Raw genomic sequence first — 60,948 nt, 5'->3', positions numbered from 1 at the left:
TAACACTTTTCATATTTTCAAAATATCTTTTCTCTAATCATTTTCATTACAGCATGTCTCGCCCACTTGGTTACATAATAATCAATAACAATTCTGTTCCAATTTGGAGTGGAGAAATTGAAGAAAAGAATTTCTCAACCCAATTTGAATTAGATATACCTCAAAGAACTTTAATCAACTCTGTGTGGAATACTGCACAATTTGAATCCACAGATCAAAAATCAGATTTTATTCATGCCTTAGATAACCTTTGCTTTTATTTACTATCAATTCACCAAAAGCCCGATAGCCAATATTTCTCCCATTATATTCTATTCACTGGCCCAAACCCTGGCCTTTACAAAATCTAGTCCCAAATAGCCCATGAAATTGCTGGTCAAATCAATCCCCAATATAAAGGTTATTATAGCCTTAGAGAAGCCCTTAAAATCACATTTAGAGAATTAGGTTCCCAAGCCTTTATTCATCCATGGGTTAGAATGGACCCAGAGTTCTCCAAAACACTCCACCTTGTCTAAAAAATCACCTCTAATCAAGCCTCTGGTTCACACTCTACCCATAGGATGCAACAATCCCATTCTCCTCCAAATACTATTCTTGTTGATCCACATAATCAATATGCTCATGTTACCCCACACCAGAGCCCATTTGACCTTCCTCACAATCCATATTTAGACCACCCTTTGGATGCCCAAGTCAATCAACTCCAACATAAAAAAAAGATGTCTAGAACACCAAATTCAATCCCTACTTCATAACAATGCCATTCACCAAATCCACATCAATCACCTCCAAAAAGATTTAGATTATTGGACCAAAAAACAAAAACAACCTTCAAATCAAACCCAAGGATCCACCAGTCATACCCCTTATTCTTCCATACTCCCAATTAAATCTCACACCTTACCATGGAATCCTACCCGTATCTTTTTCTATCCAAATCAATGGTTACAACAAGCTAGTTTACCTAGTGAAATCATTTCCCACATCTGGAAAATCAAAAAGAAACAGTTCTATGAAGAGTTTAGCTTTTCCAAAGAATGCTCTTCTCCTTTGTAGAATTCCCCCATACTTGTCCTCACGGGATGTATGTATACACTGAAGCTGCCTTACACCCCTCTAATAAAAAATGTACTATATGTGATCCTGCTACAATCGCATTTAATCGCGTCGGATGCAAACATGAAATTAGTTATGCCATCCACCGAGTTGGACTGTATGCCCTAACCTTTCATAATTTCATATTTCAAGGTAAAACAATCACATGGGCCAAATTATTCGATCGGGGATTAATTGGCACCATCATATTCACCCACACAAATCAAGCCCAAAACTGTACTGAATTATTAAAAATGGCCATCACCTGTCTCTTCCTACCTCACCATTACAGTCCCCTTAAACAAGGGTATATTGCTGTTCACATCACATCCACACCTCCAGAATAGATCCACAGATGGGAGCCAGCAAGACACCTAATCACTTTTGAAAAATCAAAATTTGCTACTAATCACCTCAGATAAGATCAAGAAGTCCGCAGATGCTCTAATCCTATTGCAAAACAGTTACTCCATTGGAGAGCTGCTGTCTTTGGTGACAATTTTAATCAATTCAGTTTACTTATACTTTGCTAGAAAAATTACCGTAGGTTTCATCGGTAATTACCGAAACCTCTATGGTTATCACATTTTACCACTTTTTTGGCCCCCACAAGTCCCCTAATGTGTGTTAAATGCAACAACATGTAAAATATACATTCTTTAATGATACTAAGGAGAAAAAACCCAAAAAGTTCTAAAAAAGATCTCAAATTGGCACAAAAATTTGATTACCATAGGGCCTTCGGTAATTACCGATGAAACCAACGGTAATCAATTTGTCCTTACTTAAAAAATTACAGTAGGTTTCATCGGTAATTATCAAAACTCCTATGATAATCACATTTTACCAATTTTTTAGCCCTCACAAGTCCCCTAAATACAAAAACATGCAAAATATACATTCTTCAATGATCCTAAAGAGAAAAAACTCCAAAAGTTCTGAAAAAGTTCTCAAATTGGCACAAAAATTTGATTACCATAGGATCTTCAGTAATTACCGATGAAACCAACGGTAATCAATTTGTCCTTACTTAAAAAATTACCGTAGGTTTCATCGGTAATTATCAAAACTCCTATGATAATCACATTTTACCAATTTTTTAGCCCTCACAAGTCCCCTAAATGCAAAAACATGTAAAATATACATTTTTCAATGATCCTAAGGAGAAAAAACCCCAAAAGTTCTAAAAAGTTCTCAAATTGGCACAAAAATTTGATTACCGTAGGGCCTTCGATAATTACCAATGAAATCTACGATAATCAATTTGTCTTTACTTGAAAAATTACTGTAGGTTTCATCAGTAATTATCGAAAGTCCTATGGTAATCACATTTTACCAATTTTTTGACCCCCACAAGTCCCCTAATGTGTGTTAAATGCAAAAACATGCAAAATATACATTCTTCAATGATCCTAAAGAGAAAAAACCCCAAAAGTTCTGCAAAAGTTCTTAAATTGGCACAAAAATTTGATTCCCATAAGTTCTTCGGTAATTACCGATGAAACCTACGGTAATCGATTTGTAGTTGCAGAAAAAATCACCGTAGGTTTCATCGGTAATTACCGAAACCCCTATGGTAATCACAGCTTACCATTTCTTTAGCCCCCACAAGTCTCCTAATCTGTGTTAAATGCAAACACATGCAAAATATACATTTTTCAATGATCCTAAGGAGAAAAAACCCCAAAAGTTCTAAAAAAGTTCTCATATTGGCACAAAAATTTGATTACCATAGGGCCTTCGATAATTACCGATGAAATCTACGGTAATCAATTTGTAGTTGCTAAAAAAATTACCGTAGGTTTCATCGGTAATTACCGAAACCCCTATGGTTATCACATTTTACCAATTTTTTGGCCCCCACAAGTCCCCTAATATGTGTTAAATGCAACAACATGCAAAATATACATTCTTCAATGATCCTAAGAGAAAAAACCCTAAAAGTTCTAAAAAAGTTCTCAAATTGCACAAAAATTTGATTACTTTAGCGCCTTTGGTAATTACCGATGAAACCTATGGTAATCAATTTGTAGTTGCTAGAAAAATTACCGTAGATTTCATCGGTAATTACCGAAACCCCTATGGTTATCACATTTTATCAATTTTTTGGCCCCCACAAGTCTCCTAACGTGTGTTAAATGCAATAATATGCAAAATATACATTCTTCAATGATCCTAAGGAGAAAAATCCCAAAAATTTTGAAAACGTTCTCAAATTGACACAAAAAGTGGCCTAACATTGTTTGATCTAATGAGACACAAAGAGATATATATCTTGTATAGAGTGTTGAGCCTCTGCTCAAGCCCACTTGCCCAAGCTCAATTGAGATTTCAATATAAAATTAATTGGTTCTGGATTGAAACCTTTCTTGGATCAAGATAAGTGTGCTTGGGCAAAGGCAGTAAACTCTCTACAAATGGTATTGTTTGGTGGATGGACTAATGAGTTGAATGGTGGTAGGCTATATGGTGATCCGGATGGAGGAAAATTCTATGATTGACTGTCAAAACTTGATGATAGAAATTTGTGCAAATGTGGAGAGTCCTTAATAAACCATGTAGAACTTCTCTCTCTCTTACCAATGTCCCACCTCCCACACTTCAAATCCAATTTTCCTCTTTCTCTTACCAGTAACCCTTTAGTTTAACAACTTTGTCCCAATTATTTTCAGCTGTCAGCTTTGTAAAAATAGAGGCTCGCATGGTGAAGAACAAGAAGAAGACGGGATATTGGAAGTTTCCAGAACTCCTGGGTTAATATAGGCAAGTGCGGCATTCCTTATCCCACGCGACCCTACTCTATACACACTCTTCTTTTGCTCTTCCTTCATTGCCTTCGAATTTTTGGTTTACTTATCATTTATGTTTGACTGGCTTGTTTGCTGTGGATAGGCTTGAAAAGAAACTCATTAAGAATCTCTGCAATTTCTAAGAAATGGGAACCCACTAAGGTATCTTTCTTTTTTGTTTAGTGAAATACAGGATGCACGGGGAAGTAAAATAAGGATATGGAAGTCATTTATAATTTTTTTAATGTGAGAATGGGTATTAAAGGGTAAAATAAAAAAGATCTAGAAAGTATGGGTAAATATCCTTAACCGTCTTTAAAGAGGGATATTGGGCCAAATTTCCCTTCTATATTTCAACTCATAACCAAAGATATTGTAGCCGGTAGTGGCTGTTAGCCCAACCTTTCGAACGCTTACAAAGCCCGACAAACCATGTTTTGGGTTTCCATGTATTTGAACCCAGTTGCACATTAGTTTAGGATGGGATACTTTAGTCGCTTTAACCAAAAAATGTAATAATGATAATAAATTTCTCATTACATTTTTTTATCTTAATTAATTTTGTTTTCATTTCTGTCCAGATGCAATGATTTTTTTGGCCATATCTCATAAGAATGTAGCTTTTGTTTGTCTAAAGTTGAACCAAATGACTCCTTAATTTCTTTGTAGTGACCAGTTTTTTATTATTATTTGTAGGTTTATGGACCCTTTGGTAAATGGTGAATATCCGCATACCATACCATGCGATGATCGATTGTTGGAGAGCGATTAAAAGTTCACAAAAATTCAATTTAAAGGAAGTGTATTCAATTTAGAATTTGAAGAATTTTAAAAGAGTTCAAACAAATCTAATGATATTCAATTTAGATTTTCATAGATTTTATAAAAATTTATTAAAATCTAAATATATTCAATTAAGACTTTTATTCAAAAAGTCATTGATTTTAATAGATTTGAAAGAATTTTAAAAATAAAATTGTAAAGAAAATTGTCAATATAAAATCCAACCTTTATTTCAAAAATTTCGTTAGATTCTTATAAATTCTTTATAAAATCTATACGATTCAATAACAATTTATCAAATTCTTTAAAATTTATAACTCATTTTCAATCCATCAAATTTTAAATTGAATACACCCCCTCTCTTAAAGGATCATTCAATTTCATAGGCATAAACTACTATACTTCTAACTAGCAGCTTATGGACCAAAAAGTAGTGCTACAAATGCTAGCCTCTTGACAGATTCTCACGCTAATCTTCTATGTGAAAATTCTAAACTCAAATCATATTTTTATTTTTATTATGGCCTAGATTCATATGTAACTCAGTCTGACCTTGCAAAATCTTTATTGTTCATATTAATTTAGCGGAGCATAATGGAATCCCCATTGGTCCAAAGGTGAGCACCAAATTTAGCATATCTTTTCTTCAAAGTATTGCAGCTAAGCTAGGCGTAGTGTGACAATGACATGTAGATGATTTTTCAACCCCCACTATACTAAGTTTCAACTTGCTTTAAACTGTTCATATATGTTGCAGGCTGCTTCAGAGAATTTATCCGGATTTATCCGAGAGGCATTCGAGATCTTCTGCTCTATATAAAAACAAAGTATCATAATCCACTTCTTTACATTACTGAGAATGGTAATTCACTTTTGGCTTCTTAATTAATCATCATTACTTAACCCAATGTATTAAATTTCAATTTGAATCTGAATCTATATGTATATATGTATATAATCCATCACTGTTGGTTTGTAGCAGTTGATGAGTTTGATGATCCCAAGTTACCCCTCAAGAAGGCCCTTATTGACAACCATAGAATTGACTACCACTATCGCCATCTTTATTACCTTCAACGAGCAATCAAGTAATTTCTAATTAGAAGCTCAATTTGTGTTCCAGGGATGAATTGATTTTAAGTATGCTTTTCTAATATTTCTGATTCCAGGGATGGAGTCAATGTGAAGGGGTATTTTGCATGGTCATTGTTAGACAACTTTGAATGGACTTCGGGTTACACTGTTCGGTTCGGCATCAACGTCGTGGATTACAAAAATGGATTAAAGCGATACCCCAAGCTCTCAGCACATTGGTTTAAGAAATTCCTAATCAGAAACTAAAGAAATGATGAGGATGCCAATTAGGAAAATCCTATCCTTATTATTTTCTTAATTTCTATCTATATTTTCTACTTTTCATTGATTAGTTCGAACATTTTGTCCAACTACATTGAAGAGGGGATTGAAAGAGGGTATTTCGATTCAAACCTGGGGAAATTGGTTGCGTATGTTATTAATAATGAAAATTTGTTTCAAACATTTGACATATTTTCAAGGTATTAATTAATTATGCCTACAATATTAATTTCTTCCAGATAATTAGTTTCAACTAATTATCACACAAAAGCATGTGGGAATAATATTATTTCAAATGGAGATGCTATAGGGAACACCCTTTCCAGTGACCCCAGGTGGAGAAAAGGGCTTCAAAAGCTCATAAGGCAAGGTTCCAGCTCCATTTCTGTTCTTGAATTGAGTGTTTTCGTTCCTCTCATCAATGATCCCTTCGATCATCTTCAGCCTTTCATTAAACCTTTCAAACGCTGCCTTTATTATGGGATCATCAGCCCATGACTGCTCCATGGTCTCTCCAAGGTATTCCTCATCCGGAGAATGATTAGACAAAATGTCCAAAACAGCCATCACCCTTATTGCTTGAAGCTTTGAAGGGAAGCACTGCAAAAGTGCTGTTTCTGGTTTCTTCATGAACCTCTTCCAATCTTCTTCAGAAGGGTCTTCGGTTGGCATATTAGTTCTTGCAATTGTAGGTCGGTTAGGGAAATAACCAGCATAAGTATACTGTCCGAAGTTCACAGCTGCATGGTGACCAGATGTTACCCATACAATTGTTGTTATGATTTCTATCAGATCTTTGGAGGTTTTAAGCACAGGCCACCATGGTTCATCCTTCTTGTCTTCATGGCCTTTAGTTCTGATCTCTGTCCACCATGCTTGAAGCTCTTCATCAGATTCTACTTGGCTCGGATCAGGGTAGTAATGGTTCACATAGTTAGAGACCCATTCTTTTATGGCATCCCATAGAAGTAAACCATCATTTGCAAAAGGGTAATCTTCAATTGTGAGCTTCAGGCCATGTGGGGCTTCTGGGTCTTCAACAGCCATTCCTCTACCATTTTAATACCAAAATACAGAATTACACCATTAGTGGAATTTTGCTTCTTATTTTCAACGGTAAAAAGTTAAGGGGGGAAGAGAGAGAAAAAGAAAAAAAAATGGGAATTGGATGTTCCTTACCTGCTAATAAGGTCAGCAGGCAATGCTTGCAAGTCGAAGCGCCATTCAACGTCATAAGCAACAGAGCTAACCTCTCCGGCGTACTTGCCAGGTGCAAAACAAGTCTCAATGGTGCCTTCGGCATTGATAAGCGCTTCTCGTGCAAGAGCATTGATCTCTATCGTGTACCGGAAATGAGGATGCAATAGTCTATAGATTGGATGCATCACACTAAGTTGCCTGTTCGTGGCAATTACATAAGGTTCTGTTACACAATGAGTTCTTAGCCTGCAAAATTTTGGCAAACAAATTAGGAAGTCATAATATTTCTCACAATTGATCCAATATGTATAAATAATATTGACTTAATTGAGCACTGCATATGTATAAATTTACCAGTGACTAACGAGTTGGTGATAACCAGAATCATGGGCGAGAACATGAGTTTTGGCAATCCTCCATAGCCAGACACCAGTAGAATGCCAACTGCAGGGTGTGAAAACTTGCTTCCACTGGGGTTTATCATCCATTGGTGGTCGGGTGAGCTCAATGGCCAATGGTCTCAATGTGCCATCTGGGTTTAGGAAGAATATTGTTCGTGATCCATATAGTGTTGTCCCTTTAATCTGTCTTACTCTTTTAACAAAAGGTAACAAAAGGTCGTGGTAATCTAAGATGAACAACTTCTTTTTCTTCATGGCCTGCATGGCATATATATATATATATATATATATCCAAATTTTATTTCAATTAGTATTACTATAACCCAATTAGTATAACAATTAGTATAAGTTCTAATGAAGTTATAAAACGTTAATGACCTCATCGATGGTCATGATGCCTCCAATCTCTTGATTTATCATTTCTGTAGTGATTCCTGATTCCTGTGGACCGTATATCTCAGGATCAAGTTTACTCTTTAATGGCCATTCCTGCATGATGATTAAGTTTCACCAAACTGCATTAGATTACACATAAGCTCTTCATAAAATTCTAAGGAGCTATCTTTATCTGTTCTTTTCTTTTCCTTGTTAATTTTCTCTATGATTAATACCCTTGCGGTAAAGTACATAAATTAATTAAGCCTGATGGATGAATGGATATAGAGCAGGTTTTGTGATGTATACCGTGATCAACCGTATGCTATAAGGGTTGAGTCCAGCAAGGGTCTGCCTTGCAAATTCCTCGTCCCTAAACCAGAAAAACTTATCCCCTGCATCGATCAAAAACATCACAAGTTGAATTGAATTAGCTAGTCAATAATTAGAAGGAATGAATATTAAGATTACTCATCAAAGTATAAGTCTAAGTCTAACAATAATGGCGATAGATAGACATATGTTTGAGATTTAAAAATAAAAAATATAAAAAAAAAAAGTTGTGACTGACGGTTAAAGGCTTCAGGGGTCTCAAAGCGCAAAACATCTCCTCCGGTATCGGTAATAGCTTTGACGACACGAGGAAGAATTGTTCTGAGAAAGCCTTCGTTTCCAATGGGAGGCAGATCCACCCCTTCGCTGAAAAGGGAATCAATGGCTGTGAAGTAAGGAAATCCCAGGTTTTTATCCACCATTACTGTCCCCAAGGAAGGTGCTAATGTATGCAAAACCGAGCGGAGAGTTTTTGCGGAGAAAGTCAGCTGCTTTATCTCCGAGAAGCATTCGTCTCGTGGAACATAGAAACGCTTACTCCTTTTCTCCGACAATGGATCTGCATTCAATTGCGGCTAATTAATTACCAATCTAAATTTATTTAACATAATTAATTTTTTTTAACACAAGTTTGTTCCATTATAAGTTTCACCTTTTTTTTTTTTTTTGGATCGATGTTTCTTTAAATTCATTTGTTTTAATTTTTAATTTTATGCTATCAACTTCAAGAAACAAAAAATCCTGCTATTCACTGAATCACTGCTTTCAGTCTGCATTGAGTGATGTTATGATGAAAACCAATTCTCTGTAGCAGCTTTTTACTGGACACAGCAATAATAAATTAATTGTACATAATTTTTTTTTTCTTTTTTGATGTGAGAAATAATTGTACTGTGTTCCAAAAAGGTGACGTGAAATGGCATATCGATGATATTTCAGGCAAAGAAAAGCAGAGAAAAATCCTATCCAATCAATTTTTTTTGTGGCTAAGAAAATCGTATCCGATCTAGAATTTATTAAGCTCTACTCAATCTGAAAGGAAACAAATTAAGTCTATGTTACAAGTCAATAAATGATTTATGAAATATCGAAGGGTGGGTCGTTTTCATGTTAAATAAACAAAACAAAACCAGGAGGAGACAAATTAATTATACGGACCCAGTGCCTTTTGGTAAATCATACCGCCCATGCTTTCTTTCTTAAAGCTTTCTTTCGTACATTCACCATCAATATATATATATATATATATATATATATATATATATATATACAATCCGTTTAAGGACGGACGGTTTTCATATGGACTATAGTATTGGTGATAATTTTTTATAGTATTGGTGATAATTTTCTAAAAAATCATCGTTAATACTATAAAAACCATCACTATTACTGGACCGTTTTCATCATATAATTTCCGTATATATATATATATATATATGTATTATTGTATGACCACCTCACCTCCACCTTTTTATTTATTTATTTTATTTGTTACGTTGGGTGCTTTTCAAAACTCGAAGTACCATAAAAACAACACAAAAGTAAAATTTTTCAACCTCAATTATTTCAAAGATTCCGTTATAAAATGGCAGTCTACGTACAAGGATACAAAACAAAACAGACAAGAAGATATCATATTCACGTGAGTAAACCAGTACATTCCTTTCAAAAATAAATATACATATATATTTATATATATATACATATATATATATCACCAAAAATTCTCAAAATTTATAAAAATAAAAAAATAAAAAAGCGAAAAGAAAAACGAAAAATAAATGTAAAGGGTGAATCAATGGATAGTACCTGATTCACAAGGTGGTCGACCGGTCCGGCAACGGCGTGGATAGGGACGGTCTTTGCCGCCGAGGACGGGGCGGCGGAGATCCCAGCTCTTATCGGGATCGCCGACATCGTTGTAGACGTCGTAGTCGTAGATTCTTTCGAAGCTCTTTCGCTCTCCTTCCCCATTCCCTCTGAGAGTCTCAAGCTCTTCTTTTCTCAACCTCCACAACCCACTTGGCGTCTCCCATGGCAAATACGACTGGCCAGTGCATGCCCAATTCATTATCATCATTATCATTAATCACAAGATCATTATCCCATTATTAATTAGTTAATTTTATTAATTTCTTCTTATTATTATCATTGGATAATTAATTTCATTCGTTAAACCAGATTTCAGTCGGTGATCATGATGTTTGTGAATCTTAGTATATCTTACACTTCCAAGTCCAATTCACCATTGGTCGAAAATAAATAAATAAATAAAAGTCAAGCAAGTCACCAGTCACACCGTCCTAATTCGTTTTCAAAAACCTCCACCACATAATAATTAAAATCTTTTTTTTTATATATAATTTTCCAAGTTATTAATCAAACATATATTCGAATCTCTGTATTTACCCAAATATATATATATATATATATATATATATATATATATATATATATATATATATATATATATTCGAATCTCTGTCTGCCTATCTTTATAAAAAGGATAGAAATATCATTTCGTTGTCCCTCTTGGATGGCCCCATCAATGCATTTCTTCGTTAAATTTTAATCTATTTGATTGTTTTTCTTTTGTGTGCACTCAATTTAAGTTGAATAATTTCTATGTCAAAAAGAAACAATTTTAATATTAATTCCATCCCAAAAAAAAAAAAAAAAAGGAATAATAATACTAATATTTAGATAAAAAAAAAGTTATAAAAATAAAAAACCATATAAGCCAATCGTATAATATACAGTTGTACAAACACCACAAGAACTGTGAGCTTTATCTGTTAGAATTGATTGAACTTAAAAAGCAATTTCGATATTCCTTTGTTATTCTTATTCTGTTAATTTGATGTAATATTCATCTTAGTTTCTCTTCTTCTTTTTTTTTTTTTTTTTTCAAGAAAAATATAGAACCTCCCCCTTAATACCTAACAAAATAATAATAATAATAATAGTAGTAGTAGTAGATTACACGCACACACAAAAAAAGAAAAAAAAAAGTTTCTTTTCTTTCTTGAAAGAACCCAAAGCATCCATAGCTTTTTCATAATGAACAACAAGTAAGGGTGGGTGTGAAGTGCATAGAGGACCAGTCATAATATGGAGCTAAGTTAACATATTAATTTAAGAAATAACAATAATAATAGTTATAATGATGACAAATTGGAAAAAAAAAAAAAGGTCAGAAAAAATAAACAAACAAAGTAAAAAGACCAAAAAAAAGAAAAAGAAAAAAGAAGTTAATTTCTACATGAAAAAATACAAAAGATATGCCCTTTCTAGAGAGAGAAATATTCAACTTGGTGAATTCTTTTTAAGTCACTATTATTATTTTGTTTGCAATTATTCAACTTCCTTAAATTAAATACAAGTATCTAGTATTTTAAACCACCGCAACTTAAGGTCAAGATAGATATCTAAATAACGAATATTAATGCTCGCTAGAAAGTTTACAGCATCGTTTTTCATTTTTTTTATTCTCTTTTTTTTTTTTTTTTTTTTTTTTGGGTAAAGTCTACGCACACACACACACACATATATATATATATATTTGTAATTTTATAAACTATAAAATATTTATGGAATTTACTTTCTCTCATTTGACTTAAGTCCTTTTTCATTATATTGTCCTCAAATTCACATATAAATATTTGTGTATTAAAAAATAAATAGATTTAGCTAGCTCGCTAGTTTCAAGTAAAAGAAAGGTTATTAATAAAAACCATATGTTCTGTAAATAAATAAAAGGTAATTAAGCAAGCAGGCATATATGCATGGTGCTAACCTTGGTAGTGAAAAATACTCTCTTTTGAGGATTGTCAAATTTGGAGTGTATCCAGGAATTGCAGACAACGTGTACAGGACCATAAGGGAATCCATCAAGAACAATATCCTCTACGTACATCTCCTTGTGGTGCTCATTCTGTACCAAAATCGCTCCAACCTTACCAAAATCAATTGGAACTTCAAAAGTGGTCTCATACTTTATCCCTCTCTTTTTCCCTTTCTCCTCTTTACCTTTCTTTTGGGCGAACCCTTTTATCGTCTCCTTTTCTTGTCCCGTTCCTATAGATATATCAAAAAACCCTTACTACGTTAATTAATCCCATGAAATTAAATAACTAATCTTGTACCATATATTATATTTCTACGATTCCTTTCCTTAATTACTACCATCTATATATGACTCTCACCTCCCCTGAATTTCAACCCTTCTGAATTCTGATGGGAATAAACTTGAATGATTAAAATGAATTTAAAAGTTCAAAAAATATTATAATATATTATATTATTTCTGTATAAATTAATGGTACTTTATTTCCACTAGTTAATTAATAAAGTATAGCTAGCTAGCAAGTTTTTTTTTTTTTGTTTTTTTTTTTTTTTTTTTTTTTGATGAATGGCTAGCTAGCAAGTTTTGCCTCGTGAAGAGATGGATGTTTTCATACTCATTCTTTGTAAAGCTAGCCTTTTGAGACAGGACAATTGACAAGCAACAAGCTCTTGCACAGAACTAGCTAGTACGTACGACTTCATGATAAAATAAATAAACAATGTAATTACCATAAAATTTAGCAGAGACAAATCCCCAACATAAAACAAGTTTACTAAAATAAATACTAGTAATTAAACGACCAAATGGAATGGAAGGCTTAATTACCAGGATCAAGGTCGGCGCAAACAAGCTCAAGCTGGAGTGTTTTACCGAGCAAATCTTGAATATCATCAAGCCCTCGGTCTATACCAAGGTTTTTGAAAAAGCCACCAACCGTTGGTTGAACGGTTACCACGGCTTTCACTTTAATGGCTTTCTCAGCTTCCTTGGCTTTCTCAGCTTCCTTGGCTTCCTCAGCTTCCTTGGCTTCCTCAGCTTCCTTGGCTTCCTCAGCTTCCTCTTCGGTGGTGGCACTGGCTATAGCTTTTATGTTGGCAGCTGGATTAATGAAGCAAATCTGAAGCTGTTTGTGTTTTCTTTGGAACGAATTATAAGGCCTTGACAGAATGGCTTGCGAAGTAGTAGTATTTTGATGGCCATGGACAAAAGGTCTATTTACCAGAAAGACGATTTGGGCTGAGTTGAGGTTTGTATTTCCAACTAGTTGATGAGGATTCAGCATATTTTTGAATTTTTCTCTTTTTTCTTTTCCCTGTTGGGTGGGGTTAATTTCTATATGACCTACACCAGAGAACCAAGTGGATAGCAGATGGAGTAGGGTTATCTGATAATATTTCCTATAATAGCTTCTGCTTCACTCACTCTCTTGCCTACAAGAAAATTTTGTGATAGAAAAAAATTAAAACGCTTACTCATGAGTCACTCTATTTATAGGAGGCAATAAATAAATTGTAAAACAAGGAGGATTCTAGATTGCTTTCACCAAATATGTCACATCCCATTGCAAATGTGATAATTTCCAAGGAACAAATTATAACAGGATTGCAATTTTTACAAATATATTGTCCCATGTTTGTAAGCAACCACAACTTTCCCTTTTTATGACTACAAGTCAAAATCTAATATAAATTACTATATTTTATAATTCCCTCTTTTCCTCATGTGAAGACGTTTTCAATTAATTAGTTAATTAACACGTGCGTGTGTGTGTATATGTGGGAAAAGAGGCAAGGATCTGAGGGAAGATTATCATCCCATGCATTTGGTATTTTATTTTATGGGAATAGGAGGGGGAAGATTAATACCTGCTTTTTGCACCTTACATGTGGAATTATGTTGGAAGAAAAATTAATCATGCGTTTACAAAATGTGAAAATGTTTTTCCGGTGTGAATACGAGTGAGCAATGTAGAAGCACATGATAAAAACCAACGAATATATATATATATATATATATATATATGTGTGTGTGTGTGGAGAAGAAAATCCAAAAGAGATGACTAACAAAAATCTGTTTCCGCTTGTTCCCACCAAAACTCGGTCACCACCTCAAAACTAATATTAATGAGTTATTTGAGAGAAGTCTGCAATATTACTAACTCTTACTTCAAAATGCCGGGAATTAATTACATTTTGAGTCACTTTTTAAATAAAAAAAAAATGAAAATCACCTTTTAAAAAAGAAAAACAAAAGCCTTAATACCAATATTAGGATCCCGCTAAGAGAGATTACTTCGGAACCACAGGTTGGAGTTGGACAGGGTCAGTCACCTCATCCATCTTGTGAAAGTTGAAAATATTTGTAATTTTGTTTGTCTTTTGCCCCACTGCACCTTAATCACATGGCTCCATGGACCACCTCTGGGATTCATCCAACTATTTTACTCCCTAGCCTAGATCATTTCTGCTTAACAACCCCTAGCCTGGACCATTCTCTACCATCCACGCCACGTTTCTCCCTTCACCTTCATTATTTTTGACAGGACATATGCATATAAGTCATACTTTACGGGGCAACTTCCCATATGACGTGTTTCCTAAGGGGAATTATACAATCATCTTCTCTCCGGTTTGAAAATTTCGACTTTATTCGTACATATACATGCACTAAATTAACTCGGCACGTTTTACTGAATGTGGAATAACATCAGGTCTATTACAGGCAGTTGTTAATTTCTAAATATATCCAAAATGTTTCCAATTATATAGGCTTATAAACACGGCGTAACTGAGTTAGGTTATGGCCTAAGATTTTTCCCAAAATTTTTGAATTTTATTTTATTTTTTATTTAGATATCTTTAAAAACGATATCTGGCTCCGAAAGTAGGATAAGAATATTATCTAATAATTTAATTATTCTTTTGGTTTAGATAATATTATTTTTTTATAAAGATAATATAGTATGATGTTTAAAAATAATAATAATATAGTATGTTGTTAATGCAAATTTTGATACTAATATACCTTTATACGGTTATTTCGTAATTGTATAACTTAATTTTTTGAAGAATACCATAATTATGTACTAAATGGAAAATGTGTATATTAGATTCTTGAGATTATCTAGGAGAATTTATATTATTTAATTTTATCATTTAAAATTCTAAAAATGAATTTTTTTAATAATAACCATTTAAGTTACTGTCTAATATATGTTCACTAGTAATTATTTATTAATGATGACAAAAAGAAATTTTTTAATACCTTTTGACTAAAATTAATATCTGAAAACAAAACCTATTTAAATGTAATTTTTTTAATTAGAAAAGTCGAATTGATAACTCAATTTTTTTTAAAAATTAAATTCAATTAACGTTTTTATGTTTTTTTGTTTTTGGGTGTTTTGGTTAACCTATCACTATTAGACATTAAAATATTTTGTCAAATGAAAACGATTCAGTTAATAAATTACTCACACCTACAATTAAGAGTTTGAATGAAAGAGTTATGAGTTTAAGACAGTATGATAAGGTAAAAAAACTATTGTAAATGATAAAAAAACAAAATCAAAATATATTGTTTAGTCTTCATTTAACATAGAATAAATAATAAATATTTTATATTGGATGTGTATATAAGATTGCATATATTAATTAATATAATTTCATCTAATAAATTTTTATTTACTTTTAAAAAATTATGTCGCATTAGAAATTCGGAATTCAAGGCCTCAGATATGATATTCATTAGGCTGGTCCTACAATGAGAAAAGGTAAAACTTTATTTTTACCCCAAAAACAAAAAGAAGATAATTATCTTTTGCTACTTAAAAGTGTGGTTGCATGTGTTGCAAGGGAACTACGTTAAATAATTAACAGAAAGAAAATAATTGTTCTTTTTTCATTTTTATTTTAAAAAAGTAATTATTCTTAATTAATTAGTCCTGCCACTCTATAGCCAAAAAAAAAAAGAAAAAAAAGAAAAAAATGCAATTTTACATTTATGGCATCTCACTTTCATTAATTTTTCCATTGTACCGATTTAATTTTCCATTTATTTAAACTTTCAGTTGAAACTTAAGAATTAAAGTTATGTCGATAAATTTTAAGTTGAGGGTGTAAGATAAATAAAACTAGATGATCAGATTGTATATATATATATATATATATTTTTTTTGAAAGAATGAAGAAACTTTTAAATGAATATTGCAGGATATTTCAATCATTGTTATATATATATGCAGTATGAATCAAAAATGGGATCAAGCTTTAATTTTATTTGATTATATATAAAACAGAGATATATCCACATTTAGTCTGTTATCCATAAGATTTTGGATGTAGTGGAGATAATTTTGATTATATATTTTAAGACAGCACTAAATAGAAAGAAGGCGTTTTATTATATATAACTTGGAGGTTTTCTTTTTAAAAAAAAATGCTTATGTGTTAAAAGGTTTAAGCATTAAATAAAATGATAATTATTCTTTCTCTTTTCATATATATATATATATATATATATATATATTACAAGAATGAAGCATTAATTAATACTTAACAACAATGTAATTGTAGGCAGAAAATTGAGTATTTTATTCGATGAGAAAATAGTAGGGTGATAGTGAACAAGAGAAATTAAGGGTGCAGAGGCAGAGAACAATATAGAATTTGAAAGAAATTATTTCAAATGGAGATGCTATAGGGAACGCCTTTGCCAGTGACTCCATCCTCAGAAAAGGGCTTCAAAAGTTCATAAGGAACAACACCAGCTCCGGTTCTGTTCTTGAAATGCTTCGCGTCAGCATTCCTACCGTCAATAATCCCTTCTAACAACATCAACCGGCCACTGAAGCGTTCGAAGGCGGCCTTTATGACAGGATCTTCATCCCACGCAGCCTCAGACTTCTTCCCCAGATACTCCTCATCGGGCGAATGATTGGATAATATATCCAAAGTCACCATCACTGTCGTCGCTTGAACCTGCGACGGGAAGCACTTCAGAAGAGCTCCTTCGGGTCTCTTCAAGAACTCGTTCCACGATTCCCTCGTGCAATCCTCTGCTGGCACGTTGGTCCTCGCAATCGTCGGCCTATTTGGGAAATACCCTGCGTATAGGTACTGTCCGAAGTTCACGGCCGCGTGGTGACCCGACGCCACCCAAACGATGATGGTGATGATGTCTATCAGGTCCTGAGGGGTGTTCAGCTCCGGCCACCACGGCTCGTCCTTCTTGTCCGCGTGACCCACCGTTAGGATTTCCGTCCACCATGCTTGAAGCTCTTCGTCAGACTGGATTTGGGCGGCGTCGGAGTAGTAGTGGTTGACGTAGTCGGAGACCCATTTTTTGATGAAATCCCATAGGACCAGACCGTCGTTGGCAAAAGGGTAGTCTTCAATTGTCAGCTTTAGACCGTGTGGGGCAGCTGGGTCTTCCACAGCCATTCCCCTGTTAATTAATATTAATTAAATAATTATTAATATTCTCAAATCAACTTAATTAATAAAATTTATGATTTTCATTTATTATAAAATAATAATAACAATAATTTAATTTACCTGCTAATAAGGTCAGCTGGCAAGGCTTGGAGATCGAACCGCCACTGCTTGTCATAGGCAACAGAGCTGAGCTCCATGGCGTATTTGCCAGGGGAGAATGAGGCTTCGATAACGCCATCGGCGTTGATTAGACTTGAGCGAGCAAGAGCATTAATCTCCATCGTGTATCTGAAATGGGGGTGCAAAAGTCTATAGATTGGGTGTATCACGCTGAGTTGCCGATTGGTGGCAATTATGTAAGGCTCTGTAACGCAATGTGTCCTTAGCCTGCATCCAGGAGCAGGAGGAGATCATCATCATCATGACATTTAATTTTGAAGGATAATTAATTAATTAATTAGGATTAATTTGAAATAGAGGTTAGGGGCAGGTATAGGTACAAACCAGTGACTAACGAGTTGGTGATAACCAGAATCATGGGCGAGGACATGTGCTTTGGCAAGCCTCCACTCCCAGACGTCTGTGGCATGCCAACTGGGTGTGAAAACTTGCCTCCACTGAGGCTTTTCCCCAATTTTAGGGCGAGTGAGCTCGATAGCCAGGGGCCTCAATGTGCCATCTGGGTTTAGGAAAAACAGAGTCCGAGATCCGTACAGTGTTGTGCCTTTGAGCTTTCTTACTTTGCTCACATATGGTAATAGCAGATCATGGTAATCCAATATAAATAGCTTCTTTTGCTTTATTGCCTGCATGATAATTTAATCATGTGTATATATATATATATATTATTAATAAATAAATATATGGTGTTCCAATTACTAGTATTTAACAAATTATGAATTGGGATCAATATTTTTGACATAATTAATTAATTAATTAATTAATTACCTCTTCAACGGTCATAAAACCTCCGATCTCTTTTTCTATCATTTCAGTCGTGATTGCTGATTCAGGAGAGCCGTAGATCTCTGGGTCCAATTCACTCTTCAATGGCCATTTCTGCAATTGATTAATAAGTTTTTGCTGCATGCAATTTATAATAACAACAAATAAAACCGGCCACCACTAAATTAATAAAATTGGATTAAAGAAATATTATACATACGGTGACCAACTGGATGGAGCAAGGATTGAGACCGGCGAGAGTTTGCCTGGCAAATTCGGCATCCCGTAACCAAAAGAACTTGTCCCTGTCCATAGTCTCAGGGGTTTCGAATTGTAAAATGTCATCGCTGTCTTCTATAGCCTTGATTAGCCGAGGGAGGATATTCTTGAGAAAGCTATCTCCCTTAACGGGAGGCAGATTAATGCCTTCGTCAAACAGGGAATCAATGGCTGTGAAGTACGGGAATTCAAGGTCCTTGTCATTTAAGGCCTTCAATCTCGGAACCAATGAATGCAGTCCTGAATACAACGCCTTTGCAGAAAATGTTATCTGCTTTACCTCCGAGAATGCTTCATCCCGTGGCACATAATAAAAATCATTACTCTTCGACTCCGAAAATCGATCTGCAAGTAGTTGCTAACATAATCTTCTCAATTTATAAAAGAATCCACATATATAAATGTGTGTATATATATATATATATATATCAGCGCTATTAAAAATAATTATAGCAATCAACGAGCAGTACTAGTAGGTAGTACCAGTTGCGCACTGTGGTCGGCCAGTCCTACAGCGTCTTGGGTAGGGATGGTATTTGCCACCAAGGACAGGCCTTTTGAGATCGGCATCGCTATCAGGATCACCAAGATCGTTGTATACATCATAATCATATATCCTCTCAAACTTCTTTCGCTCTCCTTGCCCATTTCCTCTCAATATTACCAGCTCTTCTTCTCTCAGTCTCCTTAATCCACTTGGTGTCTCTGATGGCAAGTACGACTGCTCTCTCCAAATTCAACATTATCATTATTACGATTATTAATTATTTATAACTAATTCAACTTTATTACTGAAACCAAAATTAATATTACTTTGTACAGTAAAATCAACATTATTTTCTTCTTTAATTCTATAACTAATAATAAGTTTTAATTAAACACTACCTCCTATTAACTACAACACACTACTAAAATTACACATTAACTGAGGGGTAATAAACTGGAGGAGTTAAAAATAGGAAAAATTATTTATATGTTTAGTTTATAATATAAATTTATATTACGTGTAGCTAGAATGAAATGAAGTTCGTTCTGATCATCCTATGTCATTGAACCGTCACTCTCTCTCAACATTCTCTCCTGATCAGAATTAACATTATTAATCATATTTTATTATTTAACATGAATATATATATATATATACGTATATCATAATTAATTAGGAAATAAATAAAGGAAAGGCACAAAAGGCAGACCTTGTTGGTGAAAAAGACCCTACTACGAGGGTCGTCGCACTTAGGGTGAAGCCAAGAGTTGCAGCTGAGATTGTACAATCAAATCAACTTCATTTTCTTCCTTAATTATATAATTAATTATCTGTTTTAGTTAAACACTACCTCCTCTTAACTGCAACACACTACTAAATTAACAAATTAACTGAGGGCTAATAAAACTGGAGGAGTTAAAAAATAGGGAAAAACAAATATATGTGCTTAGTTTATGAAAAATATTAGGATTAGCTTTATTATTTTTATTATTATGAATAATTATTTAAGTAGGTTTATTTTTTGACTGATCATTGCTTATTGGCTATAGGGGGCTTGATAATATACATTATATAGCATCATAATATATGTTTATTATAAGATCATTCATTACTTTTTGGGAGTGTTTACCCAAAAAAATAAATAAATAAACTTTTGGGGGACCACTCTGTCTACCTTTATGTATCGTCATCGTGTGATCTCGTCTCTCTTAGAGATTCCTCTTACAAAACAAAAGTTATAAACAAAACGAAAATGAAACATGTCTTTTCAACTCTGAGTTCTCCTGATTAATACCAAATTACAAATAAAATGGGGTTCAATTAGTTGTGGTCCTTATTAGGACTTTGACATGCCGGACAAAAACGGTCCTGTATGGCGGGCGGCTCACTAGGGCTCTAGCCACAATCATGCTTGACTAGCATCCAAAACATTATTATCATTTTTTAAATTATTTATAATAAATTTTTCCTTTATTATGCATTTTGAATTTATAATTTTTTAGTGGCAAGCGTGAGTAATTTAATTTTTTTTTCCTTAATCGTTGTATATTTTTTTAAATAATAATAAGCCAGTCAATGTTTATATATTTATAATATGAATTAATATCACGTGTGGCTATAGTTAAATGAACTTCGTCTTCATCCTATGTCATATCAGAATTAATTATTAATTATATTTTATTGTTTAACCTATATATATTTATATAATTAGGAAATAAATAAAGGAATGGTTAAAAAGGTTGACCTTGTTGGTAAAGAAGACCCTATTACGAGGGTTGTCATACTTAGAGTGAAGCCAAGAGTTGCAACTGAGACTGACGGGACCGTCAGGGAAGCCATCCAACACGATATCTTTGAGAAACATCTCCTTGTGGTGCTCGTTCTCTATTATAACTGCACCAACCCTTCCGAATTCTGCTGGAATTTCAAAGCTTATTTCGTACGTCACCAACGCCAACTTACCATCGCGGTTGGTTTTGTGCGCGTATCCTTTAATACTCTTCTCTTCTCCAGTTTCTTTTCAGAAAATAAAAATATAAATAAAATAAAATACATAATCATCATCATTTATATATAATTAAATAGCACATATTCGCGACCATTAAACTTCCTTTTCTGGCATACACAGTTTCTGGTACCTGGGGACCGATATTCATGACTAGATTCTTTGTTTTCTTATTTGGTGAAAAATATTTATGACTAGATTCGTTCCAAGCTTAATATTTACTGTTACATCAATGTATGTCCAGAAATCTTGCTGCTTCTGATTCGTTATCTACGCTTCTCTACCTCTTTTTCTCTAAACTCATTCAAGACAAAAACTGAGGTAGAAGAATCATATTATAGATGAGGATTTTTTCTTTAATTAATTTGTCTGATGATGTGCGTATGTATATTACATGTTGGATTTAGACCATTTTAGTATACTTACTATAAGATGAAAATAAATTTTAAAGTTCAAAAACTACTTCTGAAAATTATTAAATCATTTTTTTTTTAAATGCTCTACACTTCCTGATAAATTTATAATTAAAACCAGTAAATATTGGCTTCTTCATAAAGTATTTTTAGAGAAATAAAAGCAAAAACTATATCAAATAGGGCTTTAATAAAAAATTAATTCTATTTAATTAATTAAATATCACAAGTTAAAAAAAAAAAAAACCAAAAATATATAATAGACTTCAATTTTCCCAAAAATTAAAAAATTTGAAACTCCAATTATTTAAGTAAGGATATGAAAAAAGATTAGATTTAGAGCTCATTCAATATATTTGACTACGAAAAAACAAAATATTAGCCATAGGAAAAGTAATGGTTAAAAGTCTAAGCTGTAGCTGATAACTCCATGGTAAAAATTTTAAATCACAATATACTGTGGTTAAAAATTGTCATTAAAATTTTTTACCCACACTTCTAGCAACAATAACCTTTGTTTCTAAAATTAGTTACTGTGCCTAATATCTATTTGCTGTTGCCAAAAGGGCATTTAGCCACAATATTCATTGTGGTTAAAAATCTCATAGGTTTTTTTTTTTTTTTGTTTTTTGGCGGCATTGCTGATATCATCATGAATATCGATATAATTTGACACTAAAAACCAATTTTTTGTGTTTGTTTATCAACGCAAAGAATCCAGCGGTGCAATTTTCACATAACTCTATTACTCTCTATCAGTGTGCAGTGAACTAAGAATTTAAAGTTTCCATTTGAAGTACACCAACAAACAAATATATAAATAAATAAACAAGAAAGAAAAAGGTTTCCATTTCAAACCAAGTAAAATTATGAATTTATCTATATCATATTGTATATATATTTTTGGTAAATCATATCACATTATATCATAACTTTTAAAAAAAAAGTGAGAAAGATTAAAATCATATGTTTAAATTGATAAATAAAAGAACCATTAATTTATAATACTTAAATAAATTAACTGGCGACCGTTCGTGGGTTCAATTTTATTACTTACGCGGCTGAAGCTCAGTACTAACAAGCTCAAGGAGCAAAGATCTGCCGAACAGATCTTTAAAATCATCGAGTACTCCCTGAAAACCAATGTTTGAGAAAAAACCTCCGACCGTACGTTGTACGGTCAGGATAGCTTTAACGTTGACGGGGCTTGGGGTGTAAGCGATAGGAGTCACAACAGCGCTAGCTTTTATGGTGCTAGGGCTGAAGCCAACTCTTCTACTTTGTTTCCTGGGGAAGGAGGAGGATTTTGCACCTGCCGGGACTGTAAGTAATGAACCATTCCGGCTGCAGCTGCCATGGACGAATGGCTTTGGCAGTAGGAGCAGAGTTTGGTAGGCATTGGTCTGTTTGGCTACTTGAGGATTCATCATTTTGATTTTTCTCCTTTTTTTTTTCTTAAGTGATTAATGGTAGTCGATGGTGATTTCTACATGGATTCTGTATACATAGATGATATATATAGGTATGCTTACACTAGGCTTTCTTTATATAGAAGGACAGGAGAGAATATGAACACAACTCCTCCTTTCTCATCGACATATTTTGTACATGAGAAAACAATATATGCTGTAAATAATCCAGTACTACAGGAATTTAATCCCAAAAAAATAATCTAGCGGTTTTTTGCAAGTGAAAAATGAAAGGATATGTAATGATATAAATTTTTTGTTTTTATTGTGAATGTGAATAATTTGAATACTAGCCCGTTTAGAAACAAGTTTTTTTTTTTTTGGTTCAGTGTTTAGTTAATATTATATTTGTATAAAATAAATATTTTTACATTTAAAATAATAAATATTATATTTCCTTTTATATATTTGTTTCTAAAATTTTTCAAATTCATCTAAAACGTGTTTTGAAAGCTTTTTAAATTTATTCATATTTTAGAGAATATTTTCAACTTCTTTTTCAAATTCTAAATTCCATATAAAGATGCTAAATGCATTTTTTATCATTTCTCAATTTAAAAAAATTGAAAAATCATTTTGTAAGACAATACAAGACAGGCCCTAAAGCTCCTAAATTTAAAACTCTTAACAACTCCACTTAGCAAGTAGAAACACATGTAGAGATAAAAAAATTTAAAAAAAATTTTAAAAAATCCCACACAAGGGTAAGGCTACTTGTAGGGTTATTGGTAGTGAAAAATATTTTTAAAAAAAATGTTATCCACTTTTTAATAATTTAAACTTTTATAAAAAAATGGTAATTTAATAAAATTTTATTTAGATCTTTTAACTTTGGCCTAATTATAATTAGATTTGTGCTTTTTAAAATTCATCATTTAGACCCTATCTGTTAATTTTTAACCATTAATTTTAATAGTTGAATGTCATAATTATATTTTTATAATATTAATAAATTATAAAATAATGAATTATAACTTTTTTGTAGCCTTTAATTGTAAAAATTTATAAACAAAAAAATCTGACAAATGGATTTATTTGGATAAATATTAAAAACTGAAGGTAAGTTAATAAGTTTTCAAAAATATAGTCTATAAATATAACTATAGCAAAGCTAAACAAATCTAAATGAAATTTGCTTTAATTTTGCTGTCTGTTGAGGCATCCAGAAAGGGTGTTCTATATTATTTTAAAGCTGTACAAGGTGAATTTGACACCTTTTTCCAAGCGGACAAACAAACCTTGGGCTGACCATTTAATACCCTCTCAAGAGGCAGCACAATTAGACCCTGGTACCCTGCCCTTGCACCAAATTTCGGGCTAACCATTTAATACCCTCCCAACAGCCAGCACAATTAGAACCTAGTACCCTGCCCCCATTGGTGGCGCTTGCGCTAAATTTCGGGCCGACCATTTAATGCCCTCTCAACCAAAATTCAAAATTTCCTAAAAATATAATATAAATTTTTTTAGAAAAATATTGAAAAGTATTGAATTTCAATATAAATTTATATAGAAAAATAATAATAATAATAATAATTTATGAAAATTTATTTAAAAAAATAAATTTTTTTTTGAAATTTTAGAATTAATTTATTTAATTAATTATCAAATTATAAAAATTATAAAAATATTGAATAGATATTATATTTTCTATTAATTAATTTAATTTAAAATAAGTAGTAACGATCATAAATAAATTTTTATTAATAAAAATATACAAAAAATATATATATATATATATATATATATATATATATTTAATAAAATTATTTATTAATTAAGATTAAATAATTATTACAATTACATTATATTTCATAAATATCATCTTAATACTCATAGAATTCCTAGATAATTAAAAATTATTGCTCTCTCTCGTTCTTATTTTGAAATGTAAAATATAAAAAGTAATTATTAAAATATGTATCTCTTTGATAACTTTTTATATAATTATTAATATGTCGACTATAAAAATCTTATATTAAATGTAGTTATCTTTAATATTTAGTATAATAATATATTATATCTTCTTCTTTTTTTATTTTCTTGATGTTATTAATTTAAATATTATCAATATCAATTCTACATAATCTTATATTTTCATATTATTATTTTATGTTATTTTGTTATTATTATATAATTAATTATTAACTTGTAATTATAAAATTCTAATAAATTGATTTTATACAAAATGTATAGCAATTATATATATATTTTATTATTGAATAAAGTATATTAAAATTATTTAATTTAATTGACTTCATTTTATTTATATTATTAAATATTTAAAAAATAGTTAAAAAATTAAAAAAATATATTATTAAAATTAATTTGATAAAATAATTTATTAAATATTAATAATATTTATAAATTTTTTATAAAAATTTTTTAAAAAATTTCATAAATATTTTTAAAATTTCCATAAAAATTTCAATAAAATTTTTAAAATTTTAATAGATATTATAAAATTTTATCTATTTTATTTAAAATTTATTTTTATAAAATTTTTTTAAAAAATTTTGATATAAAAAACTTTAAAAATTTAGATATCTAAAACCTTAAATATAAGTACAGCCAGCGCAATTAGACCCTGGCACCCTTCCCCCATAGGTGGTGCTTGCACTAAATTTCGGGCTGAACATTTAATACCCTCTCAGGAACCAGCACAATTAGACCCCTAGTATCCTAAAAACTAGACCCTAGTGCGCTTGCGCTAAATTTCGGGCTGGCCATTTAATGCCCTCTCAACAGCCAGCACAATTAGAACCTAGTACCCTGCCCCCTTGGATTGAGCTGGCGCTTGTCTTTTCCCTTTTAATAAACTTTGGCTTTTAATTTGCCCCATCCTTTGTTTCAATGTCATACAAAGCAGTGGATACTGGTTAGTATTTCTAAGCCATTTTGTCTCTCAGTATTACTATTAATTATTTATCTTTTCATTTCAAAATAATATCTAAAGTTTTAGGAATATACATATTGCTAATTATATACATATATGTGTTTCTAAATATTTTTTAAATTTATTTGCAGTAACATATCTATTTGATTTTGCTAAAACTTTTTTATATTTCTGGAGATAATAATTAAATTTGTTTATTGTCTGTAAAATTAATTTAAGCCACTTTTTTTTTTTTTTTTTGGGGGTAACTTTGAAATTTTGCATATTGTACATGAGTAATCTCATTTTAGGCTTTTCAGCCCAGGAGTAATTTGACTCGGTAAAAGGCACACGGTTTTAATTAGTTAGCCCATATATATATGCTAAATAATCGGTTCCACTTAACCTTTGAAATAATATGTAGCACTTTATATTATGTAGTGTCGACATTCTATAATGAATTTGAAATTATTCTACGTATATATGCTGAAACAAAAACTATATCTTTTAGAATTGTATATGCTAAACTCACTCATAAGTGATGGAACGTTTATTAGAGGACATGTGAAACAGTGCAATATATCATCTCGATTGAAAGTCTTTAAATATATTATTAATCTGTTTTAAATTTCAATTTTATAGATAAACAATCGGACGAAAATAAATGAATGCATGTGTTTTATTATTAATTTTTTACATCTCGTTTTCAATGTTAATTATTTAATCTTAAAATCCATCTTTGCATAAGTATGTATATATATATCAAAATGAAATCCAATATATTAAATAAGGAAACTGCAAATGCCATTGAACCGTTGAAATTTCATAATAACATGACTTTACAAGTAATCAAAACAGTATAGACGTACTGAAAATTCTGGAAGAAAAATCTGACCAATTGAAACTGAAATATTGAATATTTTTTTATTTTTTTTTCCTTCTCTCTTGAGGAAAGTTTGACATGGTAAACTTTAGATTTTTTATTGAAATTTTCGTGATGATTATCAATGGATTTGAAGACGATAAAATGATTCATAAAAACAAAAAAAAAAATGAGGACGATAAGATTAGGCACAAGTGAAAGAAAAGTAGATGATCATGATGTATGACAAGAACACTTGAAAACAGAGGTGCTTAAGTAATTAATTAAAAATATATATCTATTCAATTTCACCAAGCTACAAGGTTAAGAAATTGATTGATTCTGTGAATTATGTGGGACCTAATATAGGATATAAGAACAAAACCTTATCCTTTGTTTCCATTTGGAAAATGCATATAATCAAACACTTGGCGACACTTCTGATTTTTGTCTTTTGTTTCTCTTTGGTATTAAAACTCGTTTGGGACTGGTTTTAAAGCTCAAAAAAACTTATTATTGTAAAATTCAAAACCACTTTAAACATTTGATAAAATTTAAAAATTCTGATTTTACAAGAGTTTATATTTTTTAACAGTTATTTTTAGAAGCATTAAAAAACTAACTTTTAAGATACTAATTTTAGCTTATTTAAATATCTACAATTAAAGTATCAATTTTAATCTTTATTTAAAAATTAATATCATTTTTATCCTAAATTTATTGGTATTCTATTTTTTGTAATAAATCTACTGAATTTATCAATGCCAATGGATTCATATTAAAAAATACTCTTCCTTTTTTTTTTTTTTTTTTTTGTTGCTATTGATGGATCACAAGCAAACGTATGAATTAACATTTTTCCTCTTTTCTTTTTACTTTTTTCATTTATAATATATATATATATATATATATATATATATATCTATGTGTGTATATTTTTTTGTTTTTTGTCATGAAAAGAAAATTTTTGCCAAATATATATTTGTGTTACATATGATAATAATAATAAAATTATACTATAAGTAAATAAACGATAACAAATAAGGTACTTTTTAGTTATAAAATACGGACTTTGAATCATACAACCAAAATACAGCTAAAGTTGAATATTTTAAAAGCTATAGTCATGCCAAACTAAGCCCAATTGTATTTTGATATATTTGATTTATAAGATTTTATAATTTAAAATTTTCAAACATAATTGGGACATTGGGCAATATTAATTATTTTACTCTCAAACAATTACAGAAATAGAATAAAAAATTGAAAATTGCAATTAACTTGTCATATAAGTAGCACATGCTATTTTTTTGGACGGATTTTGTAAAAGTTTAATAAATTTAATAATAGAGATATAAAAGTATACATGTACTAAAGTAATTCCCTCGGTTTGAAAATTTCGACTTTATTCATACATATACTGAAAGTGGAATAATATCAGGTCTATTACAGGCACCTTTTAATTTCTAAATGTATCCAAAATGTTTCCAATTATATAGGCACCTTTTACTGAAAGTGGAATAACATCAGGTCTATTACAGGCAGCTGTTAATTTCTAAATGTATCCAAAATGTTTCCAATTATATAGGCTTATAAACACGGCGTAACTGAGTTAGGTTATGGCCTAAAAGGGCCCATGGCCCCAAAAAAATTTTAATTTTATTTTAGTTTTTATTTAGATATCTTTAAAAACGATATCTGGTTCAGAAAATAGGATATGAATATTATCTAATAATTTAATTATTCTTTTGGTCTATATAATATCATTTTTTTTATAAAGATAATATAGTATGATGTTTTAAAAATAAAAATAAAAAGATAATATAGTATGTTTTTAATGAAAATTTTGATACTAATATACTTTTATACGGTTATTCCATAATTGTATAATTTGTTTTTTAAGAATACCATAATTATATACTAAATGGAAAATGTGTAGATTTTTAAGATTATCGAGGAGAATTTATATTATTTAATTTTATTATTTTCTATATTAAAATTTTAAAAATAAATATTTTAATAATAACTATTTAAATTATTAACTGATATATTTATTGATGGTGATAAATAATATTTTTTAATATTCTTTGATGAAAATGAATATCCGGAAACAAAACCTATCCAAATGTAATTTTTTTAGTTAGAAAAGTCAAATTGATAACTCAATTTCTTTTAAAAATAAAATTCAATTAATGTTTTATGTTTTCTGTTTTGGGTGTTTTGGTTAATCTATCACTATCAGACATCAAAATATTTTGACAAATAAAATTGACTTAATTAGTGAAGTTATACACACCTACATTTGAGAGGTTTGAATGAGAGAATTATGGGTTCAAGACAGTAGGATAAAATAAAAAAACTATTGTAAATGATAAAAAAATCAAAAATCAAAATATTTTGTTTAGTCTTCATTTAACATATAATAAATAATAAATATTTTATATTGGATGTGCATATAAGATTGCATATATTAATTAATATAATTTCGTTTAATAAATTTTATTTACTTTTAAAAAATTATTTCGCACCCGCCCACTCCTAGCATATAAAACTTTTGTCTTATTAGAAGTTTGGAATTCAAGGCCTAACATATGATATTCATTAGGCTGTTCCTACAATGAGAAAAGATAAAACTTTATTTTTACCAAGAAAAAAAAAAAAAAGATAATTATCTTTTGCTATTAAAAAGTGTGGTTGCATGTCTTGCAAGGGAACTATGTTAAATAATTAACAGAAAGACAGAAATTGTTCTTTTTCATTTTTATTTTAAAAAGGTATTTATTCTTAATTAATTAGTCCTGCCAGTATATAGCAAAAAAAACTTGTAATCCTACATTTGTTTTATACAAAAAAAAAAAAAAAAAAAGAGGAAAAAAATGCAATTGTACGTTTATAGCATCTCACTTTCATTAATCTTTTTATTGTACCAATTTAATTTGCCATTTATTTAAACTTTCAGTTGAAACTTAAGAAATAAAGTTATGTTGATAAATTTTTAAGTTGAGGGTGTAAGGTAAATATAATTAACTCGGAGATGTTAAAAAATTAAAACCTTTTTTTTTTTTTTTTGAAAGCATCAAGAAACTTTTAAATGTATATTGCAAGACATTTTAATCATTGTTATATATAGTATGAAATCAAAAGTGGGGCTTTAATTTTGTTTGATTATATATAAAACAGAGATATATCTACATTCTGTCTGTTATCCGTAAATTTTTGTATGTCTTGGAGATAACTTTGATTATATTTTTTAAGACAGCAATAAATAGAAAGAAGGCGTTTTTTATATAAAACTTGGAGGTTTTCTTTAAAAAAAAACAAAACAAAACAAAACAAAACAAAACAAAAGAAATGCTTAACCATTAAATGAAGTGGTAATTATTTTTTTATTTTATAACTATATATATATATATATTATATTTTATAATAATGAAGCATTAATTAATGCTTAACAATAACGCAATTATGAGGCCATGTGATAGTCTGATGGAAAGAGACACCAACATCCCTATGAGCTGGGTCGAGCCTTACCAGAAAAAAAAAAAAAAAAAAAATCAATAGCGCAATTGTAGGTAGAAAATTGAGTATTTTATTAGATGAGAACAAAGTAGTAGGGTGAAAGTGAACAAGAGAAATTAAGGGTGCAGAAGCGGAGAGCAATATAGAATTTGAAAGAAATAATTTCAAATGGAGATGCTATAGGGAACGCCTTTGCCAGTGACTCCATCCTCAGAAAAGGGCTTCAAAAGCTCATAAGGAACAACACCAGCTCCGGTTCTGTTCTTGAAATGCTTCGCGTCAGCATTCCTACCGTCAATAATCCCTTCTAACAACATCAACCGACCACTGAAGCGTTCGAAGGCGGCCTTTATGACAGGATCTTCATCCCAAGCAGCCTCAGACTTCTTCCCAAGATACTCCTCATCGGGCGAATGATAGGATAATATATCCAAAGTCACCATCACTGTCGTCGCTTGAACCTGCGACGGGAAGCACTTCAGAAGAGCTCCTTCGGGTCTCTTCAAGAACTCGTTCCACGATTCCTCCGTGTGATCCTCTGTTGGCACGTTGGTCCTCGCAATCGTCGGCCTATTTGGGAAATACCCTGCGTATAGGTACTGTCCGAAGTTCACGGCCGCGTGGTGACCCGACGCCACCCAAACGATGATGGTGATGATGTCTATCAGGTCCTGAGGGGTGTTCAGCTCCGGCCACCACGGCTCGCCCTTCTTGTCCGCGTGACCCACCGTTACAATTTCCGTCCACCATGCTTGAAGCTCTTCGTCAGACTGGATTTGGGCGGCGTCGGAGTAGTAGTGGTTGACGTAGTCGGAGACCCATTGTTTGATGGAATCCCATAGGACCAGACCGTCGTTGGCAAAAGGGTAGTCTTCAATTGTCAGCTTTAGACCGTGTGGAGCAGTTGGGTCTTCCACAGCCATTCCCCTGTTAGTTAATATTAACTAAATAATTATTAATATTCTCAAATTAATTTAATTAAAAAAAATTTATGATTTTAATTTATTAAAAATAATAATAATAATAACCATAATTTAATTTACCTGCTAATAAGGTCAGCTGGCAAGGCTTGGAGATCGAACCGCCACTGCTTGTCATAGGCAACAGAGCTGAGCTCCATGGCGTATTTGCCAGGGGAGAATGAGGCTTCGATAACGCCATCGGCGTTGATTAGACTTGAGCGAGCAAGAGCATTAATCTCCATCGTGTATCTGAAATGGGGGTGCAAAAGTCTATAGATTGGGTGCATCACGCTGAGTTGCCGATTGGTGGCAATTATGTAGGGCTCTGTGACGCAATGTGTCCTTAGCCTGCACCCCAGGAGCAGGAGGAGATGATCATCATCATCATGACATTTAATTTTCAAGAATAATTAATTAAGTAATTAGGATGAATTTGAAATAGAGGTTAGAGGGAGGTATAGGTACAAACCAGTGACTAACGAGTTGGTGATAACCAGAATCATGGGCGAGGACATGTGCTTTGGCAAGTCTCCATTCCCAGCTGTCTGTGGCCTGCGAACTGGGTGTGAAAACTTGCCTCCACTGAGGCTTTTCCCCAATTTTAGGGCGAGTGAGCTCGATGGCCAGGGGCCTCAATGTGTCATCTGGGTCTAGGAAAAACAGAGTCCGAGATCCGTACAGTGTTGTGCCTTTGAGCTTTCTTACTTTGCTCACATATGGTAATAGCAGATCATGGTAATCCAATATAAATAGCTTCTTTTGCTTTATTGCCTGCATGATAATTTAATCATGTATATATAAATATATATATATATATATACACATATATTTTATTAACAAATAAATATATAGTGTTCCAATTACTAGTATTGAACAAATTATGAATTGGATCAATAATGTTGACATAATTAATTACCTCTTTAACGGTCACAAAGCCTCCGATCTCTTTCTCTATCATTTCAGTAGTCATTGCTGATTCAGGACAGCCGTAGATCTCTTGGTCCAATTCACTCTTCAATCGCCATTTCTGCAATTGATTAATTAATTAATTAGTTTTTGCTGCATGCAATTTATAATAATTATAATAATAATGATAACTAAAAACCACCACCAAATTAATTAAACTTAATCAAAGAATTATTATGCGTACGGTGACTAACTGGATGGAGCAAGGATTGAGACCGGCGAGAGTTTGCCTGGCAAATTCGGCATCCCGTAACCAAAAGAACTTGTCCCTGTCCATGGTCTCAGGGGTTTCGAATTGCAAAATGTCATCGCTGTCTTCTATAGCCTTGATTAGCCAAGGGAGGATATTCTTGAGACAGCTATCTCCCTTAACAGGAGGCAGATTAACGCCTTCGTCAAACAGGGAATCAATGGCTGTGAAGTATGGGAATTCAAGGTCCTTGTCATTTAAAGCCTCCAATCTAGGCACCAATGAATGCAGTGCTGAATACAACTTCTTTGCTGTAAATGTTATCTCCTTTGCTTCCGAGAATGCTTCATCCCGTGGCACATAATAACGATCATTACTCTTCGACTCCGAAAATCGATCTGCACGTATGTAATTTTTGTATTTATTTATTAATTAATTCCATCATTATTAATTTATAAATTAATAAATCAAATGGGGTGGTAAATTAATTGCTAAAATAATCTTCTCAATTTATAAAAGAATCCATATATATATATATATCAGTGCTTCAATTATTAAAAATAATAATAGCAATTATCGACTAGTACTAGTATGTACCAGTTGCGCAATGTCGTCGGCCAGTCCTACAGCGTCTTGGATAGGGATGGTCTTTGCCACCAAGGATAGGTCTTTTGAGATCGGCATTCCTATCAGGATCACCAAGATCGTTGTATACATCATAATCATATATCCTCTCAAACTTCTTTCGCTCTCCTTTCCCATTCCCTCTCAATATTACCAGCTCTTCTTCTCTCAGTCTCCTTAATCCACTTGGTGTCTCTGATGGCAAGTACGACTGCTCCCTCCAAATTCAATATTATCATTATTACTATTATTATTTCTTTTTATAACTAATCCAACTTTGGTTCTGAAACCAAAATTAATATTACTTTATATAAGAAAATCGACATTATTTTCTTCTTTAATTATATAACTAATAATAAGTTTTAATCGAACACCACCTCCTATTAACTACAACACTACTAAACTGAGGGGTAATAAACTGTAGGAGTTAAAAATAGGAAAAATTATTTTTATGTTTAATTTATAATATTTATATATTACGTGTGGCTAGAATGAAAGGAAGTTCATTTTCAGCCTATGTTATTGAACTATCACTCTCTCTCAATGCTCTCTCTCAATATTCTCTCCTGATCATAATTAACATTATTAATTACATTTTATTGTTTAATATATATAATATATATATATATATATATATGTATCCTAATTAATTAGGAAATAAATAAAGGAAAGGCAAAAAAAGGCAGACCTTGTTGGTAAAAAAGACCCTACTACGAGGGTCGTCGCATTTAGAGTGCAGCCAAGAGTTGCAGCTGAGATTGACGGGACCTTCAGGGAAGCCATCCAACACGATATCTTTGAGAAGCATCTCCTTGTGGTGCTCGTTCTCTACTACAACTGCACCAACCCTTCCGAAATCTGCTGGAATTTTAAAGCTTGTTTCGTACGTCACGAACTCCAACTTACAACCGCAGTCGGTTTTGTGCGCGTGTCCCTTAATCCTACTCTTCTCTTGTCCAGTTTCTTTTCCAAAAATAAATAAATAAATAAAATGCATAATTATCATCATATAGATATAATTAAATAGCAAATATTTGCGACCTTTAATGTTGATTGAGAATTTGTTTTTGCGGGATCATACCCACCATGGTCCAAGAATGTCGCTTACTCTCAGAAACTTCATTTTCTGGCATACACATAATTTTTGGGACTTGGGGACCAATATTCATGACTAGATTCCTGTTTTTTTGTTTTTTTTTTTGGAGAAAAATATTTATGACTAGGTTCATTCAAGCTTTATATTTGCTGTAACATCAATTTATGTCCAGAAATCTTGCTGCTTCTGATTTGTTATCTATGCTTCTCTACCTCTTTTTCTCTAACTTCATTTAAGACAAAAAGTGAGGTAGAAGAATCATAATATAGATGAGGATTTTTTCTTTAATTAATTTGTTGTTTGATGTGTGTGTGTGTGTATATATATATATATATACATGTTGGACTTAAGCCTTGTTTAGCATAGTATTATAAGATAAAAATAACTTTTGAAGCTTAAAATTACTTCTGCGAATATTTAAATAATTTTTTTAAAGTGTCCCATGTTTTCAGAAAAACTTATAATTAAAGCAAATAAACATTAGCTTCCTCATAAAGCACTTTGAGAGAAATAAAAATAAAAACTATGTCAAATAGGACTTAATAAAAAATTAATTCTATTTAATTAATTAAATATCATAGGTTTAAAAAAAATAAAAAAAACTGAAAATATATAATTAACTCCAATTGTCCGAAAAAAAATTAAAATTGAAACTCTAGTTATTTCAGTAAGGATATGAAAAAACATCAGATTTGGAGCTCATTCAATATACTTGACTACGAAAAACAAAATATTAGCCGGAGCAAAAGTAATAGTTAAAAGTTTAAGTTGTAACTGATAACCCCATGACTAAAACTTTTAATGATAATTTGTTGGGTTAAAAGTTGTACATAAAAATTTTTAGCCACACTTCTAGCAACAATAACCTTTGTATCTAAAATTAGTTATTGTGGCTAATATCTATTTGCTGTTGCCAGAAGGGCATAAATAAATAAATAAATAAACAAGAAAGAAAAAGGTTTCCATTTCAAACCAAGTAAAATTATGAATTTATATATGTATATATATATATATATCACATTTTATCATAACTCAAAAAAATAAAAGAAGTGAAAGATTAAAATCATATGTTTTAAAAATTGATCGTTAAAAAAACCATTAATTTATAATACTTAACTAAATTAACTCGCGACCGTTCGTGGGTTCAATTTTATTACTTACTTGGATCAAGCTCAGCACTAACAAGCTCAAGGAGCAAAGATCCGCTGAGCAGATCTGTAAAATCATCGAGTACTCCCTCAAAGCCAATGTTTGACAAAAAACCTCCCAACGTACGTTGTACGGTCAGGATAGCTTTAACGTTGACGGTCTTTTGGGTGTAAGAGATAGGAGTCACAACAGCGCTAGCTTTTATGGTGCTAGGGCTGACGCCAACTCTTCTACTTTGTTTTCTGGGGAAGGAGGAGGATTTTGCACCCGCCGGGACTGTAATTAATGAACCATTCCAGCTACAGCTGCCATGGACTAATGGCTTTGGCAGTAGGAGCAGAGTTTGGTAGGGATTGGTCTGTTTGGCTACTTGAGGATTCATCATTTTGATTTTTCTGCCTTTTTTTTTTTTTTTTTTTTTTAATGATTAATGTAGTCGACGGTGATTCTACAAGGATTCTGTATACATAGAGGATATATATATATATATAGATAGATATGTTTAGACTAGGCTTTCTTCATATAGAGGACAGGAGAGAATATGAACACAACTCTCCTTTCTCATTGACATATTTTGCGCATGAGAAAGACAATGATGGAAACGACATAGTATTATTGGAATTTAATCGGAAAATAATCTGGCGGTTTTTTGCACGTGAAAAATAAAAGGATATTTAATGATATAAATTGTTTGTTTTTATTGTGAATGTGAAGAATTTGAATACTAGCCCGTTTATAAACAAGTTCATTTTTTTATTTTGTATTTTTATTTTTTAAAATTATATATAATTTATTTATTTTAATGGTTTGTTAATATTAGTTGATGGTAGTTAAACATTTTAAATAATAAAAAAAATTTAACGAAAAATAAAACATAACATAAAATTGTATTGATTTTTAGTTTTAATTTTTTTATTTATTTAATATTTGTCATTAATTAATACGTCAGCAAATTATAATTACTAAAATTAACAAATCACTAAAATAAATAAAGTATACATAATTTAAAAAAATAAAAAATAATCTTGTTATTAAATGGGACATAATTTTTTTTTCTTCTTTTGTAAAGATTTAAATACTAGACTTCTTGTAAAAGGAAATAGTGGTTTTTCCATTGGTATATCCTAGCTACGAGCATATATATATATATATATATATATATATATGTATATATATAGATAATACATTTAGCAGGTTAGGTTAGAAAGCTACAGCTATGTTTTAAATCTGTATAAGTTTATCTCATTTATATATATTTGGATGCAAATTTAGATGAGCATTATTTGTTTAATATGTGTTAATTTTTATTCAGTTTGCACAGTTAATGATACATTGTGACATTCCAACAATCCTTGATATTAAATTTGTTGACTATTGGCATAAGTTACTCTGTAACAAACATTATCAAGTGAAAAACAATAAACTAGAGACTTTCCTCATAAAATCATATTAAACGTTAGATTTTATACTTTTAAAAAGACAAGTACAAACATTGGATACTTAAAAATAAATAAATAAAAACTTGTAAAATTTAAGAGAGAAAAAGAAAAAATAATGAATAATTTAATCTGATAACTAAAAAGTAAGCTATTAGCTTTAGCTGAAGAATCAGGGTGAAATTATTATCCTTGTCAATTTTATTTATTTATTTATTATTATTATTTTTTTTGGGTGAAATAATAACCTTGTCAATTGAACTCTAGAGTCAGATCTAAATATCTATTTTGTCCGTGGATTACAAATAGACACTGGAACGTTTTCCTTCTTTTTTTGTTATTTTTTGGCCAATAGAATAGAAACACGAAATGGATATTAATGGACGATACTTTCATGGCGAACCATGGAATACTGTCACTCTGGGATCCCACGTACGTGTTTCACGAATTCAATGCAACCAAATATGGCTTCTGTCCCCGCGTGCGTGTTTCATTAATTCAATTAATCCAAACATGCCTTTTTTGTTTTTTGGGTAAATAATCCAAACATGCGTTCGTTTGTTAGTGAAAAATATAAGTGGAATAACAATATGAATCTATTTAGTAACGTTTTTAAAAATAATTTTTAAAATGAAAATGCTAAACTTGATTTTGTATTTTTAGAATTTAGAAAAACATGTTTGATAATATATTCAAAATATTTTATGAAAAAAAAAATCATAACATTATATTTGGCTAGTGTAAATATGGTATATATTTATATGATAAAGAAAATATTTCTTTTTGAAAATGGTAATCATTTTTCATATTAGTGTTCCACATATGTCAAATATACTATATATTTACATAAAATAAATATTTTTATATTGAAAATAATAAATATTATATATCTGTTTTCAAAATTTTTCAAATTCATATAAAACATATTTTGAAATCTTTTAAAATTTATTTATATTTTAGAGAATGTTTCAAATTCTAAATTTTATATAAAGCTACTAAATGCATTTTTTATCATTTCTCAATTTGAAAAATAAAAAATTGTTTTGCAAAACGATACAAGACAGCTCCTAAATTAAAAACTCTAACAACTCCACCAACAAGGACAAACACATGTAAAGACCAAAATTTAAAAAAAAAAAAAAAAAATTCCTACACAAAGGCAACGCTGCATGTAGCGCAATTGCTAATGAAAAATATAAAAGAAATATTATCCACTTTTGAATAGTTTAAGTTTTTGTAAGAAATGATAATCTAATAAAATTTTATTTAGACCTTTCAACTGTGTCCACATTACAATTAGATTCAGGTTTTTGAAAATTCATCACTTAAACCCTATTAGTTAATTTTTGATCATTAATTTTAATAGTTAAATATCATAATTATATTTTTATAATAATATTCAATTATAAAATAATAAATTATAACTATTTTGTAGCCTTTAATTGTGAAATTAATAAATAAATAAATAATCTGACAAATAAATTTATTTGGATAAATATTAAAAACTGAAGATAAGTTAACAAGTTTTCAAAATTGGCCTATAAATATAACTATAGCAAAACTAAACAAATTTAAATGAAATTTGCTTTAATTTTGCTCCTTCAAAATTTTCCACCACAAAATTAATTCCATACTGCCGTGCTACATCCTTTGTTTCATACCATACACGGTAGTAGATAGTAACCAGTACCTTTAGGGTGCGTTTGTTGAGGCATGCCGAAAGGATGTTCTGTATTATTTTAAAGCTGTACAAGGTGAATTTGACACCTTTCTCCAACCGGACGAACTAACCCTGGGCAGACCATTTAGTACCCTCTCAACAGCCAGCACAATTACATCCTAGTACCCTGCCCCCATGGGCGGAGCTTGCGCTATTATTTTTTTTTTTTTTTTTTTTTTGGGGTCTTTTCTCTTTTAATAACCTTTGTCTTTTTCTTTGCCACATCCTTTGCTTGTTTCAACATCACATAAAGTAGTGGATAGTAAACTTTAGGTTTTTATTTCATGATGATTATTGGTGGAATTGAAGACGATAAAGTGATCCCAAAAAAAAAAAAAAAAAAATGAGGACGATAACATTAGGCACACGTGAAAGAAAAGTAGACGATCATATATGACAAGAACGCTTGGAAATGGAGGTGATCAATTAATTAATTAAAAATGTATATCTAATCAATTCCACCAAGCTACAAAGTTAAGAAATTGATTTATTCTGTGAATTATGTGGCCCGAATATAAGATATAAGAACAAAACCTTATCCAATCTACAGGAGGTGGCCAATCTACAGGAGTGGGCTAATGTCATCATTGAATCAGATGCCCTCCATGTAGCCAACGCGGTGAAGATGAGGGAGAGAAGTGCAATTTTCTTTTTCTTTTTTTTTTTGTTTTTTTTCTTTTTTTGCTGAAGTGTTTTAATGATATTTTGTTGATTTTATCTAATTTTGTCAATTTAAATATTGTCTGGGCTCATAGGTCTGCTAATAGATTAGCCCACGCAGCATGTTAACAATCCTTTTGTGGTTTTGTTGAATCGGTGTGGTTTGTCTCCAGTAGTTGTGGACATCATGACATAGGAAAGTGTACGTGAGGAAACTTTATGTGGCTAGGCTATTTTGTTTCGAGCTTTTTTTTTTTTTTTTGGTTTCAATAAATTTTCAATTTTAGTTAAAAAAATAAAATTAAATAAATAAATAAAACCTTATCCTTGGTTTCCATTTGCAAAATGCGTATAATTTTGTGGTTTACGTATGAAATTGAAAAACAAAAAAAAAAACCAATAAAAAAAATCAAGCATTTGTCGACACTTGTGAAATTTTTTTTTTTTTTGAATTAAAGCTCGTTTTGATTGATTTTAAAGCTCAAAAATTTATTATTAAAGAATTCAAAATCACTTTACATATTTGCTCAAATTTAAAAGTTTATTTTTTTTAACAATTGTTTTTGAGAAGCAATAAAAAACTAACTTTTGAGATGCTAATTTTAGCTTATTTAATTATCTATAATTAAATTTTCAATTTTAACTTTTATTAAAAAAATTAATATCATTTTTATCCTAAATCCATTTGTATTCCATTAAACAATGTAATAAATCTATTGAATTTGTCGATGCCAATAGATTCATGTTAAAAAATAATTTTCCATTTTTTTGGTTGCTATTGATGGATCACAAGCAATATGTATGATTAACATTTTTTCTTTTCTCTTTTTTTTTTCATTTATTATAGGATCTTTTTTTTTTTTTTAATCAACTAGTATTAATCCCCATTCAATACATGATATGTATAATCATAATAAATTATTTTAAAATAATTTATAACAATTAATTCTATTCAAATCTAATCATGAAAATTTGTTTACTAACTGTCTTATTTTTATATATAATATAAATATTATATATATATATATATATATATAATATCATAAGTTTGTCAAAAACTAAAAATTTGACCACTATATATAATAATATTTAATTATGGAATTCAAATTTGAAAGTTTTTACCTATTTAATTTTTCTTATACACGTACAATTTTCGTACTCATTTAATTTTTTTTTCATCTATAAAATTTAAGTTCAAATATATTTTCATAATATTTTCCATCTATAAAATTCAAATTCAAATTCAAATTCAATTATATTATTTGATTTCTTGCAAATAATTAATTTCTCTATATTAAATTCTTACAATAAAATGAAATTATTATTATTATTATTTATCCTATAAAAACATTTTTACTTTATAAGGTAATTTATTTATGGAATTCAATTAAAAACGTTTACCTATTATCTTTTTTCCATCAATGGAATTTGAATTTATTTAAATAATTTAATTCAAATTCAAATATATTTATATAATATTTTCTATCTATGGAATTTAAATTCAAATGTATTATTTGATTTCTTGCAAGTAGTTAATTTTCTTATATTAAATTTTTATAATATAATATAATTATTATTGTTATTATTATGATTATTATAACTTAATTAATAATATTCTGAATTTAAAAAGATATATATATATATATATACAATTTCGCTATCATATATATCGATTTTTACATTATAATACAGATATATTGTGGTAGCTAAATTGTATATATATGCATCAAATTATATATAATTTATGTCGTGTTGTATATATTTTATTTCAATAATATATATATAATTTAATTATGTCCTACATTTAATATGTATGTTAATATTTATTATAGCAAAATTTTCAATATATAATATATATTATTACCAACAATCTATGTAATGTATAAAAATAGAATATGTATAATATATAAAAGTATAATATATATAATGTATAATTTTTTAATCACATTTGTATATATAAAATATTTAAAAAATGTTTGATTAAGCAACCATATATACGTAAATACAATTTGTGTCATATATAATATTATAATAATAAAAATATATATTTTATTCTTTTACTTTACGTTTGAGATATATAATATTCAAGTAATCAACTTTATGCTCATTTCACATCCATGATAATTATACTTTTAATATTATAATAATAAATATATAGTTATTTATTATTAATAAATAATAATATATATTTTTATTATTTTATAATAATAGATTTTATATATTTTTGGATACTTCCATAAAAGGTAAAAAAATTTATACTCTTTCAATCAATTATATATTATTATAATAATAAAAACTTATATTTTTTAATATAATCAATAAAAAAAAAATCTCGTATTTTTAAATAGTTGCTATATTTGATATTGATTAATATTTTAATAGAATCATAAATAATAAAAAGAAGAAAAGATAATTTTTTTTATTAATGGTTTTGGAAGGAAATTGGAAAAATGTGAGGATGACATATGGAACATACTTTTCTTTTTTTATATATTATATAGATTAATTATAATTGTCATGAAAAGAAAATTTTTATCAAATATATATTTATGCTACACATGATAATAATAATAGTAGTAATAATAATAAAATTATACTACAAGTAAATAAATGATAATAAATAATGTACTTTTTAGTTATAATATACCCATTTTGAATTATACATCCAATAGCACAGTTAAAGTTGAATATTTTGAAAGCTACAGTTATATCAAACTAAGCCCACTTGCACTTTGATACCTTTGATCTATAAGTTTTTATAATTCAAACCCTTAATTTCAAATATAATGATTTATGTTCTAGTTTTTATATTTTGTTGCAAATTAGTTTAATTTTCAATTTTAGCCAAGCAAATTAATAATAGTTTTGCTCATAACTTGTAGTAGAGTCTAGAGGAAAAAGATGAAGATGTTGATTAACTAAAATAATGCAGAACCATTGTTAATTTATTTGATCAAAATTGAGAATTAAATCAATTTACAACAAATTTAAAAATTAAGATACTGAATCTCTATTTTCTAAGATTAAAAGCCTAAATTATAAAATCCAACAAATCAAAGTAACCAAGTACTATTAACCCTTTTGTTTTCTACTTTTTAACCCTCTCCGTCATGCCAAAATAGCCGAAAAGACTCTTAGTATCCCCTCCAAAAAAAAAAAAAAAAAAACTAATGGAGATACTATAAGTAACACCATTTAATTAGATGAGAAGTAGGTAATTATCAAGTGAAGAAGAAAGCTACTGGTTATATAGCATTTAAATTGAAATAAAATTAAAGGCAAAAATACACTTTAGTATCATTTATTTTTACCAAGTTTTTCCCTTAAAGGCTGTAAAAAAAATTTTGACACCCTATCTATACCAAATCTCTTAAATTTTCACAAATTCCGTAAAAAAAAAAGTAGCATGTGATACTCAGGTGAACATAAAAACTATGAGATGGAGCATAAACACTGATTCCCGGACAAGCCACCTCCTCTAGTAGCCAGTCGTCTCCAACTGATAAGTCACGAAATGGATGACGATTCATCAGAGACATTGATTGAGCTCCTACTGTTAGGTCCAAGTCCACCGAAACCATCTGTAATTGATGAGTAAAGATCTTGATTGTGAAAAGGAGGGCTTGGTTGGAGCTATTGATCATAAAAGGAATGGAAGAAAATCTGCGTGTGTAAGTATTTTCTTGAAGAAAATCTGAGCGAGAAGATGTAAGTATGTTCATAAAGGGAATGTAAGAAAATCTGAGATTAACTAACTGCAATCAAGCTGGGTGTGTAAGGCCTTTAGCTTTGCTTTCATGGGACCTTGATTCTGCCTCTATAAAATCTTGGCATTTCAAGCTGGCTTTTTCTTTGTTTCAACCTGGTATGGAAATTCAATTTCGATTTTTTATTTTATTTTATTATTATTATTTTTTTTCCAATCCATGTTTCAATGGAAACCCAAGAAACTTTTTTTTGAGCACATTTCCTCATTCCTATAAATTAAGGGTTTGCAAATTGTAATGAAAAAAGCAAAAACCCATTGCTGTTCTTCTTACTTTCGAAACATTTTTTTTTTTTTTTCATTTTAGAATTTCGGGCTGTTGTAATTCTATTTGATTTTCTACTCTTATTTTTATCTTTATTTTTATTTTTTTTGTTTGATTTTCTGTTGAAGTTCTATGGTGTTGTTCTCTTTTATATTTTGCCAAAGAAAGAGGGGAAGGAAAGAAAACACAGGGAAAGGAAGGGGTAATTGCAGCAGGTTGATTTGGGATAGGCTTGGGACATTGGCCAATGTTAATTATTTTACTCCCAAACAATTACACAAATAGAAGAAGAGATTTAAAGTTGCCATTGATTTGTTATAAAAGTTTAATGAATTTAATAATAGGATTATAAGAGTATCACTAAGGAATTTTTTTATCTTTTTTATATTTTTTATTTTAAAAGGTTAGATTTTTAAAAACATATATTTTTTATTTAAACTTTTTAAAATAAATAGTAAATTTAGCTTTGGAACAAATTTATTTTAATTTTTATTTCCTTTTATCTTTTAATTATTAATAATAAAAAATCAAATAAAAATAAAAATAAAACAAAAAATCAAATAAAAATTAAAAAAACAAACATAAAAATAAATATTTATAGAAAATAAAAATAAGGAGCCTCATATAAAAGACACTGTTGAAAAACTTTTTAAAATTCGACCATTTATTTTAGAAGATCATTTTTATTATTAAAAAGGTACTCTAATTTTAAAGAGTTTTATCATTAAAAAGGTAATATTGTTTTAAAGAGCTTCTTTAAAGATGCTCTCACTGTTAAATTTTTTTTAACAGCCACTAAAATTGGGTGAAAATATCAGGTAAGCATGAGGCCCGATAATTTCAAATGGAGATGCTATAGGGAACACCTTTCCCAGTGACGCCAGGCTCAGAGAACGGCTTCAAAAGCTCATAAGGAAGAACACCAGCTCCACTTCTGTTCTTCAAATCGTTGTCAGCATTCCTTTCGTCAACAATGCCTTCAAACTCCCTCAACCTGCCATTGAAGCGTTCGAAGGCGGCCTTTATAACAGGATCTTCATCCCAAGCAGCCTCCGACTGATCCCCAAGGTACTCTTCATCCGGGGAATGGTTCGACAGAATATCCAAAACTGCCATCACTTTTGTCGCTTGGATCTGAGAAGGGAAGCATTGCAGAAGCGCCCCTTCGGGTCTCTTCAAGAAGTTGTTCCAGTCCTCCTTCGAGTGTTCCTCCGTGGGCATGTTAGTCCTCGCGACAGTGGGGCGATTTGGGAAGTAGCCAGCGTACGCGTACTGTCCGAAGTTGACTGCCGCGTGGTGACCTGACGCGCCCCAAACGATGATGGTGATGATGTCTATCAGGTCCTGAGGTGTGTTCAGCTCTGGCCACCACGGTTCGTCCTTCTTGTCCGCGTGACCTACGGTTCGGATCTCCGTCCACCATGCTTGCAGCTCTTCGTCCGACTGGATTTGTGCCGCACCGGAATAGTAGTGGTTGACGTAGTCGGAGACCCATTGTTTGATGGAATCCCATAGGACCAGACCGTCGTTGGCAAAAGGGTAGTCTTCAATTGTTAGCTTGAGACCGTGTGGAGCGGTTGGATCTTCCACGGCCAATCCCCTGCCAAAGAAGCTCAATTAATTAATTGACTAATACTAAACATCATAAAAACTTTAATTTAATTTAATTATCAAGATTCAAGATTGTTATAATCAATTAATAAATTAATTAATTACCTGCTGATAAGGTCAGCAGGCAAGGCTTGTAGATCGAACTGCCACTGCCTGTCGTAGGCAACAGAGCTTAGCTCTATGGAGTATTTGCCAGGGGAGAATGAGGATTCGATAATGCCGCCAGCGTTGATTAGAGCTTGTCGAGCAAGAGCATTAATCTCCATTGTGTATCTGAAATGTGGGTGCAATAGTCTATAGATTGGGTGCATCACACTCAGTTGCCGATTGGTGGCGATTATGTAAGGCTCTGTGGCGCAATGTGTCCTTAGCCTGCACCCAGGAGAGTCGGAAATCATAATGACAATTAATTTTAAGGAAAAATAATTAATTAAGGTTAAAAAAAAAAATTTAAAACTAGCTAGCTAGCAATTGGGACTAATTTGGTAGGTATAGGTACAAACCAGTGACTAACGAGTTGGTGGTAACCAGAATCATGGGCAAGGACATGGGCTTTGGCAAGTCTCCAAAGCCAGATGCCGGTGCCATGCCAACAGGGTGTGAAAACTTGCTTCCACTGAGGCTTATCGCCAATTTTAGGGCGAGTGAGCTCGATGGCCAGAGGCCTCAATGTGCCATCTGGGTTCAGGAAAAACAGTGTCCGAGATCCGTACAGCGTTGTGCCTTTCAGCTCTCTTACTTTGCTCACGTATGGTAATAGCAGATCATGGTAATCCAATGTAAACAGCTTCTTTTGCTTTATTGCCTGCATTATAATTTAATCATGTATACTAATATTATAATAATAATAAATATATAGTTTTCCAATTAGTAGTATTAACAAAAATTAGGACTTGGGATAAATAAAATAAAATAAAATTTATTGTTGACATGATTAATTAATTAATTACCTCTTCAACGGTCATAAAACCTCTGATCTCTTGCTCTACCATGTCAGTCGTGATTGCTGATTCAGGAGGGCCGTAGATCTCTGGGTCCAATTCACTCTTCAATGGCCATTTCTGCATTAATTGATTAAATTATTAATTAGTTTTGGCAATATTTAATAATTAAATCGATCCCAATTGAGAATGAATTAAAATGAATAATACAGATTACATACGGTGACTAACTGGATGGAGCAAGGATTGAGACCGGCGAGAGTTTGCCTGGCAAATTCGGCATCCCGGAACCAAAAGAACTTGTCCCTGGCCATAGGCTCGGGGGGTTCGAATTGCAAAATGTCATCGGTATCTCTTAAAGCCTTGACAATTCTGGGGACGATGGTCTTGAGAAAGCTTTTTTCCTTAAGGGGAGGCAGAATAACGCCGTCGTCGAACAGGGTATCAATGGCTGTGAAGTATGGGAATCCAAGCTCAGTGTCTATTATGGCCGTCTCTAAAGACGGCAATAATGCATGCAGTACCGAATCTACCGCCTTTGCTGAAAACGTTAGCTGCTTTACTTCCGAGAATGCTTCATCCCGTGGCACATAAAAGTCACTACTTCTTGACTCCGATAGTGGATCTGCAAATTTTTTTTTTTTTTTAACATATTTGAAAATTAAAGAAGCGCGCACACACACACACACACACACACACATACACCAAAATTAAAAATACTAATTAACAATAGTACTACATAGCTAGTACACGTACCAGTTTCACAGCGTGGTCGGCCAGTCCTACAGCGTCTGGGATAGGGTTGGTCTTTGCCACCGAGAACAGGTCTTTTGAGATCGGCATTACTATCAGGATCACCAAGATCGTTGTATACATCATAATCATATATCCTCTCAGACTTCTTGCGCTCTCCTTGCCCATTCCCTCTCAATATTACCAGCTCTTCTTCTCTCAATCTCCTTAATCCACTTGGTGTTTCTGATGGCAAGTATGACTGCTTCCTCCATATTCGTACCAAAATTATTATTATATTGTATAATCAAATCAACTTCATTTTCTTCCTTAATTATATAATTAATTATCTGTTTTAATTAAACACTACCTCCTCTTAACTGCAACACACTACTAAATTAACAAATTAACTGAGGGCTAATAAAACTGGAGGAGTTAAAAAATAGGGAAAAACAAATATATGTGCTTAGTTTGTGAAAAATATTAGCATTAGCTTTATTATTTTTATTATTATGAATAATTATTTAAGTAGGTTTATTTTTTGACTGATCATTGCTTATTGGCTATAGGGGGCTTGATAATATACATTATATAGCATCATAATATATGTGTATTATAAGATCATTCATTACTTTTTGGGAGTGTTTACCCAAAAAAATGAATAAATAAACTTTTGGGGGACCACTCTGTCTACCTTTATGTATCGTAATCGTGTGATCTCGTCTCTCTTAGAGATTCCTCTTACAAAACAAAAGTTATAAACAAAATGAAAATGAAACATGTCTTTTCAACTCTGAGTTCTCCTGATTGATACCAAATTACAAATAAAATGGGGTTCAATTAGTTGTGGTCCTTATTAGGACTTTGACATGCCGGACAAAAACGGTCCGGTATGGCGGGCGGCCCACTAGGGCTCTAGCCACTATCATGCTTGACTAGCATCCAAAACATTATTATCATTTTTTAAATTATTTATAATAAATTTTTCCTTTATTATGCATTTTGAATTTATAATTTTTTAGTGGCAAGCATGAGTAATTTAATTTTTTTTCCTTAATCGTTGTATATTTTTTTAAATAATAATAAGCCAGTCAATGTTTATATATTTATAATATGAATTAATATCACGTGTGGCTATAGTTAAATGAACTTCGTCTTCATCCTATGTCATATCAGAATTAATTATTAATTATATTTTATTGTTTAACCTATATATATTTATATAATTAGGAAATAAATAAAGGAATGGTTAAAAAGGTTGACCTTGTTGGTAAAGAAGACCCTATTACGAGGGTTGTCATACTTAGAGTGAAGCCAAGAGTTGCAACTGAGACTGACGGGACCGTCAGGGAAGCCATCCAACACGATATCTTTGAGAAACATCTCCTTGTGGTGCTCGTTCTCTATTATAACTGCACCAACCCTTCCGAATTCTGCTGGAATTTCAAAGCTTGATTCGTACGTCACCAACTCCAACTCACCATCCCGGTCGGTTTTGTGCGCGAATCCTTTGATCGTTCTCTTCTCTTGTCCAGTTTCTTTTTAGAAAAATAAAAAATCATAATTATTATAAAAAATATTATTTATTATAATTGATGGTCATTTTAATGATAAAAATCTATAAATTAAATGGTAATTTTAATAGTTTTCATTAAAATTTATTTTTAATGTTTTAAAAAAATAAATAATAAAATGAATTTTTAAAAAATAATATTTGATATATAAAATAGTGCTTGTCATTAATAATAATAATAATAATAATAATAAATAACAATATTTTTACCATAATATATATATATATATATATGCATATGTACATAGTAACTAGCGGAATTAATTAAATAGCAAATATTTTGTGACCATTAATTGAGAATTTGTTGATTTGGGAGGGACCATTGTACATCAATGTTGATCGCTGTCTGCCACAAATTTCCTTTTCCTGTCTACGTATAATTTGTGGTACTTGGGACCAATATTTATGACTAGATTCATTCCAATCTTGATATGTACTGTAACATTATTATACGTCCATAAATCTTGCTGCTTCTTATTTGTTATCCATCCTCCTCTACCAGTTTTTCTTTAACTTCATTTAAGACAAAAAGGAGAGGTAGAAGAATCAAAATATAGATGAGGATTTTTTTTCCTTTAATTAATTTGTTGGATGATGATGATGATGATGTGTGTGTGTGTGTGTGTGTGTGTGTGTGTGTGTGTGTGTGTGTGTGCATACTTAAATTAGCAGGTCATTAGGAAATGTTAATTTCCGTTGAATTTAATTAAATATGGCAAGTTTAAAAAGACTTAGAATAGACTCTGAAAAATTAATCAAAAAATTGTAAAACTACTGGATTCATTATACTTGAGTACTACTGGTTCCATGATGGATATAATTTAATATTTTTTTAAGGAATATATTCAATTTAGAGTTTGAAGGCTTTTAAAAATGTTTAAAAATTTGAAGGTATTCGATTTAGGTTTTAAAAAAGCCTATGTAAATCAAATAATATTTAATTCAAATTTTAATGGATTTTATAAAAGTATATTAAAATTCAGGTGTATTCAATTATGATTTTATAGAATTCTTTTGAAATCTAATAGTATTTAAAAAGTCATTAATTTTAAAAAATAATAAATTTTAATAGATTTAAAATAATTTTAACAGTGTAATTATAAAAAAAAATTGTTAATATGAAATCCAAATTTAATTCTAAAGATTTTTTTAAATTCTTATAAATTTTTTATGAAATCTATAAAATTCTATTATAATCTATAAAATTCTTTAAAATCTATAATTTATTTTAAATCCATTACACTCTAGATTGAATACACCTGTTAAATTTTTTTTACAATCTTAAATAATCAAGTAAAAAAAAAAACTAGATTGAATACACCTGTTAAATTTTTTTTATAATCTTAAATAATCAAGTAAAAAAAAAAAGATAAAAAAAATAGAAGAAATAAATGAACCCCTGGGTCAAAAGGTTCATTATTTTATTGAACATGAATTTCACTTAATTAATTAATATAATTTTTCTTAACAAAAAAAATTTCTTCCTCAACGTAAAAAACAGAACTCTACTCGCTGTTAGTGAACTAAAAACTTATTTAAATATTATCAAAAGTTTCCATTTTCAAAGTTCACCAAAAAAAAAATAATAATAAAAAATTCATTTCAAACCAAGTAAAATTATGAACTAATTTATATCAGATTCTATTAGAACGCCAAAAAAAAAAAAAAAAGGTGAGAAAGATTATTACATATATAAATAAAAATCGTTACTTAAAAAAAAAAAAGCATTAATTTATAATTTATAGTAGTTTGATAAACTAAACAAGGTCAAAATTGGGGTTTGAATATAGTTAGGCAAAATTGAATATAATTACTTACTGGGGTCAAGCTCAGCACTAACAAGCTCAAGAAGCAGAGATTTGCCGAGCACATCCTTAATATCATCAAGTCCTCGCTCAATACCAATGTTTGACAAAAACCCTCCGACCGTACGTTGTACGGTCAGAATGGCTTTAACATTGACAGACTTTTCGGTGGCAGTGCTAGGAGTTACAACAGCTTTTATGGTGCTAGGGTTGAAGCCAATCCGAACCCTCCTTTTATTCTGTTTCTTAGGGAAGTAGGAGGAGGGTTTTGTAAATACCGAACCATTCCAGCTACAGCTGACATGGACGAATGGCTTGTGCAGTGGGAAGAGAGTCTGGCAGGGATGGGTCTGTTTGGCTACGTGGGGGTTCATCATTTTGATTTTTCAGGGCTTTTTTTTAAGTTTGGGTTTGATGGATGGTAGTCGACGGTGATTTGATTTTTATTACAAGGGGTTTCGGATATGTAGATGATATGTATGTGCTTCACTTGGCTTTCCTTATATAGCAGGACAGGAAAGATAAGAACACGACTCCTGTATCTTTTGCATTTTTCATTTGAGAAAATTAAAATATTGGAAAACTAGGAACTGTACAATTTGGAAAAAAATCTAGCTGTTTTTGCACGTGAAAAATTTAAAGGGAAATGTTGGATGGTTTAATGATATATATAAATATAATTTGAAGATGACGAATTTGATTGCTAAATTTTTTTTGGGGTAAAGGTTTAAATATACTAAACTCTTTGTAAAGGGAAAGGGTGGTTTTGCCATTAATTAGTGTGTATACATTAAGCAGGTTAGATTAGAAAGCTGTAGTTATATTTTAATCTTTGTTAATTTATGTCTTTTATACATTTTTGGTTGCAATTTTAGATGAGCATTAATTTTTTAATATCTATAATTTTAATTCGGTTTGCAATGCTAATGATTGCGACATTCCAACAATTAGTCAGTCGTTGATATTAAATTTGTTGACTATATATTGACATAAGTTGCTTTGTAATAAAATATTATCAAGTGGAAAAGAAATTAGTCTTTTCTTTTCTTGTGAAAAATTAGATTTTATTGTTATCAAATGTCAAGTAGAAACATTAGATTAGATATTAAAAATAAATTAAAAAAATTGTAAAAAGAGAGAAAAGGAAAAATAAAGAATAATTTAATCTGATAAGTAAAAAGTAAGTTATTAGCTTTAGTTCTTGATAAGTATTTTATCAATGAACCATTGGATTATTAATCTTCCGTTTTGAATCTTAATACAACGTTGAAGTCTTGGAGATGCAGTACTTAGCAACGAGTCGTGCCTAGGAAAAGCTAATCACATCCAATCAAACAAATTCCATTATTTTAAATTAAATTATTATAGTCCTTTGCATCTCTCTCTCTCTCTCTCTCTCTCTATATATATATATATATATATATATCTAAAAGTGACTTTTAGACTTTTTACATGCACCTCTATCCTTAATTATTGAGATCCACGGACTTGCGTAAAAGATCTAAGTATATATTTTGTCAGAGGTAAAATAGCAAGTGGATTGGAACCGACGGGTCGCATGGATTAATGGACGGTAGGGATGTCAAAAAATATGACTGATGAGATTCCACCGATTATTTGAAGTTTAACTGGAGGACATGTGACATAGTACAATTTATTATCTTCGCCGAATTCACGTGGGGAAATATATTATTTATCTTCTTCCAATTTCAACTACGTATGTAAGCGAACAAAAATAAATCAATGCACGTTTCTTTACATCTTCTTTTTCAACGTTAATTACCGAATCTGGAAATCCAACTTCGCATAAGTATTTATATATTATATAAATAAATTCTCTAACAAACATCTTTTGCACGAGAAGTTTAATTTTCAAATATTGTCATATGTCATTGATGATAATCTTTATAGAATTATAGAACCATCTGTTGATGTTGTAGGGAAAAAAAAAAGAAGTGATAATTATTAATTAATGTTATTTAAAACTTAAAAATTTATATGGGAAAGTAAATCCTGAGTACATTGGCACATTAGCTTTCTTCTATTAATTAAATAATATAATATATATAAATATAAATATACTATATTTATGTATATTTAAATAATTTTTAATTTATATATATGTCAAATCATTTATATAAACAGTTAGGACATGTATAGCATATGGTATTGAATAAAGGCACACCACAATATTGTAATAATTTTAATTTAGGAGGGAGAGTTAAGTGAAAAACGTTTTAAAATTAAAAAACACGAGGAAATTTAAAACTCATATGCCTGCAGTGATTTTTTTTAATCATGATCCTGCGTTGAACCCAGACTATTTCACAATCGAAAGGGTGGCAGTCATCACCAATTAAGTTGTCCCCCTGAAGCCACTGCAGTGTAATTTGATGAAAAAGGAAAACAAAGTGGATAAGGCGGAATAGTATATCATATTCATCTCGAAATAAGCATATTAATCCGTTCGAATGATTTTTTGTTTTTTATGGTTGTGAAATGAGTTTTTTTTTTTTATTATTAAAAAAAGATGGTTCTTTTTTAATGTTATATGCATCAAGCTGAAATTCTGCACCACCCAATTATACAATATGAGATTATTTGAAAGAATAATGGAATTTAACAAAATTTTAATTTCAATTTTTAAATTTGTAGATATAAAAAATGAGTTGACTCATTTCGCTGAGTTGCTTGATTTATAGTAATAGATCCCTTACAATGTGTATATAAATAATTAAAAAGTTTAGTGCGACCTTAGTAATTTAATCCCTAGCTATCGATCATGCGTGGATGAAACCTCAGTACAAGGACAATAGGAATTTATTTGAGTTAAATTATACTTGGACAAATTTTATTTATACTCTTTAGGTTTTGCATAGTATCACTTAGACCTTATGCTTTTTAAAATTCATCATTAACTTTCTTTTAATTTTCTATATCTATTAAAATAGGTTCATCAGTTAGTTTTTGTATTTTCTATATCTACAAAAATAGGTTCATCTATTAGTTTTTGTATTTTTATCAATTAATTTTAATAATTAAATATATAAAAAATTAAAAATTAATATTTTATGATTGAATAGTACTGCAAAATATAATTTTATTTAACTGTTAAAATTAACTAATAAAAATTTATAAAATTTGCCAAATGATTCTCTTTTGATATATGTAGAACACTAAAAAGAGGTAAATAATGATCTTGTAAAAATGTGGGATCAAAGTAAAACAAATGAAAAAACTGAAGAGGTATAAATAAAATTTGCCCATTACACTTTTGTACTTTTAATTTTTAGATTTTATAATTTGGGTCCTTACTTTTTTTAACTTAGTAATTAGGCTTTCAATTCTTTAATTGGTTATAATTTGATTTTCTACTATAAAATTTAGAGACCATTTTTTGTGAATGGTTTAAACTATATTAATTTAAAAAAAAATAAAATGTAAAATATTAAAAAAATAAAATTTTTGTATTTTAATACTTTTTATTAAAATAAAATCGGTATAAATTACTTTATTAGTATTAAATTGTATCAAATTTTAAATTAAAAAATACAAAAAATATAAATTTTTAAATATATTTTTGAAATTTTATATTTTAGTATTTTTTTAACTCAAAATTTGATATAATTCAATATGATTCACAAGAAAATTGCTAAATTTTATTAAAAGCCAAAATAAAATATTGAAAATGAATTGAAATGTTAGAAATCAAAATTAGAAAACTTTAAAAGTCAAAAGTATTAAAATGTAATTATCCTAACTTATTTGTCAATCGATAAGAAGTTTAATTTAATTTTTTATATATATACAAATGAAAATTTTATTGAATTAAAATTCAATAGTAGATGTGGGAAATGTTTAAAACGTTTATGTCAAATGGATATATTAGTGAAAATTCTACGTACTATGCAAAAAAAGATTAAAAAAAAAAAAGCTGAACAAAGATGACAAATTTGAGTTGAAAGTGAAAATTTGAACAAAAAATTGCAAAGTTTTGCCATGTGACCCTGACTTCCTAGTCCTTGCATTTTAAATCTAATTAGAGCCGAGCTTTTCATTTAAAAAGATGATGATTAATCAATCCCATTAATTCATCTTCGTACGCACAAACATTTTTCTAGAAAAAAAAAATTATATTATGCACAAACCATCTTATTAATTAGTTGAATTATACAAGAAAACTGATATAAGCTAATTTGGTTAACTACTTGTGCCAACCATAAAGAAAAAAAAAAAATCCAATTCTTACATAATAAATAGGAAACTGGAATTATCTTTCTATCTTTGATATTCCATTACAACATGATCTGACAAGTAACCAAAATAGTATATATATATATATGGAAATTCTATGGTGAGGATGGTCTGCATGAGAACCGCAATATTAGTGATGGTTTTTCATAATATTAACGATGGTTTTTTAGAAAATTGTCACCAATACTATAAAAAACTGTCACCAATATTATGATTCGCACCATAAACAGACTATATATATATACACACGTACAGAAATGTCACATTTCGTTAGGAGAATATTTTAATCCTAAAAAAAAGAAAAGAAACGGATATGTTGAAGGTTCTTTTTCCCTAGAAGAAAATTTGACATAGCAAATTTTAGGTTTTATTCAAAGTTTCCTGATTATCATTGGTGGAATTGAAAACGATACGATTGGCCACACCTAGAACTCGAAACTAGAGGTTAATTGAAAATATCTATATCCAGTCCGCCGAGGTACAAATTAACTAAAGAAGAAATTGATTTTTTTATATTTTATTTTTATTTTTATCTTTGTTGGTGAATTAAAGAAGAAATTGATTGATTCTGTGATGATGTGGACCTAGATATAAGGATATAAGAACAAAACCATATTCTTTGCTTCCATTGGAAAATGTTATTAATTTTGTGGTCTACAAATGAAACCAAAAAGAAAAACAAAAAGTTCCTTCAAAATCAAACGTTTCACATGATTTTATCATTATTACTATTAACTTCCTGCTATTTAACTGTCTCCATTACCCCAAAATAGCTGAACACTCCCTGTATTTTACACATTTTGCAAGAAAGCATCTCAAGGGTAGAAAAACAAAAGGATTGAATAGACTCGTGATGTGCCCTCTCCCAGTAGAGATTAATTTTGACTGGTTGACACATGCAAAAAATGCTTTGCATTAGGGTGGTCCAAGCAGGGCTGTCAAATCCCATCACGTGACGTGCATACTGGCACGGCAGCCAAAAGATGACAAATATGTGCAGCAAGGCATGCTCTTCTATGCCACAGTGCTTTGAAGTCATGGAGGACGAGGATTTGGATAAATTATATATAAAAAGTGAAAAAGTGAAAAAAAAAACAAAAAAACAAAAAGTACTGCTCTCCTATTCCCATAAAAAAGGTACTGCACTCTACTGCTTTTACCCCAAAAAAAAAAAAAAAAAAAAAAAAAAGGGTCAAGTCCAGGCCACATGCCACACGGGTGAACCACCCTACAAAACTGCTTTCCGGTTTCCACGTAATTTGGCATCAAATCTTTTCCCATATGACATGTCATTACCTGCGGCATAATTTAAGAGTAAGATTAGGATGTGGATCGTTCATATCCATGTTTGCATCAAAATTGATGTGAAAAAAAATATTGGATTTGCTATAACGTTGATTGGATCGTGGTCCATTTGTTCATCAGTCCCCACATTTTTTGTATTTTATTTTCTGTTTGTCGTTTATATTTGTTTAAATTATTGCATACAATTGCTGGTAAGAAGGGTACATATAATTGTGGAAGAAAGTTCAAACGATAAAAATCTTGAACCGTCTTTATGTGATTATTTTATTTTTTATTTTGGGTTTTCGTAAACAACGTGCCTGCTAGTGCTAGATGCCATTGAAATAATCACTATCGTTAAGGTTGTTTTTAAACGAGATTCCTTTCAATCGGTTCTCATCCTCTTCTCGTCTTTTCCACATTTCTCTCTCTCTCTCTCTCTCTCTCCTCTGGCCAAAAATGCCCATCATTATTTATTTATTTATTTGCAATTGCAAGTTGTGAGAGGCTTTACCCTTCGTCTTTTTTCTAAAATTTGAACTGCATGTACGTTAAGTATTGTTTAGTGACACCATTAGTTTTTTTCTTATTTTAATGGTATATAATTATTTATATCAAATATTAGTTAATAATGATTAGTGTTTCTCAAACATTTAAATTAGTTATAAAATAAAAAAAAAAAAGTATAAACACAGAATTACACACAATTTGAAAATTTTTAATTCTTTTAAATTTTTAATAGTTTAAAATGTCTAATAAGCGATAACTATCTTTAACTAACATTGTAGATAAATAAAATAACACATAATTAGGTAAAAAATAAAATAAAAATAGAAATTAAAAACTATATTACGAAACTATATTTTTGGTATATGCAAAGCTACCAGGTTTTATAAACAATAACAATAATGATAAATTATAAATAAATAAAAGATGGCCCAACCATGTTAGTGGTGCATCACTTAGAAAGATTGGGCCGAACGGACTTGTAGATGGATCATGTGAGTAACAGACATGTGGATCATGTGGCATAAACGTGATTTTTGTACTTTACCCAGGTTCAGGCCCAAATTTGCCAAAAAGGGACCTCCTCTTCTTTTACTCAATCTCAGATTGGCTGGGCCGTCCGTTTAGAAGAAGACGATTGAGAAAAAGTTTGCCTGGGCCGGTGTGGCGTAGCAATAGCCGCCGGCAACAAGGTTTTCGTGTCTCAAGCTCAAAGTCTGAGCTCCAGAGCCGCTGCTTACAATTGTTGGAAATGGAGGATTTGAGCAGCGATGAAATCCCAACGGAGGCCAAGAAATCTAAGACACCCAGAAAGCGCAAGGAAAAGGAAAGCGCTCTTAAGCAGAGTCTGTTTCCTCACTAATTATATATGTCTTCATTTTTACTTTCTCTGTAATTTATTCATTGTGTGAATCGCCATGTTTTATTTACTTTCTAAGCAGTTTATTTGTTCTGAACTTTGCAGAATCTCCGGCTGAGTTCTTTGCAGAGAATAAGAACATTGCTGGATTTGATAATGTAATTAAACTTACTTCTCTCTTCACATTTCATTTCTATATATATATATATATATATTTGGTTATTGATAGGATTCGGTTTTAAATTTGTAATTGAAAAGATTTGATTAATAAAATATGTGGTAGGGCTATGATTCCGATTACGAATTTTGAATTTGATACGTTATTTATTTCTGTCTAAATTGGTTTTATATTGTGCTGCAACTTGAACCAAATATCTCAATGAAACATTAAAACCATTAAAAATTCGAAGCTACTCATAAAAAATTTTGAGCATGAGCACAGTTGAGCTGATGGATTTGCATATTAAGTTGGAAGTTAAAAAGCACCCAGAAGAGTTATTCAGTTTTTGTTGTTTTCTATGTATTTGTGAATTCTCAGCCAGGAAAATGCCTTTATACTACTGTAAGGGAACTTGTCGAGAATTCCCTTGATTCTGCGGAGTCCATCTCTGAACTTCCTGTTGTAGAAATAACAATGTAAGTGCAAATTTCTATCCTGTAGCATATTCTAATGGGGCAAAAATTCAATGCATGAACTCTTGCAAATGCTTGAACCGCAATTTGTACTATCAAAGATAAATGATAATGGAAAGAAGTTTGTTTTTTACTTGGTAATTGGGTATCGATCTCACTCTGTAGTTTGTATATTTTTATCTTATATGTTTGTTGGTATCCTCACCTATTGTAGTGAAGAGATTGGCAAAAGCAAGTTTAATTCAATGATTGGTCTTGTTGACCGTGAACGTGTTGATGAGAAACTATATGATGATTATGAGACGGCTAAGGCCAGGGAGGTAAGAATTGTTCTTATCTGAATTCTTTGTTAAGTAATTTTTCTTGTTATGACTACTAAAATAGAATATAAAAATATCTTTAAAGTTACAGCAAGGTAGTCTTTATATGTTGTAACTTATGTTGAAGTGGTTTGACTTGAGGTGTATGGGTTGTCTCAGATCATTATTGGTCCCTATTTATTGTTATTGACATGACTCTTTCAGTTGCTTTCAAAATAACTGAGTTTATTTAATTTGAGGTAATAGAAATAAAATGTGAAGAATAGTTTCTGATAATAACTTTAAATAATTTTCTACATGCATAAGGTTCTCATAGAATTATTCTGTTGCACTTGCAGAAACGATTAGCAAAAGAAGCCCGCGCTCATGAAATACAAGCAAAGAATGCTGCCCTTGGAAAGAAAGTCAAAGAGCCTCAAGGTACTAAGGTCATAAAGGGTCGAGGTGAGGCTTCATTTTATAGGGTGACGTGTAAGGTATGATTTACTATCCATGTTCTAACCTGCTTCATATACATCTTTACATATTTTGTGTATTTCCTTGATCCATCATAGGTGAGAACTTTTGTGTTATTATTGGTTGCAGGATAATGGAAGAGGAATGCCACACGATGACATCCCGAATATGTTTGGAAGAGGTTTTGAAGCTACTCCGTCTTAACTAAATTTCTTTACGTGTCTGATGTAATCAAACTTGTTTGTACATGTCGCTAAAAAATGGCCTTTGTGCATAAATAAGTATATGAATCTTTCTTAGTCTCACGTAAGCATTCATGCAGTTCTGTCTGGCACAAAATATGGCTTGAAGCAGACACGTGGGAAGTTTGGACTTGGTGCTAAGATGGTAATACTGGAAATTATCTTCAGCATATGCATGGTGTTTTATCTTTTATAACTGTGATTGTCAAAAGATGCACAAACTGGCTACACTATTATTGCAATGCATTTTCTTTCCCCTTCTGAAGGGTAGACAAACAAAAAAGAGCTTAGCAAAAGAAAATTTTATCTATAGATGTGTAGATATGCGAATATAGAAGCTGTTAGAAATAGCTTGTCGTGTCAAAACTTATAGACAAATAGGTAATGAAAAATACGAAGTTGATGGTGCTAACTCTTCTATTTCATTGAGACTGACCAATTTCTAGAAAAAATAATATATATTGTCAAGGAAAAATCTATATTGTATGTTCATGTTCTATGTTAGTTAAGCCTTCTCACATATGATATTGAGATACTGCCAAGAAGAGCCTCATAACTGTTGCATAATTTACTCTCTAGGTTTATTTGCTTAATCTTTTAGGTATTGGGCACAACTCGATGACACATATAGTTATGCAGGCATTAATTTGGTCTAAGATGAGTACCGGCCTTCCTATGGAGATCTCATCATCAATGAAGGGCCAAAGCTACATTTCATTCTGCAGGCTGGATATTGATATTCATAGGTATGATAACAAAGAAGTTTTACATGCATGAATGTGTGTTTCTATATATATGTATATACATGTGTGTGTGTGTGTGTGTGTGTGTATTCTTTTATGAGGTTCTAAGGTTATCATGAATGTGTGGTAATTATGAAGTTATACTCTTATTCATGCTCATAATGATGCATCTTTCAAGTTTTCAGGAACATTCCTCATATTCATGCACATGAAAAACGGGATAATAAGGAAAGGTGGCATGGGGCTGAAATTCAAGTTGTAATTGAAGGCAATTGGACTACGTACCGTGTATGTTCTTACAGACAAATACGATACCTTTTGCTTTAGCCAATGCATTTCGAGATAGTTTGGTTGTGCTTATTTTTAACAGGTAGGGCATACTGTATCTTGCAGTCCAAGATATTGCATTACATGCGACAGATGGCTGTTATCACCCCTTATGCCCAATTTCTTTTTAAGTTTGTATCAGATGCATCTGAGTATGCTCTCTCTCTCTCTCTCTCTCATATGCACACAAGCATGTACAGACAGATGATGTGCTGATATAATTCTATGCTTGTTGTATTTCCTTTATATGCAGTAAAAATGTAACTATAAGGTTTGCAAGGAGAACAGATGTAATGCCTCCAGTTCCTCTTGAGACAAAACACCATCCATCTTCTGTTGACTTACTACTGATCAAACGCCTTATAACAGAAACGTCAAAACAGAGCCTTTTGCAGTTTCTTCAGCATGAATTTGTAAATATAGGAAAATCATATGCAGAACGATTAATTGGTAAGCATTTGCAACACTTTTGTGTGTCAACACTATTGGAGTGTGCACTTCTTAAAGGTCATTTTTACTATGATTCTGTGATAATCAAGAACAGCCACTTTATGGTATCCAATTTTAACAATGCAAGGAAATGCAACTCCATGAATAGTATGATGTTTAACATTGAATGCAAAAGCTTGATACATGCTATAATCTGTAGCTAAAGTGAGATGTTTGCCTAAGCCTTATAGCGATAAATGATTTCCAAAATGCTTTGTTTAAATTAATAAGTATTACTTGGGATGGGCTTATGTAACTTCATGCTGTCTGGTTTGTAAGGAAGCCCTGTTACATTGTGATTAGTAAAGTGCTTGGTGTATGATAATTTTGACCTTTAAAATGGTGCTGATCTATTTCTAACATTGGAGTGCTACTCTTTAGTTGCTCAAGTTGATTGATTCATAATTTGTTGCTTTCTTCATCTTTAGGAGAAATGGGTCCTGACTTCAACCCCAAAATGGCAGTTAAATCTTTAACTTCTCAGCAAATTGTTCGTGTCCATCAGTTATTTCGTCAAGCCAAGTTTGATGATCCAAGTGGTGATGTAAGCTTCTTTTGTCCTTTAATTATTTTCCTTTCTGTTTAACTGTCTCGTTTACAAGTTTTATTAGTTTTGATAATTTCCTCATCTTCCTTTCTGTTTTTATTACCTCATGTGTTTGGCTTGATACTTAGAAACTCTTTCCAGTGTCTTAGTCCTGCAGGGGAGTACAATCTTCGCCTAGGGATTATAAAAGAGCTGCATCCAGACATGGTTGCTACTTATTCGGGCAGGTAGAGATTCAAATCTTGTTATTTTGTTATTTTCCCCTATTTTTTCCCCTCTTCATAGTAGTTCTATAATATATGAGCTGACTTATGCTTCAT

General features: G+C 30.7%; 5 protein-coding genes and 1 pseudogene across 6 annotated transcripts in view; 2 read left to right on the top strand and 4 right to left on the bottom strand.

Moving 5' to 3' along the window:
* The first annotated feature begins 5,034 nt into the window (after window positions 1-5,034).
* Window positions 5,035-6,382, top strand: LOC132799734 (beta-glucosidase 13-like; annotated as a pseudogene).
* Window positions 6,160-13,704, bottom strand: LOC107412653 (linoleate 13S-lipoxygenase 2-1, chloroplastic). 2 transcript variants are annotated; one of them, XM_060811818.1, is made up of 10 exons: window positions 13,242-13,704; window positions 13,008-13,205; window positions 12,132-12,412; window positions 10,145-10,382; window positions 8,574-8,894; window positions 8,312-8,397; window positions 8,006-8,116; window positions 7,581-7,885; window positions 7,206-7,472; window positions 6,160-7,077 (listed from the first exon to the last, which is right to left on the bottom strand). In XM_060811818.1, the coding sequence occupies exons 1-10, from the start codon at window positions 13,462-13,464 to the stop codon at window positions 6,318-6,320; spliced, it is 2,790 nt and encodes a 929-aa protein (XP_060667801.1). In that variant the 5' UTR covers window positions 13,465-13,704; the 3' UTR covers window positions 6,160-6,317. The 2 variants fall into 2 exon arrangements, with proteins under 2 accessions (XP_060667801.1, XP_015875950.3); XM_016020464.4 differs by having other exon boundaries at window positions 13,008-13,704.
* Window positions 13,705-16,750: 3,046 nt separating this feature from the next.
* LOC125423351 (linoleate 13S-lipoxygenase 2-1, chloroplastic-like) lies at window positions 16,751-23,191 on the bottom strand. Its single transcript, XM_060811689.1, has 8 exons — window positions 22,804-23,191; window positions 21,073-21,344; window positions 19,325-19,562; window positions 18,783-19,186; window positions 18,566-18,676; window positions 18,122-18,423; window positions 17,738-18,004; window positions 16,751-17,627 (listed from the first exon to the last, which is right to left on the bottom strand). Exons 1-8 carry the CDS (start codon window positions 23,174-23,176, stop codon window positions 16,865-16,867), a joined length of 2,730 nt encoding a protein of 909 aa, XP_060667672.1. The 5' UTR covers window positions 23,177-23,191; the 3' UTR covers window positions 16,751-16,864.
* A 7,327-nt stretch (window positions 23,192-30,518) lies between these two features.
* Window positions 30,519-35,896, bottom strand: LOC107412655 (linoleate 13S-lipoxygenase 2-1, chloroplastic). The gene is made up of 8 exons (XM_048467940.2): window positions 35,471-35,896; window positions 33,902-34,176; window positions 33,187-33,424; window positions 32,584-32,987; window positions 32,350-32,460; window positions 31,903-32,204; window positions 31,515-31,781; window positions 30,519-31,398 (listed from the first exon to the last, which is right to left on the bottom strand). Exons 1-8 carry the CDS (start codon window positions 35,841-35,843, stop codon window positions 30,636-30,638), a joined length of 2,733 nt encoding a protein of 910 aa, XP_048323897.2. The 5' UTR covers window positions 35,844-35,896; the 3' UTR covers window positions 30,519-30,635.
* An 8,072-nt stretch (window positions 35,897-43,968) lies between these two features.
* On the bottom strand, window positions 43,969-50,453 carry LOC107412659 (linoleate 13S-lipoxygenase 2-1, chloroplastic). The gene is made up of 8 exons (XM_048468514.2): window positions 49,981-50,453; window positions 47,853-48,127; window positions 46,614-46,851; window positions 46,079-46,482; window positions 45,867-45,977; window positions 45,420-45,721; window positions 45,022-45,288; window positions 43,969-44,905 (listed from the first exon to the last, which is right to left on the bottom strand). Exons 1-8 carry the CDS (start codon window positions 50,342-50,344, stop codon window positions 44,146-44,148), a joined length of 2,721 nt encoding a protein of 906 aa, XP_048324471.2. The 5' UTR covers window positions 50,345-50,453; the 3' UTR covers window positions 43,969-44,145.
* A 6,159-nt stretch (window positions 50,454-56,612) lies between these two features.
* Window positions 56,613-60,948, top strand: part of LOC107412649 (DNA topoisomerase 6 subunit B) — a 5,781-nt gene continuing 1,445 nt past the window's right edge. Inside the window, exons 1-13 of the mRNA XM_016020462.4 lie at window positions 56,613-56,857; window positions 56,977-57,029; window positions 57,410-57,507; window positions 57,719-57,824; window positions 58,163-58,300; window positions 58,410-58,461; window positions 58,603-58,667; window positions 59,162-59,268; window positions 59,451-59,553; window positions 59,659-59,744; window positions 59,846-60,042; window positions 60,510-60,625; window positions 60,770-60,855. Of these exons, the coding sequence (XP_015875948.1) occupies window positions 56,764-56,857; window positions 56,977-57,029; window positions 57,410-57,507; window positions 57,719-57,824; window positions 58,163-58,300; window positions 58,410-58,461; window positions 58,603-58,667; window positions 59,162-59,268; window positions 59,451-59,553; window positions 59,659-59,744; window positions 59,846-60,042; window positions 60,510-60,625; window positions 60,770-60,855 (1,301 nt within the window). The 5' untranslated portion in view covers window positions 56,613-56,763. The remainder of the gene's footprint in view (window positions 56,858-56,976; window positions 57,030-57,409; window positions 57,508-57,718; window positions 57,825-58,162; window positions 58,301-58,409; window positions 58,462-58,602; window positions 58,668-59,161; window positions 59,269-59,450; window positions 59,554-59,658; window positions 59,745-59,845; window positions 60,043-60,509; window positions 60,626-60,769; window positions 60,856-60,948) is intronic.

This window comes from Ziziphus jujuba, chromosome 10, assembly GCF_031755915.1.
Source record: "Ziziphus jujuba cultivar Dongzao chromosome 10, ASM3175591v1".
NCBI lineage: Eukaryota > Viridiplantae > Streptophyta > Magnoliopsida > Rosales > Rhamnaceae > Ziziphus > Ziziphus jujuba.
Note: the sequence above shows the minus strand (reverse complement) of the source record. Positions and strands in the feature narration are given on the sequence as shown.

Excerpts from the sequence above, each read along its gene's own strand:
- LOC107412653 (XM_016020464.4), bottom strand. The coding sequence starts at position 13,464 with ATGCTGAATCCTCATCAACTAGTTGGAAATACAAACCTCAACTCAGCC. Across the intron at positions 8,895-10,144 it reads TCGACCACCTTGTGAATCAG|ATCCATTGTCGGAGAAAAGG; the intron begins GTACTATCCATT and ends AATTGAATGCAG. Across the intron at positions 8,398-8,573 it reads GACCCCTGAAGCCTTTAACC|GGGATAAGTTTTTCTGGTTT; the intron begins GTCAGTCACAAC and ends TGATCGATGCAG.
- LOC107412655 (XM_048467940.2), bottom strand. The coding sequence starts at position 35,843 with ATGATGAATCCTCAAGTAGCCAAACAGACCAATCCCTACCAAACTCTG. Across the intron at positions 34,177-35,470 it reads TAGTGCTGAGCTTGATCCAA|AAACTGGACAAGAGAAGAGT; the intron begins GTAAGTAATAAA and ends TTTTTGGAAAAG. Across the intron at positions 32,988-33,186 it reads CCGACGACATTGCGCAACTG|ATCGATTTTCGGAGTCGAAG; the intron begins GTACATACTAGT and ends ACATACGTGCAG.
- LOC107412659 (XM_048468514.2), bottom strand. The coding sequence starts at position 50,344 with ATGATGAACCCCCACGTAGCCAAACAGACCCATCCCTGCCAGACTCTC. Across the intron at positions 46,483-46,613 it reads CCGACCACGCTGTGAAACTG|ATCCACTATCGGAGTCAAGA; the intron begins GTACGTGTACTA and ends AAAAATTTGCAG. Across the intron at positions 44,906-45,021 it reads CCTGCTGACCTTATCAGCAG|GGGATTGGCCGTGGAAGATC; the intron begins GTAATTAATTAA and ends CTTCTTTGGCAG.
- LOC125423351 (XM_060811689.1), bottom strand. The coding sequence starts at position 23,176 with ATGATGAATCCTCAAGTAGCCAAACAGACCAATGCCTACCAAACTCTG. Across the intron at positions 18,005-18,121 it reads CACCAACTCGTTAGTCACTG|GCTAAGGACACATTGCGTTA; the intron begins GTTTGTACCTAT and ends TCCTGGATGCAG. Across the intron at positions 17,628-17,737 it reads CCAGCTGACCTTATTAGCAG|GGGAATGGCTGTGGAAGACC; the intron begins GTAAATTAAATT and ends ATTAATTAACAG.